The 66579-nt window shown below is 51.4% G+C and overlaps 10 protein-coding genes across 10 annotated transcripts in view; 5 read left to right on the forward strand and 5 right to left on the reverse strand.

The window, feature by feature from the left end:
* Window positions 1–6840: 6840 nt before the first annotated feature.
* Window positions 6841–32332, reverse strand: LOC100904405 (excitatory amino acid transporter 1). The gene is made up of 9 exons (XM_003740874.3): window positions 32188–32332; window positions 31722–32079; window positions 28056–28098; window positions 27831–27867; window positions 27311–27494; window positions 25428–25661; window positions 9578–9772; window positions 7268–7402; window positions 6841–6982 (listed from the first exon to the last, which is right to left on the reverse strand). Exons 1-9 carry the CDS (start codon window positions 32237–32239, stop codon window positions 6841–6843), a joined length of 1380 nt encoding a protein of 459 aa, XP_003740922.3. The 5' UTR covers window positions 32240–32332.
* On the forward strand, window positions 10824–13051 carry CCT4 (chaperonin containing TCP1 subunit 4). Its single transcript, XM_003740853.1, has 2 exons — window positions 10824–10957; window positions 11367–13051. Exon 2 carries the CDS (start codon window positions 11370–11372, stop codon window positions 12996–12998), a length of 1629 nt encoding a protein of 542 aa, XP_003740901.1. The 5' UTR covers window positions 10824–10957; window positions 11367–11369; the 3' UTR covers window positions 12999–13051.
* LOC114828075 (uncharacterized) lies at window positions 17319–17833 on the forward strand. Its single transcript, XM_029110764.1, has 2 exons — window positions 17319–17449; window positions 17654–17833. The coding sequence occupies exons 1-2, from the start codon at window positions 17348–17350 to the stop codon at window positions 17810–17812; spliced, it is 261 nt and encodes an 86-aa protein (XP_028966597.1). The 5' UTR covers window positions 17319–17347; the 3' UTR covers window positions 17813–17833.
* LOC114828074 (uncharacterized) lies at window positions 28901–31544 on the forward strand. The gene is made up of 4 exons (XM_029110763.1): window positions 28901–28978; window positions 30638–30841; window positions 30972–31052; window positions 31368–31544. The coding sequence occupies exons 2-4, from the start codon at window positions 30638–30640 to the stop codon at window positions 31428–31430; spliced, it is 348 nt and encodes a 115-aa protein (XP_028966596.1). The 5' UTR covers window positions 28901–28978; the 3' UTR covers window positions 31431–31544.
* A 3393-nt stretch (window positions 32333–35725) lies between the features above and the next one.
* LOC108863886 (glycine-rich cell wall structural protein 2-like) lies at window positions 35726–36232 on the reverse strand. Its single transcript, XM_018638540.1, has one exon. It carries the CDS (start codon window positions 36230–36232, stop codon window positions 35726–35728), a length of 507 nt encoding a protein of 168 aa, XP_018494056.1.
* An 8204-nt stretch (window positions 36233–44436) lies between these two features.
* LOC100904550 (ATP-dependent RNA helicase RhlE) lies at window positions 44437–47239 on the reverse strand. The gene is made up of 4 exons (XM_003740875.1): window positions 47212–47239; window positions 46406–46507; window positions 44927–46076; window positions 44437–44836 (listed from the first exon to the last, which is right to left on the reverse strand). The coding sequence occupies exons 1-4, from the start codon at window positions 47237–47239 to the stop codon at window positions 44524–44526; spliced, it is 1593 nt and encodes a 530-aa protein (XP_003740923.1). The 3' UTR covers window positions 44437–44523.
* A 1215-nt stretch (window positions 47240–48454) lies between these two features.
* Window positions 48455–53877, reverse strand: LOC100904699 (probable ATP-dependent RNA helicase vasa-like). Its single transcript, XM_018638547.1, has 15 exons — window positions 53810–53877; window positions 53595–53665; window positions 53302–53349; window positions 52686–52736; window positions 52171–52245; window positions 52028–52060; window positions 51914–51943; window positions 51745–51774; window positions 51614–51637; window positions 51481–51515; window positions 51321–51368; window positions 51155–51217; window positions 50661–50747; window positions 50443–50556; window positions 48455–50247 (listed from the first exon to the last, which is right to left on the reverse strand). Coding segments are annotated over exons 2-15 (2115 nt in total). The 5' UTR covers window positions 53597–53665; window positions 53810–53877; the 3' UTR covers window positions 48455–48772.
* A 3047-nt stretch (window positions 53878–56924) lies between these two features.
* Window positions 56925–58360, forward strand: LOC100904846 (uncharacterized protein C7orf26 homolog). Its single transcript, XM_003740877.3, has 4 exons — window positions 56925–57137; window positions 57256–57495; window positions 57577–58020; window positions 58113–58360. Exons 1-4 carry the CDS (start codon window positions 57006–57008, stop codon window positions 58326–58328), a joined length of 1032 nt encoding a protein of 343 aa, XP_003740925.2. The 5' UTR covers window positions 56925–57005; the 3' UTR covers window positions 58329–58360.
* A 3417-nt stretch (window positions 58361–61777) lies between these two features.
* LOC100901294 (thioredoxin-1) lies at window positions 61778–63374 on the reverse strand. Its single transcript, XM_003740855.1, has 2 exons — window positions 63030–63374; window positions 61778–62043 (listed from the first exon to the last, which is right to left on the reverse strand). Exons 1-2 carry the CDS (start codon window positions 63192–63194, stop codon window positions 61888–61890), a joined length of 321 nt encoding a protein of 106 aa, XP_003740903.1. The 5' UTR covers window positions 63195–63374; the 3' UTR covers window positions 61778–61887.
* A 1057-nt stretch (window positions 63375–64431) lies between these two features.
* LOC100904988 (tRNA pseudouridine(38/39) synthase) overlaps window positions 64432–66579 on the forward strand; it is a 2286-nt gene continuing 138 nt past the window's right edge. Inside the window, exons 1-9 of the mRNA XM_003740878.1 lie at window positions 64432–64449; window positions 64543–64656; window positions 64759–64931; window positions 65020–65221; window positions 65318–65532; window positions 65705–65869; window positions 65978–66078; window positions 66186–66384; window positions 66531–66579. The exon at window positions 66531–66579 is cut by the window's right edge and continues 138 nt beyond it. Coding sequence (XP_003740926.1) covers window positions 64432–64449; window positions 64543–64656; window positions 64759–64931; window positions 65020–65221; window positions 65318–65532; window positions 65705–65869; window positions 65978–66078; window positions 66186–66384; window positions 66531–66579 — 1236 coding nt within the window. The remainder of the gene's footprint in view (window positions 64450–64542; window positions 64657–64758; window positions 64932–65019; window positions 65222–65317; window positions 65533–65704; window positions 65870–65977; window positions 66079–66185; window positions 66385–66530) is intronic.

Consider the following 66579-nt stretch of genomic DNA (forward strand, 5'->3'; position numbering starts at 1 on the left):
AGATGACGGTGCCGATGGAAGCGACGTTTAATTACATAACATGACAGACTCGCCTTCGCTTGTTTGATGCACAGCCTCTAGTCGTGCCGTCCTCGTCGGACAAGAATCTAGACGAGAGCGGTACTGACAATGTTAATGTGATTTCGGATTCAGATCAGGGATAACTTCATTGATCAGATCAAGTTTCTTCCCGTGAGAAGCTCTCGGGTGCTCCCGCACGAGACGGAAGGAATCTCGCGGATTTGCTGCGATTCAGGATGACGTTGACGCACGTCCTGATCATTGTCCAATTGTTCCAAAGTCCCCGGTATACGGAACGCAACGTTCGTTTATTAGCCCGAAGAAGAATGCAGAAATAATCGATGCGCTCCGAAGGCGGAGATCCGGTCAGAAGGGCGACTCGTCAGAGAGGCCTTCCTCAGGGTCCATCGTGGAGCTTTCCTTACGACCCTCATCGGTACGGGTGCCGCGCTGTTCTCGACTCTGGATGCTCAAGACCTAGGGACATCGGAAATCACCTGCACTCGTGTCTGGATTTTGTTCTCGTTTTTGAATGATGGCGAATCTGGTGCCCAGGGTTCATGACAAATTCAACGGGCGCGAGTAGGTGTACATCAGCACGAGGGAGGCAACGGGAAGAACAGGAGCACGGAGCCAGCGAGAAAGCCAGTCTCAGCTCACTCTTTTGAGAACTGGGAAGCTTTCGATCATTCACCAAGTCCATCAGCTTTCCATGACAGCTCGGTCTTTCTGTCTTTTACGAAGTCAGGACTTAGTTCGGGGTGGCGACAGCCGGCGCACAGTGGGGCAGAATGCGAAAATAGGTTGAAAAAATTATTTTGCTGTTTTTTTCAAATCGTCCAAGCTCACCGATAAGGGGGTGATGATGAGGGCGACCAACCCTCGCAGTCGGCGGGATGGATTCGAGGCGGGCCGTATGAACCAGGATAATGATGGGGACATGACCAAGCCACTTGGCGTTCTTCTACCAAAAAAATTGTAACGATTACGACTAACTTCCGTTGTATCTCCGGCATAAGATGGATGCGTGTTTACTCAAAGATCGTCTTAATGATGGGGAGTCCTCAATCTCGAGTTCCACTCGGGCCAACAAAACCTTCTCGAGGAGATCTAAGTTCCTCCCATTCTCGCAAGCAGGCCAATCATCGAAAAATTCGAAGCGAGACACCTTGATTTGTACACCTGCGAGAGATTCCAGGACTCAACTTCTGCATCGAAAAAGCAGGGTTTGAGAACTGAATCGGGAAGAGGAGAGATCGGAGAGCATTTTTCAGCTTCTCCCTGGAGGAAGACTCAGGAAGAGCGTGTACTTCTACCTATGTGAAAGTTGACACATATCCCGAAGAAATGACGAGTCTTCATGAAATTCACTAGGTATCTTAAAGATCTCATATTGTCCCCGGATGTTGCATTGAACATTCATCTCGACTCAATCAAGCTCACTGGCAAGTTCTTTCTCCAAATCGACAGCTGATCTCGTTTTTTTCCGCGGAGCACTCCAACGACCACTTCAACGTCTGGATCGGGAGGTGTTTTCAGAGTCACTTCAGCTGTTCGTTACGCACTCGTGGATCAAAATATCGACAAGATTGATGTGCCTCCCGAGTTTCAAGGAGTCGATGAGGATGTTCGTCGCTCAAAAAGCGGAATCGCTGACTCGAATTTTTTCCTCCTATTTTCGCATTCTGCCCCACTGTGCGGCGCACTGAGCGGCCTGCGGGAAAACGGCTGAAGCTTCATTCCGACGTTGTCTCGTATGATTTGTGAGCTACCAGAATCCCTGCATCCACCCTACGAATTAGCATGCAAACGAGAAAGTCAAGATCCAGGCGATCTTCTTCACACTTCATTGCGGACTAGATTAGAGGGATGAGAGCGTGCACCTTCCCTCTCTTCCCCTACTTGCTCGAGGATTATCGTCCAATTCCACGGCTCTCCAAGGGGATCATGGAAGGAGACATCGACTTCCTGCTTTCCCGATCCGGGAGGGGAGGAATTCTGCGAAAATTATATAAGGCACTTGTCGCGAACGGCATGTACGGAAAAAAGAACCCGAGATAGGCATCTCGGGTATCTCGCGTGCAGCACCGTTAGGGGCGTGGTGGGTGCCTTCCGCCGCGATCACAACAATTTAGGGGCCACCAAAGATCGAAAAGCCACACTCGATAGGAATTCGAGAGGCCTAGGATCGAGCTCCATCTCGCATTCGATCGGCATACGGATCGGGGAACGATTACTTCCGGAAGAACAGAAACGTTTCGAGGGAGCATCAAATCGAGGCCCGAGTAGGGACATCGAGCAACTCTGCCCCAGGCATCACCGAGTCACGGTACGCCACATGCCCACATGCCCAGCAGCGGGTCGGAGGGAACATCGAGCAAGAGGAGGATGTGGCGGAGGAATAGTCGGCCAGATGCCTGGTCGGCATAGACTTCGTTTCCCGACTCCATGCGTCGTCGTCCCAGATGCAAAGATATCCGGAAATTCCACGATATGATCCGACCTTCCAGCAGGTGAAAGAACTTCCTTTGATTTTCTCGTCTGTCTTTCGTCCTTGGATAGCAACAGCGGTCACAACGGACCAGCGAGATTAGGCTGGATGGTGGAACAATGAAGCCACGCGCAATATATTCCCGCTGAGGGAAATAATTCTTATGGTTCCGTAGACTACCTCCCCGCGCATAGAACAAGAATTATTCCTGGTCGACATCAGGGAATAATGTCAGAAACGCGTGAGATTGGATTGGTCGGAGACGGCAGCGAGAATATCGCCACGCGAAAGCACCCCCGATTTGAATGACAGGAAAATTGCTCCCTAGGGACACGGGATGCAGGTGTCGCGGGGAGGACATGTCTCAATCCCGTGCTCCGGGGAATCACAGTCTGACTCGCCTGTGGAATTCTTTTCGGACGTAGCGTGGAAGACCCGTGTACGCTGGCTTCACCTGTATGCGAAGAGATTTTATCGCAGATGGAATGTTTGAAGATGAATTCTGTAGGAAGATCGGCATAGGTCAGGCTTTTTCGTTTCAGTCATCCAGTCAGAAACGTGAAACTCTCAGAGAGATGACGCTCCATTCTCTCCGTCTGAGGCAGACCTCCTCTCGTGAACCTATATCCTTGGAAAATCCGCATAGAACGCACTGTGAATGGGGAACTCACTCCCGAGTTCCTCGAGAGCATTGCTCTGATCCAGACGGAAAGCGCTGAGTTCCGTGTTGCCTTCTCTTGTGCAAGTTCGATGGACCCTGCGTCGGAAGTCGGAAGCGTCGGAAAGAGAGAAATCCTCCCGAGCGAGGTGACCAGGTTGACATCCCGTGGCTTCGAGGAGGGGGTGTCAGACTGTCTTTTTCGTCGAAGTCTCCATGGCGCGTATTCATATGACTCCGTGAGCCGCTCGATCGAGTCAGACTCGCGGCGAGAGTCGAATTCTGGAACTTCAGAAGCTAATCACCCTCAGAAACAGAATATCAGCGTCGGATTACATTCAAGCGTCCTGATTCCCGTACGTTTACATTCCAGCTCATCGAGGAATAGATATGTGAGCTTGGGGCGTTAGAACTCCTCGGACCTATTTGCAAATTTTTCGCGGAAAATTTCCGCCAAATTCGCGGAAATTCGCGGCCTCCATTGAAACTCTATGGGGAGTAAACGGAAGTTTCCGCGAAAATCGCGGAAAAATGGCGGTCCGCGAAAAATTTACATCCCTAGTCATGACTCATGAGTGACCCGTGAGATTTCAGAGCGGCTCCGATTTCTCTTAGCGGTGAGCTGCTCGAGTAGGGAGATTCATTCCGGGTAAAGTCCATTTGGTTGACTGTAGAACACGGCTACCCTCTCTCGAAAAGTTTCTCCACCGAGTCAAGGCTCGCAGGGTGCGACTGAAACTTTGGCGAATATTCTGAGTCAGCCTGCATTTGCAAAATAGCGACAGAAACTTCTTCCGAGGAGTCGACGTCATCCGACTGTCTTCCAACTCTTTTGAGCAGCTTTCGTCTCGTCCGTCCGCTCCGAGTTCCTGAAGCTGTCGTATAACCGGCATTATCGCGAGGGGGAAGCCTTTCTATTCGATGAGCTTGGACGAAGCTTGTCATATGGAAGATCGAGGGAAACACGGGTGTACCCGCTTGGCCATTCATGGAGAACTTAAATGTCTCTATAACAGCAAGTATTCGGTTCTAGGGGTCTACAAAAGTATATGTATGTAGAATACCTACCATGTAGTATACCTTTCAATCCCATGATCAGATGTAGAATTGTCTAGGGGGGGGGAATATACATATGTATGTGAGAACAGTTTCGGGCGCGATTGGCGTCTGAAGCCAGCGAATACCAGCGGCCTAGCAAACGTTCACGGCGCCAGCGCGGCTTCCGCTCCGATCCCTTCCCTCCAAAGAGATGTCCGGGCATATCAGATCGGCACGGCGTTCTCACGGATAGCGTCAAGAGAAGATGATCCTGCTTTTTCCGGGTCTTTTCGTTCCAGGAGGGCAGGACGGGTTCACACCTGAAGTACATAGGTCAAGTCGATATGGGCACGTGAAATTGTCTGATACCAGTCCCGCACAAGGACCGTCCGTATCGATCGAACTTGTCCGGATCCTTCCTCTCTACGAGACGACATCGCGATCTGAATGTCAGCCTATACAGCCCATCGAGTTATTTCTATCGTGCTCGGACACGAGCCGGCCATGTCCAACGATTGCTTACATCAAACCTCCTAGAGGTAGAAGGCCTGTTTCTCGAGTGACGGCTTGCCCCGGCCGCTCGCGATATATGTACTTTGCATACATATAGAGGTGGCTTCACTCGTCGAGCACCAGACGGAAAAAGTATGAATGCAGTGTCGAGTCCCGAACGCTTCCGAGAAGCGGCGCGGCGCACTGACTCACGCTATTCGAACGGAAAGATGATTAATGATTCCGGAAAGGATCGGAATCGTCGATCAATCGATCCATGGAGGCGAACAAGTAGATTCGAAGTACTTCAGGAGAACGGCCAGAAGCATCCCAACGAGCGGTATATTCCACATGGCTACCCGCGTCGCGTGCAGGCGAGGGGATCCACTGGCTCGCGGTATCCCACCACTGAGCAGACTCGGAACTTTCTCGTGAGAGTGAATGTCCAGGATAAATAGGGTTAGCTGTCGTATCTTGAAACGCCGAGATCTGTGCCCGAAGTTTTGTATCCCGACACTGCGCAGCGAGAGTAAGCGGGAGGGAGGTAAGGAGGAGAAAATATCGGCAAGGATTTCCGGAATGTCGTGCTAAATGACCCTCCAAGCAGGGCTGAGCAGAGCCTTGCGCGATTTCGTGTGGCCCATGACTTCCATCCGCTTTTTCCAGTGGCACGTTTCCTGGTCAACTCGAGAGTGGAGTTCATCGGCGATTTAATCCTCTCGCGCCAGCTTTTAGGAGATCCAAATCGCCACCCCTCTTTCCGGACGACTGAGTGAAACTACTAGTCTCAGACCGACTCACAGAGACTTGAATAGACAGATTTGAGTAAATAGACTTCAACGCGGATTCCGATTCGACTGGCATATCCGCGACCTGGCTCGGCAGCCGCACACGAAAGTAAAAACCAACACAAACAACATGATATTGCATATTTTTATTTAAATCGACATTGGGTCGCTGTCTTTTGTGAGGGTTTCCTTGAAGGTGCTCAGCTTACATATGAACTCGATTCCTTAGAGTGGAGAGGCTTCTCTCAGAGGGCTCAAGATTTGGTTGATTTCCGAGGTTTTGTCGAGCTACGGCTCAAGAATTTGAGAGAGCCAGCGATTTCGAATGCTCGTATCCTTCCAATGAGTCCTAATGGGGTCTGTTGTGGCAAATTTCCTCATTGTCGAAATTTTCTGGGGATTTGGATGGGTCGTCAGGCTGATTTTCCCAAATTATCCTTCATAAGGACCCAGAATCGAGCATTTAAGCTTATAGGGCCTGGAATAGCGATGTTTCTATTCCCTGGCGTAGAAAGGTATCAGTTGTGACCCTTTTGAGGAAATTAACATGATGGGCTACCTGCTTTCGAGAAGATCACTCTTTCCCTGTCCCTCCAAAAAGGAAAGTCTATGGAGGCCACCTCGTGACCCATTCTGGACTATACTAACGCCCTCGCGCCTCAAATGCTCAGCGGGTTATAAGTGGTATCCTTCCACACACCCATCAGGGATACAGGATCGTGGCTCGGACTCTGCTCATTCTGATTGAGCGTTCCGCTGACGGCCTCCATGTGGAGAGCTTGTCAATGCGTACTGAAAGACCATGTAGCCTGGACCAAGCGCGGATCCATGCCTCGAAGGCAGACGATGAGAATCCGCTCGCCATGGCTCGATTTACATCCACGAATCTGATTGCGTTGCCGTTGAAAACATGCTCCGACATTTTCATGTTCTGACCCAGACCTACATACACTCCACACTCGGCTCGATCATGGGCCATATGAGAGCGAAACCATTGCACGCATTCGAACCGGAAATCGAGAAAGAATATAAATCTGTTCCCAAATAAGCTTCCATCCAGATGAGCTCAATGATGAGATAAAAAAATCCGCGGAATGCATGTCAAATCTGGATGAATGTCTCGTCAAAGGTCGGAATCACAGAGTGTCCTGTCAGAAGTCCTTGCGCATCCTTCTAGAGTCGGCGACCCCTCGAATCTTGTCGAGATGGCAACGCCACCGTAGTCGGCGGATCCGGAATCCATAGGGTGATAATCGTTGTCAGAGAACGCGCCTCGCACATGAAGCCACCTAACAGCATTATTCGAATTCAGTAATACAGAGTTATGCGAGGCATTTAAGAGACTTGATGAATCACATGGCCGTGATGACAGTGTCCTTGCTTCCCTTGTTTTCTTGTTTTTGCATCGAGCGGAGATCATCAAGAGATAGCTTCTCGACCACGGTGGCCCCGACAGCATCTCCGAGGACATTGATCGCTGTGCGGAAACGGTCTCTGCAAAAAGACCACACTATCAATGAGACCGCGACATGATTGTTGAGCTCGTGAGCGAGAGAAGTCTCATTGGAGACCATTTCCTCCTTATAACATCCGAATCAGTGTCACCGATTTGCGGAAGACAATGTGCTGTGTATGCATAAACAACACTATGAACGACATCCGCAGATTCTTGAGGGAGAGTCACAGACCGAGCTCGAGAGCTCAGCGATATTCATGCATGTTTCGAAGCGAGATGTCGATGCTTGGAATCCCTCTGAATCCGGGAGTTCCTCGACTTACAGAAACCAGTCGACCACAATGATGAGTGTTATATCGTCCGCTGGCAATCCGACCGCGTTCAGAACCATGACCATAGTGACCAATCCGGCTTGAGGAATACCCGCCGCTCCGATGCTAGCGGCGGTAGCTGTGATGCTGTGGAAGAGAAAAAAGAAATTCCAGCGGGAGGGGTTTTCACACGCTTGTCGGGCACAGACCTTAGAGGGCAAAAAGTGTATCTGAGCGGGTACGATCATGATGGCCCCATTATATACAGGATGGTGACAAATCTGGTTTATCGGCTTTCTCTCGAAAACGCCTGGATTGAGAGACGGAAGTGCGACGGACGACCTACCTTCATTTCGATTTTACATCGATGAAGGATACTTCCCACTCTCTCGGGGTTGACGCCCACGAGAAGAAGCATCGAACTCGTTATTCCCTCATGGGAGGAAAGATTCCGGACTTATCCTTTCATTTTTTCCATTCGGAAACGGTGGGATTGAGCGAAAAAACGCGATGGATAACCTAATTTTCGAATTCACATCCGAAAATGATGTCCGCACATTTTCGCTCCGAAACTCAGCGTTTCCGAGAGTAGTAAGAAATCACCCAGTATGAACATATATCTGTGCCCGTGAGAATCGGAGCTAGAGTATCCCATAAAACTGGAGCCGGGCGAAGTTGGAGCGCAAGGGAACCGCCTCAGCCGACGGATCGTTTAGAAGCTGAGACAGCATGAGGCAACAGGTGAAATCCAGGCGGCGCCCGGATATCTGGCCGATACTCATCGCGAGTTCACCAGTCACTAGAGACCAAAAAGATGCTTCTGATATCCTGACGTCACCTCGCACCCCTGAAGCTCGGACAAGTTTATTGCGATGAATACGATGATACTCCGTGTGATTTGTCTGCGGAGGGATGCTCGGCATCTTCACTGTCCCTGTTAGTCAGTCGAAGCCTTGATCGTAGAGGAAGGGATATTCAGATCGCCGACTCGCAAAAACGTCTCTACCGTCGAGGACGGAATTCACTATGAAATTCACGAGATCGACAGCGACGTTCGCCAGCTGCAGAACACTCCCGATCACGTTACCCACGCCACCCCGAAATCCGAAGAAACCGTCGTCGTTGACGTCGCTCACCGTACCGACGACATTCTGAACACCTCCGGTGACCGCATCGATAACACCACCAAGCCCGCGATAGCGAACTCTGGGACCGTAGCGTCTTCTTTGGTAAGCTTTTTCAGCCAAGGAGAACGAATCCTGTTCGATTAGCGTCGGTGAGAGTCCGATAGATTCCTTCTTCAAAGGGGATGCTGAAACGGGCACCCCTGAGGCAACAAAAAGCAGGCAGCAAAAGGTGAATCCTTTGGCGATATGCATGACAGAACGCATCTGTCTCAGTCAGCTCTTGCGTAATGCAGGTGGTTGCGATTCGGACAGTGTTCCTTCAAAGCAAGAGGAAAGCAGAACCTCTCCCCAGCCGACGGGCTGGGATAGATTGTCCAGCGGCCAATGCCTTGCTCACGAACGCCGGCGCCGTATCCGGCCGGGAGGAGGGCTCCTTCAACTCCCTCAGAAACTCCAAGCGAGCTCTCGTCCGGAGCGAGGAACACGACAAATGAGTGAAAGCAGAGCGCTGCTAGGCTCGTCAGTTTTTTTTGCGACCGACAATGATGGAATAAGAGCCGGGCGAGCCCGAGAATGAATTCGACCGAGAAAGTGAATCAAGCCTGCGAGAGGAAATATTTGATCATGCTCAGAGATTATGCTGAATGAGGACCGAACAGCAATTAAATTAGGAACTTTTAGGTCAAGGCGAATTCCTATGGCCTCCCCAGACCTCTCGATTCCGATTGGACCACCGCTCCTGAAGCTGGGACTTCGAGTGGACAGCGTTGTGTTTCTGCGCGTTCGACCCGCGCATCGAATCACTCTCTAAGGAATTCCGATGAGCTCAATGCGCGATAATAGTTTTCGAGAGGGTTTTCAGATGTCGTACATGAAACCATTCCGGGCTCGAAAGCCAGGGATCCCACTCCCAGGTCGCTTCGGAAAGAAGACCCTCGGCTCACGACGGCCTCACCTATTCTCTCGACTGGAGACGATCTTTTTGCCTTTCCGAAATGGAGACAATCCGATATGCGGCACTTATGGGTTAATAGAAACTGACTAAGCCGACAGGGATTGACCCCTTCATTGGGCGGAAACACCAGACGCCAGGATCGGGAACTTCACACGGCGGTCCGCATAAGCATGATTCGCACTCCGGGAATTCTCTGGAGCGCGGAACCTGCCTATCTGGAGCAGCGGAGTGGCACCTTACCTGATTGCAATGACTTTGCCGACGTCCAAAGGCACCCGGCGTACTTGGGCAATGAAAATGGCAGCGACAGCTTCGTAGAGGGCGGTTCCATCCATGTTGATTGTCGCTCCGATTGGAATGCAGAAACGGACCACTTTTGGATCGATCTTGACTTTGTCCTCCAGCGCCGCAATGGTAACCGGCAGAGTCGCGGAACTGTAAGAATTGGTACCTTGAATCGAGGATTGTGGCTCTCCGAGCAATGGTTTTCAGCCTGATGGGTGGGAGAAAGAAGGCTCCCCTCGGAAATTCTATGAAATTGTATCGCTACGGCGTCCTTCCGGGGACAATCAGATACACGCTTATCAAAATCCTTGAGTTCGGAAGCGTGCGACAGACGCTTGTAAGGGAATGACGGGGAGAATTCCCGATACGTATTTCTAGAGGCGGACCGGCGGCAGGATCCCCTTGTTTCCAGCGTTAGTGTCTTCCCTACAGAATGAAATTGATCGCGGTATCTCAGCCTTCTGCGCGGAGACCGGAACCGATCGTTGCCGTAGACTCTGAGCCAGATTGTATGAGAGCACGGTTCGGGAGTTGGGCGGTCCGCGAAGCTACGAATCGACGCGGCGGCTCCGTGCGAAACATTCCTCAAGTCGGGTGATCTCATTCCTGTTCGCGATACAGCGTAGGAAAATCAAGTATTGCCAAAGGAAAGGCTGCGAGGTGTGGGTGCGCCGAGCGCTGTGGCGCCCCTGAATCGTCCGAGATGCAGGCAAGTTATTCGGATCGGCAGGAGCAGTTAAGAGCAAGAATCAAACGTGTGGTGGCAAATTCATATTTCCATCTGTATTCTGTGAAAGATATATTAGGCGGCGTGAAATTATTCGGTTTGAGAAATCTGTCGGCTGTGAGCTCTCCTCCATTTCGCGCTCCACGGCCCACGGCCGTCGCTGAGACGACGGTGGCTCCGCCGGCGCCAGAGTTTCGAAGCTATCCTTCGGCCGTTCATGCGCCGCCATTGCACCACCGAGAAGATTCTCGAAGCTGGCCTGCGTTTCGGGCGTCGCAAGGCACCAACTTCTCGTGCTTAGTGTTTTCTGTTGAGATTCCGTTGTTCGCGATTGGAACGACCAAGCTGCCATTGGCCGGCGTGGGCGCCACTCTCGTGGTCTCAGGACCATGATCTTCCGGTTCCGATCACTTTTCGAAATTGTGCCACTCTCATCGCGGGAGCCGCGATCTGTGCCTGAGCGTCTGTGATACCATGTTTGGCAATAGTATCAAGGCGAGGCGGTTCGGCGGTGGCGTGCACACGAGATCCACAGCTCCATCGAAGGCTTAGCTGAGGAGTCTTTCCTGATTCAAAAGAGTAAACGTCTCTTCCCAGATATTTAGAAGGTACGTCTTATTCGAGCTGCTTACCGTAGTCGCCAAATCGCAGCCGGGGTTGCGATTGTCGAATGACAGCGTTCCTCGGAGCGACATTCTGCGCGCGGCTTGCGCTGATGCTAATTCGGCTCTAGATATCCGATAGTTTTACGCGAAACCATGAGCCTTTCTGAATCGATTGGACTAGATGCTTGACCAATACTGACATCGATGACTGTCGAAGCGCGCAATGACAGCCGAAGTCCGCTAGCGAGTCGAATTCGCCCAATTACCTAGGTAAATTACTTGACGAGTTCGTATAATCTTTGTTCCGATCAGGTGAGTCCGGGGGCGAAGTCTGTGAGTGATTCATTAGATTCGACGCTACCAGACCTAGACGCCGGTCAAGTCATATGAATTCAATGTTCCACGTTTCCAGGAAATGGCACCGAAGGGCGCTCCCGTGCTTGCGGCTCGTTCAGGAGGCAATAGCAACGCCTCTTATCAAGACAAAGACAAGCCGGCGCAAGTCCGCCAGTCGAACATAGCCGCTGCGAAAGCTGTTTGCGATGCCGTCCGTACATCGCTGGGACCCCGAGGGATGGACAAAATGATCCAGGCGGTGAGCGGTGACGTTACGATCACGAACGACGGCGCAACCATTCTGCAGCAGATGCAAGTCCTTCATCCGGCTGCTAAGATGCTCGTCGAGCTCTCCAAGGCCCAGGATGTCGAAGCCGGTGACGGAACAACATCTGTCGTTGTCATCGCCGGAGCCCTACTCGACGCGGCGTCCAAACTTCTGCATCGGGGAATCCACCCGACAATCATCTCAGAAGGCTTCCAGGCCGCAGCCAAAGAATGTGTCGATATTCTTTCTTCTCCCGAATACGGTCTCGCCATTCCTGTCGAGCTGAGCGATCGAGAAAGCTTGCTCAAGAGCGCGACGACCTCACTCTGCTCGAAAGTCGTTTCCCAGCACAGTGATCTGCTCGCACCGATAGCCGTGGATGCTGTGCTCAGGGTGATCGATCCGGCGAAGGACACAAACGTCGATCTTCGCGATATCAAGATCATCAAGAAACTCGGGGGAACGGTCGAGGACTCCGAGCTCATCGATGGGCTTGTTTTCACTGAGAGATTGGCTGGAGGACCGAACGCTCCGCACCGAATGGAAAAAGCGAAAATCGGCCTGATTCAATTCTGCATCTCTCCACCGAAACCGAACATGGACCATCAAGTGATCGTCTCTGACTACGCAGCCATGGATCGCGTCCTGCGCGAGGAACGCGCCTACCTCTTGAACATTGTGAAACAGGTCAAGAAAACCGGGTGCAACGTTCTACTCATACAGAAGTCTATCCTCAGGGATGCCGTGTCGGACTTGGCTCTGCACTTCTTGGCGAAAATGAAAATAATGGTTGTCAGGGATATTGAGCGTGAAGACATCGAGTTCGTGTGCAAATCGATCGGTTGTCGACCGATCGCTTCCTTGGACCACTTCGTACCCGAGGCTCTCGGTACGGCCGAGCTCGTCGAAGAGGTCACGACAGGCAGCTCGAAATTCGTTAAAGTTACCGGCATCGCCAACCCAGGCAGAACTGTATCGCTGTTGCTGCGAGGATCGAACAAGCTGGTGCTCGAGGAAGCCGGTCGTTCTATTCACGACGCGCTATGCGTGGTCCGTTGCTTGGTGAAAAAACGAGCTCTCGTCGCCGGCGGAGGCGCCCCCGAAATCGAGATGAGTCTAAAATTGGCGGAACGTGCTCGACAGCTCGAGGGTCTTCACTCATACTGCTACCGTGCATTCGCAGACGCTCTGGAAATCATTCCGTACACGCTCGCTGAGAACGCCGGTTTGAATCCAATACAGACCGTCACCGAACTCCGCAACAAACACGCTCAGGGCGAGAAAACGTTCGGTATCAACGTCCGCAAAGGCTGCGTAACGAACATCCTCGATGAGAATGTACTCCAACCCCTCTTGGTTTCAACTTCGGCCATCTCATTGGCTGCTGAATGCGTCCGTTCTATTCTCAAGATAGACGATATCGTGCAGACTGTCCGTTAGTCGTGGATGTCATCGAACACTGCGCAATAAACTATTGCTACATATTTAAACGTGGGAGCTTGTGTCTTTCGTTCAGCCGGCAACACGACAACATATAAGCGAGATCGGGTCACAAGAGACGATTGAATCGAGTTTCATCGCGATACGTCCTTTTTAGTGCTGCGCTTTCATGTTTCAGATACATAAGGGAAGGATCGCAGGAAGTTATTTACAAATATGGGAGCCCACTTACTGCACAGCGTCGAGGGCGAAGTCTCTGCTTACGGCTATTGCTTTGAGAACGTCTCAAATACCAAGGAGCTCCTCGAGCTCGTCAAGTCAGGTAGGAACATCGATGTATCGGGCTCATGTGTGTATGTGTGAGTGTGTGTTTGTGTGCAGGTGTATGATGGCATCGTCAAACACTGATTCCACCACGCAATAATCGATGACGATATTGAGGGCGGGAATTATTTCGGTGCGGTTCGACCGGCAAATTCATTCGACCAGCTCCAAACTCGTAGTAGCTCGAATCCCATCGATATTCGCATGCTTAGCACAAGGACTTCTCTCAGGTCGACGGCTATTTTAGGCGAACTCAACGTGTGCCTCGTGAACCCTGGCCTAATTATCGATGTCTTTCAACTGCAAGTAGCAATTTCGAGAGCCGTCTCCAACAGAGCCTCGGGCCAGATTGCAACCAAGAATATCTATTCCGAGGTCCTTTATTGCTTGTCGCCATCGAAGAACATAGTTGAGAGTTTCAGATTATTCGGTGTCGCAGAGCAAAGCACATCTTTAATCGCGATAACGTTTGATGTTTGTGAAAATCTCGAGGACATCGTCAAGGGTAAGCGGCACCTATTGATGTCCATCGAATTTCGGAGCGCATTTTTCCCCCTCACAATTACTCCCGGAATCATCCGTCCATATTTCTCTTGAAGGGAACATGATCGATCTGGAGCAGGGCATACAGTCAAGTTGCCGAATCGCTGACGCACAAAGAATATACAAAATCCAGGGAACTAGAGAGCTCAACGAATTGGTGGATCTGATTGTTACGAAAATCGCTACGAAGCACTTATTCTCATGAGGATCTCGCTCCTTTCGAAGGGAAGGCTTTCAATAAACTATTCCGACAAGACACAAAAGGAAAAATCTCCCGACGGCGAGCCGCGGGACCCCTTCTCGTCCAACGATACGCAAGCCGGCATAGCGAGCTCGTCAGTATTCACTCCTCGTAATGACTCGCGCCTCTTATCAGCAAACTCCGTCGTTTGCTGCTGAGCTGACGGCCGGACTATTTATGGATTGAGCTCCTGAAGGGCAGGGCCTTAAATAGCCTGCTCCCGAATTCGCCCGAGGATTGGCGGGCTGCATGTGAATAGGAAGGGAGTCTCTCCAGACTATATCCGAGTCTGCATGCATGCATGTACGTTTTGAGCGAAATTGGTCAAAACGAGTAAGGCTCCTTGCACGATCATATTTGCGAATTGATGCGCGGAACGAATCGACGCCCGCCATCCATGAACGTTTCGGGAAGGATTCCTCCCCGGGAGGGCGGAACGTAGGATCAGACGCCCCCGAAGATACTGGATCGGGAAGTTCTTACCCGTATCACTTGTCTGCTTGGATACGGAAGATTTCCTACCCGAAGAGTGAACAAACAAATGCCACACAAGAACTTCTTGTCGTTCCCGACCGTAAAAAGCAGTTGCTGCGCCCAATCGGAGCGATGCTAATGATTTTTGTCCCTCTGGGCGCGGGACCATCGCGTCGGTCAGCAGAGCGCCTCGAAACTGGTACTTCTGGCAATTCTGGGTGAACTTTCGCTTTTTCCCCTTCGCACACGTACTATATAAACGAAGTTTTTCGGGAAGGTTCGACATAGTGATATCGCGGTTCGAGGGGATTCGCTCTCACTTGGAAAAGCCTTCGTCACCTCAGTCTGTTCAGATTACAGTAGCGACGGTGATCAAACCCACACCATGGAAATCATGTTCCTCATCCTCGCGGTTTTTGCATTTGCGACAGGCTTCGGTCAATTCTTTGGCGTAGGTTCAGGTGGAGGCCACGGATATGGAGGTCATCACGGCGGCCACTTCCGATACGGAGTTCAGATCCATCATCCTCACGGACATCACGGCCACGACAAAGGTCACCAATACCAAATCAGACATCATGGTTACGGCTACGGGATATGATTCTCGGCGCTCCAAAAACCCCATCTTATGGGGCTGATAAAATAAAAAGTCAAAGACTGAAGTTTCATGAGTCACAGCACAGAGTTATGTACCTACCAACTTCTTAGAATCGTTTGACCCCGCTATTCGGCACGTTCCACCCCGCACTTGAAATAGCTTGATGTGAATTATCGCTCAATGGGCTAATCCCCGCGAAACTGTAACGCCAGAACGCTCTTCTTCGTGCGAGACTCATTCGGAGCGGGGGACCCCAGTGACAGCATTCGCATGGACATCGTTCTCCGACAGCCTCGCTGGTCCGAGAAGAAACAATGAGAGTTGTCGCGATTTCCAAGCCTCAAAAATATACCAGGTGCTCAGTGTCTTAATCTCCATGCGGAGCAACTCAGGGCGGTACTGGACTATGCGAAAACTACTCACTGGGTTCTTCAGGAGGTTTAGCGCCCCGGTCCCGGTGAAAGCTCGATAGCTGGCGCGAATAAGGGTAAAATCGGTCCGGCCCAGAATTTCGAAGCCCATACGTAGTCAAACTCGAACTGGGTCTCGCTACTGATCGGACTCTCTAGCTCTCGTCTTGTTGATGCCTTCGAGGACTCCTGTCAGGCCGCAATGCGAGCGATGCTCGCCGTCTCCTCTGAGGAGCTCCGACTCGACGGAATAAGAAAATCGCCAGAAGGAGCCTGATGTCGAATACGATGAGGCCCCGGAATGTCTCATTGCTGCCGCGGCCTTCGATGTCAATAATCAATCGCTGCGTTCAATTAAGGCCCTCGATCGAATGGAGACGAACCGCGTGCAATCATGGAAGCTCACGAAAGAAACCTGCACATCCACGAACGATGCAACCCTTTGAAGGCCATCCTCGTCCCAGAGGCTTGCGCGAGCTCTGCAAGTCCTGGGGATGTACCTCGGCGTGGAGAGTTGACCGGGTGGGTCAGGGGTAAGCCAATCGACCGAGGCAAGAACTGTCAATGTATTCCAAAGGTCAGAAGGCTCGGGATTCAGAACTCCGAGCGCGAATTCGTGCTTCGCGTTCATGCAATAGAAGCGATTCGATTCTTTCATCAGATCCCTCGACCTTGCTGCGAGCATGAGGTCGACGTCGAGATATCACCGGGAAGCATCATTCGTCCCTCAGCTCCCGCGGAGCTCGTAAGCTGAATCGAAGGATGTCTAGAGCGGTTTCCGTCTATGTGGGATGAGCTTAATCGATCATCGAGAATTCCCGCGAGGTTCTATTTCCCCCCGAGAAACCTTCGGTTCATTATCTGATCTAGTTTGTTCTTCAAGAGTTTTCAGTGAATTATGCATATTCTCTCAATTGTTACCAATCTGGAGTATCTGAGATGCCGAGGTTCCTGCTATTGACTTTCACTACGACAAGAATCGGTCTTTTTCTTCACGTAATGGGTCTATGACACGCGAGACTTCTCGTCCCTTCTCTGGGCTCAGTTTAGCCAACCTACCACTGCGGGAACTATCGATTCTGTGATATATTTCAGTGGGGCGACGCCTTGAGCTGATACATCCGAAAGCGATGTAGTTAAAAGCAGCGTTGGAAGCATGTGAATTTACACAAGAAAAAAAAAGGAGCAAACACCCGATGTTTTTTTCTGAGTCAAGGTCTTTCGGACAAAAGGAATTAGACGCTGGTGGTCGGGATAGCGCTGCGTAGTGGTCATTCGTTGCGAAACAGCATCCAAAGCTTCATTGTGGTCAACAAGCTCGCGGCGTTGGACACCTCGGTCACACCCATCCAGAGATATGAAGCATTTTTCTGAGCGAGATTAGCGCATCGTATGTTCTCGCTCCACTACGACGGGTCACGGGCAATTGGTCCCGTTTGTCGCTCCGCGATCCTTCGTATCGTTACAGAATAGTATTTCTCTGATTCCGCTGACCGCTCCGACGCCATTGAAGTTTTCAGTTTTTGAGAATGGAACGTAAATGGCGAGCAGCAGCGTCGGCGGCTGCAAGAGCTGAGCCGAGCCGGCCACAAGCAAAAAGCCCTGAATAGCCAAACGCCACCACCGCGCTGATATCCATACCTGCAATTGTGGGAATATAGGAATTCACCGTTACAACCGCCTCTCACCCCGCGCCGCATAAAAGCGGCAGCTTGGATCATTCAGAGCAACTTCAGGACTTTATTCCAAACAGAGGAAAATGAGGTTCTTCGCTCTCGCCGTCTTGTGTATTTTCGCTTGTTTGGCTGCTCTGGCCGAGGCCGGAGGTCACTACGCCGTCGCTGGAGATTTTGGTTACAAGGTTAGCGCTCATTCCTGATATGTTTCAATGTTTCGCATGGATTCCATGACGGATCTCGAGCGGGCTTCCGTTCTCAACCTCATTCTCGCTTGAAAATCATAGAAATCTTGTGCCCATGAATTATCGCTCGGCTAACCATCGAAAGCCTTTTGCCTACGAGACACGCTGCCACTAACGATGATCCGCGTTTTTTCTTCGCAAAAGGTCGAAGTGAAGCACCCTTCCCATGTGTCCCACGACAGCAAGGGCCATCACCACTTTGTAGAAGACAAAGGAATTCAAGAGCAATATATCAAGGTCGGCATTTACCCCCACGTGGAGGCTCACGGATACGTTGAAGACGGTCATGGATATGAGCACTGAAAAGTTCTCAGGGCTTGAGAATCAGGGCGGTGTTTCGAATTCTTGCGAGTCTTCGGCCGCGATTGAGGGAGCTAATGCTTGTTGACGACGGACCACCGAACTGAAATGTACAAGGAGCCATCTCCGGCCCGGGCTTAGCCGACATCTAATTCGAGCTCGCTTCGTAGCCAACTTGCATTTGGTGAGAGCCTCTGCTGAGCTTCCCTCCCATCATCGGAACCACGAGCCGTCGTTCACGGGCTCGAAAACTTTTCGGAACACCGACTGCATCGCGCCATATATCTCCACTGATGAATGTACACATTGTGTAAATAATAAAATATTCCTGATGCCATATGAAGCGAGAGATTGAGTTCTCGCCTCGGAATATCGCGTCCTCAATGGATTCGCGACTTTCGCATGCGGATATCCGAGGGATACTATCGAACGAGGAGTGAAAAAACGATGGAAAAGAGTATCCTTCGACGGGCATTTGTACGCGAAACACATACTCGCTGATCAGGAAGGACTCCGGAAATGTCGTGAAAAAGAAAAAGGATGATTGCTTATCTGCATCATAGGAGAAATCGGGGATCGATACTCATTCATCATGAATTATGATTCACCAAGTAAGAGAGATTAGACACTCGCTTTTCTAAGGGGCATACGCGTTTGAGATTCCCATTGGGGCACGATATTGCTCAGATTCATCGGGGAGAACCGCGGGCTAGGTATACCATCAGCCGTCGACGCCAGGGGTGTACCCAGAATTTTTTGTTGGGGGGCTGGGTCTGGATCTGTACGGGACTGGAATTTCAGATGGCGACCTGCTCTCATACTTAAGCCTTACGAAATAATGACCTAGGGATGGGGCTCGAGCCCCATCTAGCCTCGAGGTGGAGACGCTACTTTTCGACGCTGCATCGATAGCAGCATGCTCGGATCCGAACAAAGTTCGATCGAGGCGTTCCGAGCGAAGATGCAATGTAACTGCGACAGACAACTTAATGATCGAAGCATTATTCTTCAATTCAAGTCCTTCGAGTTCTCGGCTTTCTTCGCCGTGATGGAAACATCCAAGTCAGTCCGAAAAATAAGTTTCGCTCTTCGTCTGTCGCGTGCGAGGGCCGTTTGGTTATTCAAGTGAACTGGGCGTCTTGCATAAGTCTCAAAGGCCAAGACGCTTCACAGAAACCTACTTCGGAAGCGGTTTCAAGCACGATCGGAACATAATGACCCCGCTAGAAAAGTACGCGATGAAACTCAAGCAGCTCATATAGCTCGACAAAGGGAGCACCGCACCACTTATTGTGACCGTGAGTCTAGGGTGAGCATTGTCGCTATCGCCATTTCCTCGTGAAGTTGAAGTTGCGCGTGAATTTGCTCTTGAAGGCGGAAGACAGGAAGAAATTATTCGGTCGTCGCCTATCGCCCCCAGGTGCCTTCCGATACAATGGGGAAGTAACGAGAAGGATCATGAGCATCATGATTGTCACCAGAGGTTCGAGAGAATATCTGAAGTCTGATCGGATACCCTCGGAACCATTACTGAACAATCACAAGCTGAAGCACCATGAGAATGGCTCCGCGGAGATCAACTTCGTGTACAGTCGTTGTGTTCAGTGGATACACAGAATTTTCGACCCTGAGAACACCGAATCTAGGCGCGTTTCTCCGACGCGGAGTTCCGATCAAGGAGCCGTCGATAAGTCGCTCGGTAACTCGAAGGAGGTACTGGATGTCATGAATTGGTACTCGTTCATGGCAGCATTTTATGGGTTTTCGGAGCAGCTCCTATTCTCATGACTTCCAAGGAGCGGCGCAAATAGAGTTTCGGCTTTTGCTGGTCGCTCTGGCGCTTAGAGACTTCCACTACTTCCCCTATTAGGAGCTGCCTCCTCGCTTGAGAAAATGATTGCATGGGATATCACTTCGAGGAAAAGCTTTTCCGGGGGGATTCGGAACTGGATCGCTGATCGTGCTTCTGTGGACGAGTACGGCACAGAGTTCAGAGCTATGAAAATAAGGTCCCTGACCTGATCAGAAATCAGCGGAGGCTCGGATCAGCATGTGCATTCGTGAGGAATGCATGATTGTCTCGAGGCAAGCAGTATGCTCTCATCCCGAAGGGTCATCACGTGCGCTTCGGAATTCTGAAGCTCAGGCATTTCACCAGGAAGGTCTATGGCTGCCTTTTTTCTCAATGATGTAGAATGCTTCTATCGGACCGGCGTCGATTACTCACTGATGAACTCTGAGTTTCGACGTAAATTACTCATGAAATGGCTCTGACGAACACCTCATGGGTGCGGCGTTTTCACTGCCTATCATGCCCAGTTTTGTTGCCGATTTTAGGGATTCTCAGTACCTTTACGCCTGCTGATTTTGGCATTTTTTAGTTGATGAACTTCCTGGCTCCAATCATCTCTCATCATCCATGATAGATAACTGAGACTTGGGAGATCAGAGACAGCCGCAGCCGGTGGTGTCTTCAAGAAAGGGGAATCGAGCTCCTCAACATGCCTCATCGTTACGACGTCCGTCGTGAATTGCAAGGTGACAAATGATACGGTCGGGATTCCGGATAAGCCCCGCCAGATCCTCGACGCTGACGAAAGAGATCATATCGATGCTTTCTTAATGAAAACTGAAATTACGTACCATGAAGGAGGAGAAGAATGAACCGGCAGACGAAGCGGTCAAAATGCCAGCCGCGATACATTTCTCAGGACGCCCATCATACAGCCTGTGAGGTGCATGTCGGTTTCATACCAAGAAAGTATCACATACGACCTCGAGCTGAGGAAGCTAAACGATCCCGTACAGATCAGAATTTGGAATGACACTTTGTTCACTATCAAAGACCTTTGAAGTTTTTCTGAGCCATTTTTCCCCGTCAATCAGATCTCTACCCCCTCCGTGCTCCGATCCCGGGCAGAAGGCTCATTTTCCACTTAGGTGTGAATGATTGCGCACTTTCGGATGAGCCGTGCCCGATGCTGACTTGCGAGATCAGACGCAGCGATAGTTCACTAAGTAAAACTTCATTATCTTCCCGCGACTATACTTTCTCCCGTGTATTTAGGATTGCGGCGACCAAACGGAGATCTCCTACATTTCACGGAATCTGAGCGCCCAGCGGGCTTAAATTATTCTATGCAGAAATTGAGAATTATTCTATACCAGCGTCGACAATTTCATGCAGAGTCGCAATTCAGAATAATTTTCTTATTGCGGACTTGCGACATGAGATTTGTCACGAGTCATGTTATTTGCTCTATTACTGAAATCGAATGCTGTGGATTCGATATATTGCAGACCAGGATAGGCTTGATTCCTCCTGCTCCAGTCCGGCTATTCGCGCGGAACAATTGAAGAGCTTGTTGAAGCGTGGCGATTTCGCTGGCAAATGACTCAAGATTCACAATGCTCTGCGCGCGAGGACACGCCTTCCGCGAGCTTCCCCGACAGCAGCTCGAAATCTACCGCATGCGACCCAAGGTGAAAGGGTCGATCTTTCCTGATAGATGATCCCTGAATGAATTTCGTTTTATGCTTGTTGCCAAGACCGGGGAGTCGCACATGTCAATCGAACGTGCTCAGCCTGCGAGTTCCTGCGAAAAAAACATCTCCGCGTGCAAGGCTTTCGACGGAGGAGCGTTTGCCCGGAGTGTCGAACAGAGATTTCCAAACTGAGGACGCAATCTGGGCTAGCCATTTGTGGGCCTTGCGAACATCCGGTATCTTTATCGACACTCGTGGGTTCGCGGAGCCCGGATCCGCGAGTACAGAGGGTGCGACCCTGCTGCGGGGAACATCTGCTCTAAACACACACGCACTCATGTATATACGAACGTATATGTATCCAGAGACCTACCAGATACAACGAAGGACCATCATGTACATATGTACAGTAGATATCGTCTTATATCTAGCGGATCTAGCCGTCTGCAGCCGCCAGAACCTCACGGTGAGGATTCGCAGATTGGAACGCCCAGTCACTCAAGCATTTTTAACGTAGCAAACTCGGGATGAAGCTGCATGCTTCATACTTGGAAGCAGCCAGATCAAGGATTCGATCGGCATCGATTTCGTCCAAGTCTCGCTTCCGTGTTCGTGATGCCTAGCGAGGAAGGTTGGAAGAGACGATTCGACTCGATCTCGCTGAACTCCGAAGAATTCCTGAATTGCTTAATTTCATAGTATCGAATGCTCTACCGACTGAAACGGGAAGTTGAGCATCGTCTCCACACGGCTCGGTGGTGGTGGATTCGCGAAGCAATGTCATTTATGCATCAGGAATTCACCTTCGATTCTTCCGAGTAACGTCGGCTTAAGGCGGTGTGAAGTGAGTCCGGAGAGTTCAGTGGCATGGCGATAAATGTTTATGGTCGCACAGAAAAATGACAATCGAGCGCGACCGTATCCACGAGCGCATACAACACGGAGCCTATTGGGAGAAATCCTACACGCAGATGGAAACTTCTGTAATCGATCATAAACAGCCTTAACATCGACGTGCGCAACGAGCCGTGGGCTCGATCATAGATGGAACGACTCTTTCAGCTAGGTATCACTCTTTCGGGTTCTTTTGTTTCATGTCCAACAGTGGACATAGTTGCGAACAGAAATCACCGGCTCCCACCGTAATGGTCCGGAGCAGAACGACCATGCATTCGCTGGGCCCGGAACCGAGCGTCTAGTGCGAACGACACGCTTAGGGTTTCGGATAGGTACGAGAAGACAAAGTGATTTGGTAAGGAACCCGTATTTGTTTTTGAGCGTAAAGGGACCAAGCACCGCGATGCGATTGACGTGGAAGTTGAAGGTGGATTGACCGAAGATCCCATTTGATTGTCCCGCATCCAAATCACTGCAGACGCTATATCCCTCATCTTATTTTGATTGCGTTCCGAACAAAAAGATGATCTCGGGGACGAATTTTGCAATTCTTGATCTTACTGCAAGAACACGAAAACGATAGAATGCTCCCATTGGTTTTCTTCTCGAATTCACACCGAGAAGACAAGCGGATTGAGTCGTGCAGAATAAGAGCTTTCGACGTCTGAAGACAGAGCAAGATAGGGAAGTATTACATTCACGAGTACGATCCGCGCAAGGAATCGCACCCCTTCTGTTCGTAATTCAGTCTCGTTTGAGAGGCGGAGGAGTCGGCACACCAGTGAGGGCTTAAGGTCGTTTCCGAGAAAAGAGATAAACTTCATAGGCTCCTCACGGGAAGAGCACCATTGCATCCAGCCGAAATCGATTCCTTTGAACGAGTGTGCGACAGTTTTCTTACGCATGGTTGTCCTTGATCTGCGATGATGTTGTACCGAGCGAAGAAGATCTCTTTTCTTGGCGGTGCCGTCGGGCAGGCGGGCGGTCGGGCAAAGCACAAGCCGGCGGCGATGGATACGAGTTGAGAGCTAAGCGTCAGCCGACGAGCTATAACCCATCCCTCCCCCGTGGCGCACTGCTATAAAGCTGAGCCAGATGGGGCTGTCAGAGCGAGTGTAGTGTCTCTTCTCGTCACGTGTGGTCGTTCCTCTTTTCCCTTTTCCGCAATGAAGTCCACTTTTGTGTTCATCGTTTGCTTATCGTGTTCACGAGTCATCCCGTCCGGAGCTTTCGAATACAACTTCCAAATAATGCATGGTGGAGGCTCCGGAGGTCACGAGGGCCAAGGCAGAAGCAGTGTGCACTTCAAGGGTTCTCAAGACGTGGAATCTGCAGCCGTCTACAAGGATGAGCAAGCTCATGCTTCCGAGGGTTATCAACGAGGCTATAGCGTAGCAGAGCGAGAGCCGCCGAGACAATTCGCGGCGGCCGCTCGTCAGTACGCGATCGGGCAACCCGACGAGAAATACAAATACGCTGTAGCCAATCACGAAGAAGAACCTCAGGCGGAGTTGAGATACGTATCCGAAGAAGAGGCTGCGAAGTATCATCAGGCTGAACGAGGTCAACTCGTGAAGTATGTGCCAGCAGACGAGGCGCCCAAGTATCAACAAGCTCCCGGCTACCAAATAACGTCGAGTCAAGACGAAAAATACCGGAACTATCTCCGGGGCTCTAAAGATCCAGAACCTGGCGCTCCACGCTATCGGAGCAACTACGAGTCTGTTCCTCGGAGATACGAAGGGTACAGCCCGTTGGAAAACAAATATACCGGCGAACACCCTCGCCCTCAACCGGAGCGTTATGTGCGTTATCAGCAGGTTCAAGAGCACCAGCCCGATCACCAACAACACGTGCAAAGTCAGTATCAGAACAGCGAGAAGCCCCGGTACATTCGAGCTGGACCGGCAGTGGAACAGAAGATACAGTACGTGCAAGCAGAGGAAGAAGACCAGCAGCAGCACCAGCAGCCGCAGCTACAACAGCAGTACGAACACCAACCCGCACCGGTGCAATACGTGCACCAGTACGCACCCCAGCTGAAAGAGGACCCACGAGCGACGTCCGACACCGAACCCGAATATCAAAAGCAGGAGTACGCTCAGCCTCCCCCTAAATATGTCTACTCTTATCCACCAGGGGCCGTCCAATACGCCCCGAGGCATCACATCGCTCAGACCAGCTCGGGCGAGCAAGAACAACCTCAATATCAGCCGCAGGCTCACCAGCAAGAATACCAGCCGCAGGCTCACCAGCAAGAATACCAGCCGCAACAAGGGGTGATTCACCGAGAAACTGAAAGCGTCTACCCGCAACACTTTACGTCCAGACCGAAGTTCGAGTTAGCCGGACAGTATGAAACGCCTCCGGCAAAGTATGCGTCCGACCGAGTGCATGTGACGCGTTTCGGTGGGGTATCGCAATCTGCGAGCGTTCCTAAGCCTTCGTATAAGCAAGCGGCCGCACACGCCGATCCACAGCTCACTAGAATCGCTGCGCACGGAGCCTCAGCTCACGGCCACTTGCGAAGCAACGCTGTACAGCATTCCGAAGATCCTTCGCTCTCGGATACAAGCAATGGATACGCGTATCCGGAATCTTTGCAGGCTCATCCGGTTTCCCAAACACAAGCTCATTACGCCGCTCAAACGAGAGCACTTTCCCAAGTGAGCCAACATTCTTTCCCCCAACACCTGACTCACGGTATCGCCAGAGGTGGGCATACTTCGATATCTCCACAAAACCACCCGGATCATTACGTGGACAAAGCGAAGAAGAAGTCCAGCTAGCTCGAATTGAAGCTCTCCTCTGCCAACCCTGGATTGTTCTCCACTTAGGATAAGTACCGCTGTCTGTCTTCTTTACCCTCATCCTTCTGTACATACACAACGTGCGTGCCCCGTGTGACATGGTAATATATTATTCTGTGTGTCAATAAATTATGAAGTACACAATTCTCAAGTTTCTTCGATCATGTGCACTCGCTAGACGATCCAATCATCTAATCTCCTCAGCTTCTTAAATGTGGTGCCTTCCGTGCCATCGGGCTTTGTCGGGAAACTCCGGCTGCCTCATCGTGAGTAGCACCGTTCCCGCGCCGTGTGCCTTGTTATTAGCATATGCACTAGATGAAAGCCTCAATGAGGCGTCGTTCTCATCCAGAGTTACTCTCCCTGTGTGGAACGGTCAGATACGGCTAGCGAAGGGTTGCATAGGATCATTTAGGGAGACTCACCTCGAAGCCGTCCCGAATGCCGTTGTGATAGCCTGCAGCATATCCAGCAGGAAAGTGAATGGTTCTTGCCTCATTATGAGAACGTACAGAGCGGGAAGAACCACGAATCCATGCAGAAGGAGGCCCAGAATAACGGTTAAGGTGTACATCCCGACCTGGCCGGCGACAACAGAAAAGTCCTTCATCTCAACAACTTTACTCATGACAAGGAACATTACACCGCCGGGTGACAACCTGGAACAAAGGGCTGCATTGGTCATCTTTCATCACAATTTTCAGAGCGCTCCCCCTTTGTTTATCTCGGGGACACAACGATTCATAGAATTCAGATTCTGCTCCTTCTGGGTTGTGAGCTTAAGAATAGATGGCGACTAATAGAAATCACGGGGTGTTCCACTAGAAGTATCGCGATCCAAAAATCATCACAACCTCACCGATCGGGAACCAACGCGAGGGCATTCCCAACGGAACAGACTCGACCCATCCCTCCCTCCGAAATTTCATCATGCGGGACAACGAGCGCTTCGAGCCGCGGCTGAGAGGACACGAGATACCGGGCTACAGTCGACTTACTGCCACATCGAGTTCGCCGATCGGAAATATCTCGAATCGACACTCTTAGCTCATACTCAAGAATGATCTAAGATCGCTATTCTCTTGTCGCGAAAGCCCTGGCTACGACTCGGGACCCTGAGATTTCAGTTTCCCACACAAACACAGAAAGCAGCCTCGAGGTGGGCATTGACAGCCTATGATCCAGGCAGCTAACAAAGCAAGACATTCGAAGGTAGGGAGACATCAGCCGCGAGCGTCGACTCGTTTTCCCTGGTCAGTGTGCGGTCATCATATTCTGGAGCCTCTCCCGCTACTTTTGCTCCGAGCTAGTTTCGTAATTCACTTGCGGAGGACATTCGGACAGAATTGACGGTCGATTGCGATCGCATGGCTTCTTGTGAAGCGACTCAGACAGCATGGCGAGAACATTCATGACCAGCAGCACTGAAGAAACTATTTACGTGGCTTCGCTTTGAAAATTAAGTAGACCCCGAGAAAACAATGGAAACCAGGGATGCTGATGCTGAAGACGCGAAGAGTGACAGCGACAACAACAACCACGTCGTCATCATCACACGGCTCGAGCCGGGATGCAGAAAACGTTTTTGTTAAGAGCTGGCCGATTCCGATTTCGACATTGGCCTGATATTTGCCAAGTCTAGGGTAACAATTAGCGGGAAAAAACAGACTTGCAAGCGTCGCGGCTTGATTGCTACAATCTGGAAGAGCAAACATGGACTGGCGGCGTGGCCGCCGACAATGAGAGGAATTCATTCGAGGGACTCGTGGGAGTGGAGCGGAGACACGAATGCCCGACCCTCTCTCTCCTCCGGAGAACCGAATACAGACGGTCCTGGACATCAAGTTATCACTTATCAGTCATAATCTTCCCGCGACTCCAGTCCGAATCGGCGATAGCGGAATTCTGGTTCTCGATTCGGGAGCGAAAACCGAGGGAATTCTTCTCGCAACGACGCGAAGCGCCGGGGAGCGCCGTGGGAAAAGTGGAAGGGAGGCGCTGAGATTGAGACAAATCGACGACGATGCTCCCTGATGGATTGACGTTCAAGCACTCTAATTGTCCGTGGAAGCATCGTAATTTATGTCAGGTTCTCATTGAAGCTGCTTTTAGTTCCCGGAAGTTTTTCTCAATGACAAGCTTCAATTCTCATCCGGTACCGGGGGTTCCAGGAATGACGCTATTATAATCACCAGCTCTTAATGCTCCGAAAATTTCATGAGGCTCGAGGAGTGTTCCAATCACGAATCTAAATATTCCGTGAGACCTGAAACTTTTCTTGAGCTCCTCCGCCAAGTTTTTAACTTACCACACAACAACTTTCGTGATCAGCATCATTGCATCTGAGAGAGCGGTAAAGAAGTCGAGAAGCGGCTTTCCGTTTTCGCCCATACGACCGATGATCGTACCCAGGGCGATGCAGAAGACGATGAGCCCCAGGATATTGGTTCCCGAATCTTTGACCGTCCTGAAGTCCCAATCGTACATGCTTCCTGGAATGACACGAAGGGGCTCTGTTCAGAGTTTTCTGGCGATCGGAGCTGTACGCACCCCTTGTCGGACCCGCTCGGAGAATCGTCGTATGAATAGAGCTCCTTGAGGGAAACACTTTTGAATGAGACGGAACTCGATATTCTCGATTGGCGTTCCCATCTGACTTTTTGGACCCCGCATCAGTCATTCGAGGCGGACTAATCGGCAAACGAAGCCGTGCATACTCATATTCTATCTTTTTCTCCGAGCTGCTACGCGATATCCATGCGCAACTCTGGTATCTGGCACAATATCGTGTGAAATGACCAACATTCCATTATTGGTGTGAATTTTACCTGTTGCATTATCAGGTTTGATGACTATCGTTGAGAACTGTGAATGGAAAAAACGACGCTGTACCACGACGATATTTGCACAGAATCTCTGGCGTTTTAGAAATCCGTAAGTTGCGGTGCCGTAAGATGACATCGTGATGGTCGTCTCTATGTGTTTTGTGCCTGGCTCCCCCGTTATCGCATATCTGGACATCACTCTGGAGCATGAGTTCTCCTTTCTCTCACCTGGTTTATACACGCTTCAATGACGTTCGGAGGGAACGCGTTTCTAAAAGAGAAAAGAAAAAGTGATGAGAAGAAACGATGTGGACAGTGGAATGTCGCTGCGTTATATTGTTGCAATCTCACCATAGACACACAAGTGAACAAAACTCAACCCGGCATCGTTCTCCCTCTTTCTCCGATGATATTCTTACACAAACACATTTTATTACGGTTATTTCATGCCGTCACAGCGGCCGAGGTTTAGGAAGGAGCCGCAGAACGCTTGATTTGCTCTTTGGGGAGCTTTTTCTTTGGCTTTCGCGTTTCGCTCTATGACAGCAGCAGCAAAATGCTCATCAGGTTCGAGACAGACCAAGCGGCGCTGCGCTAGCAAACAGCATATACGATGCTGCGAGGTTCCACTTCGAAGCGCAGAGGGATTACTATGGGCAAAAGGAGAATGCTACAGGCAGAACTCGGGCGTACGTCTAACACACGTGACATCGATGCTCCAGGCTCGAGGAGTTGTCCACAAGCCACAAGCATCGGGGACGAGGAACGAATTTCCTCAGATACCCGCCGATATGACCATCGAATATCGTTCCTCTCCCTGAAGAAGCTCTTAAAAGAAGAGGGTGATCGCGGAATGGGAATTTGAGGTTCTGCCGTGAGCTTATTCGGATTTGCAGTTGATCATTGCAGTCAATGCTTCTGATACGTCCTGGTCGAATCCGGAACTATCGCGAACTGCCGAGCTGGTCATGGGACCAATATGTTGCGCTCACGAAATTTTCGCTCTCACCCGCGAAGAAAGATTCGAGGATGAGTGTTTCCGAGAGCCGGGGCCAAGAACAGAAGCTAAACAAGGAGAGAGAGTTGGGCGTAAACGCCGAGCCTTCGCGGCTTCTAAGCGTAGCTTCACCACCTCAAAAGCTACTCTCAAGGTAAGCGTATCGGGCCCTATGTATCGACTTCAATATTGCGCAGACAGATCTAAATCTGTCCAATCGTCGTCACATCTCAGCCGATGCAATCGGATTCCGATCCCCTCTGCGAACTCAGCTTCAATCGTGTATTCAGCTTTTGGCGGCTCCGTACCGAATCCTCGAGCTCATCCGAACGATGACCATCCTCGGACTCGAAAGCCCGCCTTCGGGATTGAACTTTTTTTCCGAGAGACTAGGGCCGGATACGTCAATGAGCTGGTGATAACTCAGTGTCGCCTCTTCCCTCCCTCCTTCCACGTGAGGGGAGCTCTCCGACAGAGGGAGCTCGTGATGATGAATCGCCGACGATCGCCTCCATCGGGCAACCCGGCTAATTGCACACGGGAGGCAAGTCGATCCGGATTCATGCCTCCATCCGATCGAAGCTCCTGCCAGTGTTGCCGACTCGGTCCCGACGAGTCGAGTCAACGTTCGACCGTCTTCTATTTTAGTCTCCGATGTATTTCTACCCCTGTCGAGCGCGTTCTCTCCCGGTCTCCTGGTATGGAACTTCAATCACACTCGAGTCGGGTTCTGCTTTCAGACAGTGATCTATTCGGGAAACCTTTTCTTGGACTGTCAGCTCGAAGAATGGAGGGTATACTCCCCGTGAGAAGGTGATGCACACCACGTTCTAGCTTGTGTTTTGATTATTCCTCTATTTTTCATCGAATCGGTTTTGATTCATCGTAAAAAGCCCAATGTATCATCGGATGTCATAGTACGACTAGTCCAGCTCTTCACCGGAGCGTTGAGATCTGGCTCCCCCTCGCAGTGTTGCTGTGTGGCATCCACTCGTCTCGCACCTGGCGGCGTGCGTGGGGAAATGTTGGAGATTCGGGGCTGGGCCTGCCCACACTTCCTACGTGCGCCTAATCCGTCAGGTACTCTTGGTTAGAGCCGAGTCCGCCAGGGAGCGCTGACCCGCAAGCCGACCGAGATCGCTCGTGTCGCTGCATTGGCGAGCTGTCATCTTGAGGCCAATGGCTGGGTATCTTTTCCAGAGTGCTACACCAATATCAATGCATGACACGGGCATCTTGACTCCGCTGGGAATTATGTATTAATAAATATCTCGGTGGTCTCGGGCCCTCTGGGCAGGCTCTCGCGGTTAGACCAGCGCTGCGCTCAGCCGAAACATGCATCGGGATATTCCCTCTCTGGGGAGACTCGCAAGAGCGTGCCGTCGGCGACACGCGCAAGCACATTCTACTCGAGACAGGGTCCGTGGAAGGAGCTATCCGCTCCCCGCTATCAGCGACGGAAATTGTCTCTAGGAGTCAAATCAGCCATCCTGAAAGTCGGTCAGAGTGGTACGGGCTACCCAAGTGCACAAAAAATAGCCTAGTAGACATTTAGCCGGCAACACTCGTTTCCGCATGATTTCGATACGAATCAGCTAAAACCACCCACTTCATACCACGCAGATACCATATGGAGCCACTGAGCGATTTCCATGTGGGACGGTCGTAGGCTTGTCTGAAGGCATAGATTTTGAGAACGGATCTGATGCGATTCTAAATTCACGGTCGTCTCTTTGCGCCTACTAGAATGAGCAGCTACAAGCGGAACCGGATGGAGATTTCGACGCTTCGTCAATTATAGCTTCGCTTCCAGATGCAGCAGACCGTATCCTACAGATGGGACTTGAGGCAGGCGGGGACCGCTCGGGGTGGACGTCACTCACTGGTTGTGTCATCAGCGCTGGCGCGAGAACTCGAGAGAGATATCCAAGAATCTCGCCGCAAATCTCATCTCGGAGGATCGGAGCTTTCGGCGGCGAAATTGTGCCATCCCGCGTTGTACCGCTCTCAAGAGAAGGTCAGGAGGTGATGTTTCATCGGTGTTTCTGGATTGCATCTTCCCGACCGCTAGCGATGCGGGCACCACGATGTTCGCGCAAGCACATATTCAGAGATCTATCTACTCACGGTCTCTAGGCATTCCGCAGATTTTGAATTTCGTACATTCGCCTCTGACCTCGGTCGAGATGTTCATTCGTGAGCTGGACCAGTACGCACCTCCGAAAAAAGTGAGTCTGTTGGGCGATTGCTCACATCTACGTTCCCTGGACAGGGAGTTCTCAGTCTATACGCGGGGGAAGGCCATGCTTTGAAAGAGTCGCCGTCGAGATAGAGCTCCATGCACTCGACGTGCCTAATGACACCATTCCGCGGAATAGGTGACTTTCGGTTCTTGAGCTTTCGACGGAGACGACATATTCCTCATCTCGAGAAAAGTTCCTGAAGACACGCATGGAGAGGACTGCATTCGTGCGCGAGCTTGGATACCGTTGAAACTGGATGGACTCAAGGGCCAAATTCATTTCATGTTCCTCTCTTCGCAGAGACGATCGACCATCTCCGCGGAGCCTACGCAATTGAAGTTCCTCTTCAGGACGCGATACTGAGCCTCAATCGACTCCCTGCTCCGGATAGCCGGCGGATGAGACGCATCGCTAATTTCCCGACAGAGTATGTCGCGAAAGGGATCATCCCGATATAAACAAGCTAGGAACTTCAGAGAACTATGTTTTTTTTTCGTTGTATGGCGATCCGCACAAGGTCTGGAAGCACGCCACTGACCTATGTGAACGATCGGGTGCTTTCACCTGGACTCACGGTGATGATGAAGCCGAGAAAGTATCTAGACTATGCATGTAGCACCGGAAGATAACCTTTCCCAGATAGTCATACCATACCTTATCAAATCCATAAGGGTGTCTGCTGTCGTGACGAGCCTCGCATTGCTTTTGCTGGTTTCGAATTCTGAGTCTCCAGCTCCCGGCTGTATGGTAATGACCAGCCCGATACCGAGGAAGATAGCGATAATTGTGGTGCTGAAATAGTACGTGACCGCTCGAAATCCGATCTTCCCAGAGAGCGTCGCATCCAATCCGCCGACGGCAGCGATCATCGAAGTTGTGATCAGAGGCAGAATGAGTCCACGGAGCATGCGGAGGAAAATCTCGCCGGGGAAGTTGATATACATGACTTCTCGCTTCGTCCACGGACCGTATCGTCGGAAGACGCAACCAAAAACAATACCCAACACAACACCTGTGATCGAGAGAAGAAATAAATCTCAAGCGGGTAGCGAATTTTCGATAAGGAAGCCGCAGGAATCAGGCATGGCTAGGATGAGGAGTCGAGGAGATCAGGACTCGCCTGCTATTGTTGCCAAGGTGAGCTTGTTCTGTCTCAGGAATGTTTGACACATTGTCTGCCTTTTGCCATCCTGCGATGAAGACTCTAGGATTCCTCCATCGTGTAGACTGCTCCCATCCAGATCGAGATCCGGACTTTTCACCGCTTTCACCGGCATCGCTTCTCCCGGTTCCCCGAAAGGATTTGTCGATGAATGGAGTGGAGAATGCGATGGCCGCGTTTGGTTCTCGCGACTCAGATCGGTTTCGGCTGTGCTTCGATAGTGACCGCCCCGCATTGACTGCAAGAGAAGGAACTCAATTATTTCTGCGTCGTCCAAAGTATCCTAATCTTCTGCTCTTATCGTGCTTGCGGCGGGGTTTCTGCACAGCGGGCTGCACTGGATGATCACTGCAGTACTTCCGAAAATATTTAATTGAGAGTATACTCGAGATACGCAGCCCTATACGGGATCCGAACGCCATGATCACCGAGTGGGTTCACTTCGTCTCTCTCTGCGGGACTAAACTCGTTCTCGCTCGCATCGCGGTTCCCATTTCAAACCACCACGATGAACTCCACACCATTGCACACTTTCATACGCTAGCGGTGAATGTCGTTTGCGAAACATTATCTCTTCAAGAGCGGCACCGAGAATGGACCATCGAGCATGGACTCCGAATCCTTCCTCGGGGAATCGCCTTGAGGCGAGCTCCGATGTCTTCCTCGCGAGTGGAGCTCAAGTTTCTGAACTAGGACTATTTGGCGCGGGCTCTCGCGGTACCCCTCATCGAGATCGAGGCTCCAAGTGTGTACTTCCAACTTACTGCATACTCGAAGTGAACATTTTATGCATTTTCTTGAGCTCTATATCGTTGACGAGCCAAGAAGGAGGAATTACGCCTGTCAATGATCGATTCGCTGGTTCCACGGAAGCAACATGAACACTCTCACGAGTCTTGTGTCATGGATACCAGAGCACGCAGAGTGATTTTTGTCCAGATTGATAGCAAGCCGAGCGGGTACCGTCGAATTTCGTTGCTCGGAGACCTGCGCCGCGACAGCCGAAGCTCAGAATCCGTACGACTCGAACGGGAGAGCCGTCCGTGAGTGAGGGCTCCTTCGATCTGGACCTTACATACATTCCCGTGTTGTCGTTCAGAATCTCACTCTACTGCGAGGACCTGCGCATCGGGAGCTTGATCGAATCGCGACTGAAACAGTGGACGACCAGTCGATATGCGGAGCCGTGGAGTTCTCGCCCCATCCACACTCTTCCGTAGGGAATATACACTCGACAATGTCTGGTAGGCACACTGATGGGGCTGGGGATCGAAGTCTATCAAAAGTAGAACATGCGATTAAGGCATCGATTCTAGGAATTTCGCACTTGCCCGGACAGACAGCGCACGTCGCGGGTCGTGACTTCACTCTTCGAGAATGGATATAGCGAGAGAGAGTCTGCGCTCAGTCTATGATGAGCTTCTGACCTGCGAGCTCGGTGAGAGCTCGTTCGAGCGGCCTTTCAAATGAGCGTCCAGCCATGAGTCCCCGCCACCACGCGACAATGCAATTAATTGGGGACCAGAGCGTGGTGCCCCCCATCCCCCACACGGAGGCATTCGGAGAACCCTCCCGAACATTTAGCACAAAAAAATAGGGGGAAATCTCCATCTAGTACGGGCAGCTTGATCACCCGAGCACGGATGTTGAGATGAGACATCTCGGGCTCAAGCATCAGCCGTCAAGTAGAGAGGAGCTCCAGTTTTTCGGAACGAACGGTACCTGCGAGTCACAGTCGATTTTTCGAGACAGCAGTCGATCTCTGCTCATCTCGTGTGCCGCTCGATCGTTTGCAGATGAAAAGATTAATAAGTCACGGATTCACGGTCCACAGATCTAATATTCGCTTTCAACTGCTCAATCCGCCTCCATGCTGCCTTGCTGTCTGTCAGTTCTCGTTCAGGTTTCCGTCCGGTCGTTGTTAGATCACCAAAGTCAGGAGAAATCGCTCTGTGGAGACTAACTACATTGGAATTGTGAGCCATTGTTGTTTCGCGTGATGCCCCCAAGTCGCTGTGTTTCAGTGAGTGAGTGATCCAGCGAGCGAGCGTGAGAGTCTATAAGATTCTATTTCCTGATGGAGAGCAAGGGAGAGGAGCTGATTAAGCTTATCGACCAGAGAGAAAGCGCGTGCGAAAGAACGAGCTTAGACTCAGAGGGACTCAGTTGACCACGAGCTGCAGCAACAGCGGCTGACCCTTTCCACCGTCGCGCCGCTTATTGCACAGTACGGTCTGCAGAGACTCAAATTCCAGCCTCTTTTCGACCATTCGATTCGGCAATATGCTAAACGGACGTACTTGTTTTCGAAGGTCCAGTCTTGTCATCTATGCTTAGCGAGACCGAATCCCCGCCATAGGCATGCAGAACATGCGGGAATTTTTATACGATCGGCCACACGGAACTCGGTAGTCTGTGAACTGTCCTTCAAGACGAGCGGCTCCCTCGCTCGTTGAATGAGATCGTGAAGACAATCGGTGCTCAAACTGAGCTCATATGCTTGTAGGTATGATAATGATATCCGAGTCGACACGGAACGAGTTTGCAGGAGAGATCTCCCTACACATGATACATGATTTGAGATCATTCGGCATCGACCGCACGGGCATCTCGGGGGCCGGCTCGGAAACATTGACATTCAGAATGAGGGTGGTCCCCGGTTTGATTGAAACACGATGATGCGGATGGGCGTACCTTCGGCCAACGACGGCGGCTGAAGATGACGTCTTCTTAGCCGAGCAGATATTCGACGACCTCGAGAGCTGGTTTCCCTCGAGACACTTTTGCCTCCTCGCGCGCGCGATCCCACCACCGAGCCTAAGTTCGCACCCTTATACCGCACCGAGAGGATCCCGCGGTCGCGGACAATTGCGCCGCCATCCGGAACGGCAGGCCTCCGGGTCGGCTGTCGGCAAGCGGTTCGGAGATCCTGGGAGCGCTCAGATTCCCTGAGAGCTCCGCATGGGGTTAAGACTTCCAAGGAGGGAGGGGGCTAGAAACAAACAGAGAATCGGTAGAAGGATGCGCACATCCACCTTGCTCAAGACATGAGTCCTGCGAGGGAGTATGCGTCTCTGGGGGAAGCGATTCCTTCGAAGGCTCGATCTTCAAGAGGCCTGATGCCTATCAGTGGTGCTGACTGAGAGCCGCCGATGCTTCCCAATTTTTTTATCTGGAACCGCGGTGGACGGAACCGCCGCTCTGGGTCGGAACTTCCTCCAAGCAAGATTTGATCGACAAGATCAAATCAAATGTCGACGGCGAGATCCCGGACCGGCTCGCGAATCCAGAATCCAGTGGGAGAGTCAGGGACGTCCTCTTTCCCCTCGAACAATATCCAATGACGAGAACCTCTCCAGGAATTCGAAGATCACGTCGGAGACCCTTTATTTACACTCACGCCACCATATTTACAAATGTTGGTGCACTCGGTTACGCGGATCTGTACACGGAATTTTTGGGTAATCTGAGACACAAGGGACAAAGAAGAATGTGTTCACCAACCGCCACCGCTGCCTCCGCCACCTCCACCTTGCTGCCATCCTGCTCCATGACCGCCGCCGCCTCCTCCACCGTGACCTCCGCCACTACCTCCTCCAGCCCCCTTAATGATGATTATCTTCGCTTCACCGCCTCCTTTCCCACCACTGCCGCCGGATCGGGAGAGCACTTGGCCTCCGGCGTTGGTTGTCGTGATTTTATGGACGGATTTAATGACTTGAGTCGGTCCCGATATCGTGTACGAGGCTCCTCCACCGCCGCCGAGATTACCGTGTCCGCTCAGGCCTCCCCCTCCGAGGAGACGTGAAAGTCCGACCGCGGAAAGGGCCGCGTTGTCCTCGTCTTGACCCGCGTTTGCACTCCTGGGCTCGATCACACCGGAGCCATCGAAGTCACCGCCACCGCCGAAATCTCCGCCGTGTCCACCTCCGCCGCCCCCTCCACCGAATATGCCGCCGTGGGCTACCGCGAAACTCAGAGCGAAAATCACGAACGCCTTCATCTTCAAAGTCTGGGGATGAGCCCGTCCGCGGCTTCGATGCTCAAATGCCGCGTGCCGTCTCGAATATATAGGCAAGCAAGCAGGCAGGCAGGCAGGCGAAGCAAGACCCGACGCGGAGGGAAGAAAAGACGAGTGAGACAAACCCCTATGGCGTCACCACGACGGCGGCGGCCGCGGCTCGTAATCGATTGAAGGGGGCGGTCGGCTCGCCGTCGGAAGGTGAACCTTTCTTCCCCGAGCAACGGTATTTTCTTCAACTGATATACCTGCGGTAGTGTCAATGCTTAGCCCCGAATCGGCAGAAGCAGCAGTACAACAATCATGATGACAACAACGGGCAAGCTGAGCGGGTGTTAGCACGCTGTGTGTTTGGTCTTACGTTACACGTGAGCCATTTCATTAGCAGCCCCAGCGAGGCCATTGCCTCTGTGATGCCGTCGGGGGAAGTGCTACCGTTTTGACTAGATTCAAAAGCACTCCTGTACCGCCTGAAGCGAACCTACCGGATAGTGGAAAAAATAGGAAGAAAGACTCTTTTTTTTTCACGAAATTCCGCTCCCCCCCATCAGCCCGTCCGATTGTTTCTCCTCCCCCGAAGCATCCAAAGACGGGAGCCGAGCGACTGGCAGAAAGGCTTCTTTCGTCTTCCAGTGCTCAATCGACGATTGTGTCAAGGCCGCCAGCAAGTGGGGTCGCCGCACCAAGTTGACCAACCGCAGCTTAGATGAGACGCCACACCCGTCTTTCTCAGTGAGACTTTTCGGACGCCATGCCCGTCCGTATAGCAAGCCCATCGAATACAATACGCGTCGAACACGCTTACGTAAACGTCATGCTGAATCGGAACGAGCCGCAGATTCTGCGATAGTCCGCGATAGACGCGCTTACGGAGGGCTCCAATCAAATGTATCGAGTCGGAAGTCGAAACAATTCTTCTGACAGGGGAGGAGAACCACAAACTTCCGTCTGATCCTAAGAGCACCTCTCTCTGAGTTTCACTATCAGCTCTCTCGACGGGCTTGGAAGAAGTGAGTAGGGGTGATATAACGCCGATCTTCTGAACGGGGGTGTCGGAACGCGGAGCGTACCTGATTGAGGCTCAATGTTTCCCGAGCCGCGGATTCTCTGCAGGGAACTCGGGGCCTCGCAATCATTTCCGAACAATCAATTCTGTTCCATCCCCTTCACAAGTGAACGATCAATATCCATCTAAGAAATATATACAGATGAATCTATGCCATCCAGTGCCATCGTCTTAGCCAAGGAAAAGTGAAGATTCACTAGCAATCAGAGTTGCGGTTCGTGATATAAGAGGACACGTCTCGTCTTGTCCGATCTCCGGGGTTTCCGAACAAATATAGCGGCTTCCTGACCACTCCTACAGAAGTAACCAGGTTTCTCAGTGCTAGTTTAAACCAAAATCCGATCTCCGCAACTTTTCGCGATTTATGGCATCGAGGTTTCGGCGGCGCGAGCACGAGCCAAGGTTTGGATCGAGGAACTCCACCCCAACAAATCGACTTTGAAAGACAATGCACATGGACATTGAAGTCCACCCGAGTTCCGCTCATTGAGGACCTGCATGGGAAGCTGAACTAAGTTTATGGAACGGCTCGAATCTGGAAATGCGCTGTCCGCCGTCAATGTCCGCTTTTCGTCCTGATGTACGCGCGGATAGCGGATTTTTTGTTTCTCCCGACTCTGTCTTCTCTTACCGCTACTCCACTGATTTGACACTGTCCATCCACACTTGAGCTTCTCCCTTGAGAGGCTGACTCCCCCCGAAAGAACGTGTGCACGCAGCAAGAAAGCACATTCGAAACTCTTGGTGTATTCCGCAGTTGGAGTGATAAAAGAGAGGAGTCTACCATCTTCCAACCGCGCTTCCATTCTCGATAACCTCCACAGCACGGAATTTCCGGCCGAATGGTGATCGATGATACAAATATCTTCGCTCAGAAATTGATCGAAGCTTATCAAAATTGTGTAAACGATACGAGACTCCCCGCTAGCGACAGCGCGATTGGTTCCAGCGTCCCCGAAAGACATACAAGCCGACCCGCAGCTGTGTCCGGTATGGAAAAACATTTTTGGCCTTCCGATAGGAGAAACGCGAGTGAGAATGTCGAGAATCCCACGAACGATTCACAAGGAGTCGAGTGCGTATTCCGCTTCCGCTCACAATCAGGTGAGGTAAGCAAGGAGCGAACCAATTGCTTCATCGCAGCCACTTCGAAATATGAGACCAGAGACGACGCCCTCAGTAGGACGATCACGACGCGATTATTCGCTTCTCTAGGGCGCCTGACGGATCGGAGCATGTAAACGACTTTCAGTTAGCTCATCTGGACACTGACGATGGCTCTAGCTGTCTTGGACGCTCCGTCTCATGGAGGAAAGATGCTTTTTGGAGAACAGGTTATGTGCGAACAACTTGACGCTCAACGTTCCGGCCGGCGTCGGACCCACGGTCGTTCTTCTGGCGTCCTTGAATTCCATGGATACCCCCGTCCCCCGCGAGAGCCATCGCTCTCACGAATGCCATATCAAAAGTCGGCCATTCGGCTGTACTTCCCCGATCAAGCTGTAGGTTGAAATTGTTCCGGGACTGCCGCCTTCCAGTCCGATGATCAGGGCGGACATTATCAAGCGAAGGGAGGATGCCGGCGATGATGGCTAAAACTTGAAACTCCCTCTCGCTGAAATCCTCAGTCCGGGAGGTGAACCACAGGCCGACAAGCCGAGTCGAGAATTCGAACAAGATGTTCCTATATGCGATCCACGGAGTTGACGCTTGGATGAGATATGAATTCGCTCCGTCTCTGCGGCTTTTCGAACATTTCATGATTTTCGGTCGCTTCGGTTCTTACAGTGTCGAGAAGTACATCGAGACCGCCAGGAAATGCAACAACATCGCGGATTTAGTGATACACTTAGTCGACTCTACACCTATCGATGATCCATCTTGCTGATTCCGAGACTTTCGACAGAAGAAAAACAGCGCGTAACCGCTGAGTTGTCCAAGAGCTCGCCTGCGCCTGATGGGGGCGAGTCATTTCTACTCGAACATTACTCCTCGGAACTACATCAGAACCTCACGGCTCAGATTCGGCCCGTGCTCATTGGATGGTAGCATGGTGCCTGGAGCCGGTCGCTCGGGTCGATCGGCTGGCGGATGAGCATTTTTCTGCCGTTAGCTCGAGGGCGGGCTCATGTCGAAGACGATGAGTACGTGAACATGCATTACAAGGGAAGCGCTCCCAGATCGTCTGGAGTTTCTTGCGAGGTTCGGCGTAGGATTCGCGGATTCGGCTCCGATTCAAGAGAGGAGCGGATGAGTGGCACGACGAAACTCTCATCTGCATCACTCACTCAGTGATGACCTTCCGGGAGCGGAGCTTTTTCCAGCCACAAGGTGCTCATTGTTTCCGGCGATCGGCTCCATTCGAGGCTCTGACTCAACGACCTCGGAAGCCGTGATAACAAAACGTTTCATACTTTCGACATCACCCCGCGGCCCGTCCATTCACCGGAACTGACGCCGAGCAACGCCTCTACCCACCGAATCGATTGCAAGCTGGTTTTCCACTTGATAATACTCCATAACGCGGACCTCGAGGGCCAAAAATTTTAATCGAAATTCCGCTTCGGAGTAGCAGGGAAGAAGCATCTTATCATCTGAACGATGCGGATTTTCTGTATTCTCAAGTGGAAGTTCTGTACCAAGGGATCGTAGATCAAGAATACACAGAACACGAGTTTGGAAAGGGAGAGGGTGGCACCCGTAGACCGGTTGCGCGAAAATGAATGAAATTTTCTTCTGAATCCGAGCTTGTGGACGAATTCCCGTGGCAGAGGAATATCGGTTCTAGGTGAAAGATGAGCGGACAATCTCCCGCGACCTTTCGACTGGACTCCTTGAACATCGATCGAAGACTCGAGCCTCCCACGACTCCAAGACCTTCTTGTGGTCTCGAATAGAGAGGGCATCGTGCGTCGTCGGAAGAATACGAAAGCGTCAGAGACGACCGATCTGTCAACCTCTAGTGATACAGCATCTACTTAAAAAAAGAGCGGGCATCTGCTCTTGAGCGCATCTTACCGATTTGAGATTGAAATCGTTCCTATCGGTTGCCAGGAAAGTCGTGAAGATGCACTCAAACTTCGAAACGAAGGGAACCGCTCTGAATTTCTGTTCGCGGACGCTTCCAGACCACTTTTCTGGCATTTACCGACGACGGTGCGGTGTAAGCCACAGTGCCATAGCGCCTCGCTCATTGCAATCTCTCCTGCTGTAAATGGCGCCTATTCTCGTTTACGTGTGGAAGCGAGCTGCCATTAAGCGCCCTCCGATGCGTGGCTCGAGAGGAGATGCATTTGATTTCTAATACATGAAATTTTCTGTTTCAGAATACCTAGTTTCTAGAAAGGTGACGAGTAGTTCTCCCACGGGGAAGGCTCCCGATGGGAGCGTCCGTCCGACTTTGTGGCTCATGGAATTAGGTAGCGACGAGAACGCGGGAATTCTCGCGTGAATCGGAGCGTGTCTCGAAACCGCTTTCAGTATTTCCGATATTCCGCGATCACAGATGCCGGCAGTGACGTATACCTGGACTCGGATCCTTATACGATATTTCAAGCTCATCAGCACGGAGTGTCACCCCCTTCTCGGCGATTCGTCACAGTGTCACGACTCAATTTACAGATCATTAAGAGAGGACGATTTCTTGATGGTCGGAAAGAACAATTGATATCGACCTCCCCACGCAGCTGAGAATTCACCGACCGCTCCAAGCGTTTGTGAGCCGACTCTTCATCGGATGCGTGCAATGCTGACCGTTCCGATACGAAGTATCATGGGGAGAGGAACTTCATAAACTTCGAAGTCCATTGACGGTGCCGACCTTGAAATTCATGTACCCAAGTGAAATATGCGTGATAAGCAGGAGAACTTCGACTGGACAGAAGCCTGACTGTACACATTCATATACACACCATGAGATGGTTATAAAATGCTGTTTTCTCTCATTATGCGTGATGCGAGGATTCCTAATACATAAGGTCGAAATCACGCGACGGTGGCCCTCAGAATGACTAACGGTTGAGCTCGCCGTCAGATTAGATCGATGGAATGATGCTAACCCGGTCTTCTCAGCTCCAAACCATCCTTGAATCGGATTTCGAGGGTCGATCGATGATGAACCGCGCTCCCCTAAATCGTGAACTATGTTCGAATTTCGCCCATACTCACTCAGCGTGAATTCTGAAATTATCTCCGCGGGGGTCTGCAAATGGGTTCCTCGTGAATTACGCGCTATCCATCGGATGTGTAATAGACGGAGTTGTAACAGCGACATGATAAGAGTCATGAGGCGGTAGTCACACGAAGTCCGGAAGAAAATCGAAAAATCTCGACGATCACCCGTCACAAGGTTTCCGTAGAGCGCCCAACCCTTCGTAGTGAGAGTAGGAGAGATCAGATATACTCGCCACGGCTCCGATTCCCGGTATGACCTTTATCAACCCGACAAAGACACGAAAGTACCGGCGATCTCTTACCTTCCTCCATGATCGCGCTCGCGGCAAGAATGGTATTTCTTCGGGATCTAGAAGTCTCCGCTGTCTTGGGTCGATGTCCATTCTGGAGTAGGATGGGCTCGCCGGCCTCCTGGGATCGAAGGACGAAAGCGAGTGATCCGCCGTAGCACTCATCAGTTGGCCGCCAGTATCTTTCAGTGCACAGACGACGCACCGGCCGAAACTGCTCATGCTCTCACAGAACTTCTGCCGGATGCGATCTTCTCTCAGTTCTACTCTGATGCAAAAGGGAACGATATCGGCGCCGGGCCGGGAGAGTCGAAAAGAGCCTCCGAGGACCCCCACAATGCTCCGACAACCAATCAGGATCGACCAGGCGGCGCCCGCTCAACAACTCCTAGAGGATGAAGAGCGGAACTTCGTCAGTCAGCTTGCAATAGCTGTGCGAGGAGACTTTGCCCGCTCGGGTGGAGATGGAGGGAGGCAGACCAGGATAGCTTTTCCAGCTCGTCCTGAATTGCCGACTCGGCTCTTCTCCTTGCTGAGCTTGTTTCCCAGCTAACCTCCTCGCCCACGTCTGAGCTGGCGCATTTCCAACAGGGGAGGATCAATCTAGAGGCAAAAAATAGAACACTTCCTCTCGTCTCGTCGACCCTTCCCGATCCCCAAACTGGGGACCTCCGATTCGACGCTCAGACGCTCTCTCCCGCATAACAGGCTCGCTGCGTGCAAGGCATGACTAGCCCGTTCTTCGAGCGCAACATTACCATACACGAACATTCCGATGGGTTCAACGAAGCTCCCTCTGACCCTTGTTGAATCGTTCGCGCCTAAGCGCCGGCCGTCCACGAGCTCTCGATGCAGTAGGTGTCGGAACAGTTCTTCTACGCTTTCCAGAAATATCACGAGGCGTAGTTCGCATGCGAAATGTCAAAGACTCATCGCTCGATGAGGAAAAATCACTTCGTTCAGGAGTGATTTAAAGAATTAGGATCGGACCTTGACGTCTCTCAGAGCCTTCGCGGATCCCAGAGTGGAATGCCGCGCATAATTTGGTAGACATACAAAACCCTCTATCTCCCAACTTCTCATCGAAAACTTTGTGGACAGTCTCGTCGAGCGGTCGACGTTACCCTGCCAGGCATCCAGGGATGACAGCGACACCGTTTAATGCGGCGCTCACTCACGTGTATGATACTGCCAAAAGGCAACCCAGAGGAACGCGGTTCTAGCTTAAGTGAGGCGTATTTGAGGAACCGCACGGGACCGCAGGCAAGAACCGCGGTTCTCGAGGGAATTCGTGGTTTTCCGGGAGCCTATCAGCCATCTATCAAGGGTCGCGCCCACCAAGATAGAAGACCTCGCAGTGGCCTCTTCGAAGAAAGTCATCTCTCTTCGAAACTGATCGGGCCATTCAATCATCCGATTTCAATTCATCCAACGATCCAACCCTGTCCCTTGCCCTTGATATCAGCATGGAGTTTCCGTTTCGACTTTAGTATGAGAAGAGAGCAACATCTGGGATAGGACATTTGGGTGGATTCTCGAAGCCAAAGGATAAGCCTCAATGGTCGTCTGATTCTCGAGCGTGCTCTCGGAGGATCGCCCGCGTATCTTCATTGGATCAGATTCACCCCGTCTCAGAGCTGCAAATGAAATTCATCTCAACACTTAGCGGAAAGGTTTTATCCTTACCTTGAGATGCAGCCGCTTGTCCTTCACATCGACCTTGAAGTAGTGTTGATGCTCATCTCTCGGGCTACTCCTATACGCACAGCTGTTATAGGCGGGTCCTAATAGTATAATCATAAGTAGTGATAATGAGTACTTATAATAATAATGATAATAATAATAGTGTGATATTTTGCTGGTTCGAGGGAGCGAGCTCCCGACGAAAGCACAGAAACGCGTGTCCGCTCGATGCTCAGGAGCTTCTTCTTCCCGAGCGTAAATGCATTTCGGTTTTCGTTTCGATATTCGGCTCCGGGGTCTTCTCTCCGTCACTCCAACCGTGGATAGACGCACTTTCCCCGCAGCGGGCAGCTCCGGCTGCTCCCCAATCGCGGGCGCAAGTTCCGACGATTCGAATCGGTTCCGTCGCGGTGCCGTCTTTCTGCGGGTTCCTCCCGCGTATTGGTGTCGCGCTTCCATCATAAACCCTTTGAGCCTCCTAATCTTTACAGAGATCATGCTTCCTTTCTAGAGGGGTTCGCTGAATGAGGGGGCGCCCCTCGAGTACTTCGGAAGGACTAGTGGGGAGGGAATTCTGCACAAAACACAAGAAATCAGGAAGTCCACGAGCAAGAGATCGCTAGCTCCCGTTTTTAGATGATCGGATAGCGTCTTTGATTTCCTGGTTCCTCGATGCCTGTTCGGTGGAATCGGAAACGGGGTCTCAACTCCGGACGCATCATCATGCGCCGGTGTCTCTGGCTCCGCGGCCTCGACTCATCTGGGTCGAGCATGATTTACTCAGGAAGCTGTAAACCAATGTTTACGCTGAATGCATCTTTTGGGCACGAGGACGAGTCCCTAGAGCGCAGCGCTCTTTTTGGATGCACTATGTATATATCGTAGAGTGGACCATTCACTCACACAGAGGATTGTGCATCGGAACTGCGTCTATCACACGAAAATTATCGAAACCAAGCACTCGATGGATGGGCACCGATCCCGATGGAAATACGAATCTTTGGGATTTATTGAAACTTAAAGGAAAGATGGTGGGGCGGATCAGCTGGGAAAGCGGCAAACTATTCGACTCTCAGAAATTCTGGAATCGCGGGAGCTCCACCTTCTAGGAGTTTCCGACAGAGAGCGGGTGCCATCGCAATATCTTCACTGAAACGTGGATCGAAGAATGAAGTTGCTCGTCCTCTATTCCCGACTCGTCCTGTGCGCCCCAAACAGTTAATGTACTGCTCCATCGTATTCGGTAAATCATAGTTTATGACGTGGTTCACCAAGCTTATGTCTAAACCTCGGTTGGCTAACCAGGTTGCGACCAATATGGAAACGCTCCCATCGCTGAACTCTCTCAGAGCTTTTGTGCGTTCGTACTGATCCCTGCGGGAGGAGAAAAAACATTGGCCAGAGTCACTTATATGCAGACACTATGAAAAGTTGTATAGATTCCTTCTCCGTTGTGACTCTCACCGTTCGCCGTGGAGCACGTTCGCTCGAATCTCGTTCCGGAACAGATAGTCGATGAGCATGTCAGCGCGTTCCCTTGACCTCACGAAGACGAGTGTTTTATCCGTCGGTCCAGCGATGATCATTTCCAGGAGCTTCTCTCTCTTCTCATCTTCCGGGACCGCGACTACATTCTGGTCTATGTCTTCATTGACGGTACCTTGGACTCCGACGCGCAGGACGACGTGATCGGCTAATAATGACTTTATCTTGCTCATGACACTGTCAGCGAAAGTTGCTGAAAACATGAGTGTTTGCGGTCGACAACCGGATTTCTCCAAGAATCGCTTGAAATCCTCGAACTCTTCCGCGAAGTCCTCCTCCATTATGCGATCCGCCTCGTCGAATACCAGATATCCGAGCTCATCGAGGGCGACTGTCTCCCGCCGAAGATGGTCGACAGTTCTACCCAGGGTCCCGATCAGAATGTTCACTCCTGACTTGATTCTCTGAGTTTCTTGATCGACGCTGGTTTTCCCGTGGCAAAGCTTCGCCTTCACGTCGGTAAAAGCAGTAAACTTGGTCGCATCATTGAACAGTTGCTGAGCCAACTCGCGCGTTGGAGAGATTATCAGCGCTTTCGGACGCTGGGGGAGCTCCTTCGAGGAGCGGATGTCTCTCTTCAGGATGTTATTGATAATCGGCAGCAGGAAAGCAGCAGTTTTCCCGGTGCCAGTGCAGGCGCTCGCTCTGAGATTCCTACCGGATTGGATTATGCTCATCGCATACTTCTGTACCGGGAACGGTTTCTCGTATTGCATACTCTTCAATACCTTGAGTATGTCGGGATGCAATCCGCATTCTTCGAAGGATTCCGCTTTTATGTCACGGAAGTTGGGGTCAGATATGCTTATTTGCTCGTTGTACAGTTTGACACTTTCGCCGACAGGATTGCGACTTTCTTCTCCTGTCCGATACAGCTTTTCCAATTCTTCGTGGGTTGTACTTTTCGTGGCTTTCTTAGATGGTTTCCGCCGCGGAGGTTTAATCCCAACCGATGAGGGGCTGGGACAGCTTGTGCCTCCGCTTGGTTGCGAGGGTGGATCGACAGATGCCGGAGTTCCTCCAGCGTATGACTGCGTCACATCGAGCGAGGAGCCGCTGCCCGGCCTTCCTGTAATGACTGTCTATTGTACGAAGAGTCCTTTGGGTGCGGTGGAGTAATTCGACGAGATCGGAATCCCCCAAAGAAGTCGGAAGATCCAGCCTGGAGGCGGAGCTACTAGCCGAAGTAGGCCACTTCGATTTTACATAGTGAATACCTCATCGAAGACATCAGTGATAGTCAAGGCTATCTAACTAGGTATCTATCGTGCACAGATTTCTCGATTGAATACCCAGAGCGGGTCATTCGATGAAGAATCGGTGTATCGGGTGACATCGGAGGAGGAGCGCCGATTGCTCCCCTCGCTTGGTAATGGATCGAGGGCTCAAATTGATTACCTTTGGAGCATCCTTCGTGATTATGGCCTGTTCGGCCGCACGAGAAACAAAACAGAGGGACAATTTCCTCAGTTGACCGCTCACTGCGCCGTGACAAGTCATCTGAAATGGAAGCATAGGATCGTCGTAGTTCCTCGCCTTTCTCACCAAACTCCAATACATCCACGCGGGGATGCTGACCTAGTCAGCGAGCAGTGTTCTACGTTTGAGCGGGCAGGATGTTAGGAGCAGTGTCCAGATTTTTTGTCCCACCGATCGGGAGGCTCTCTCCCCCAAGAGTCATCGTGGAGCTTCACGGATCAAACAGCGGTAGCCACGGGAAGCGCATGAACACGACTGGCTGCGAGCTCTTTCTGATATCAAGACTCTGCAGTGTAGCAACGACGTGAAAATTTACTTATGAAATCCTCATCATGGAAAGTTACGAGCGTGACCTGATCGCCCGCATTCGAGAGCAGGCTGCGGGGATGAATACGTATACTCGGAGCTGGGTAGCGCATCCAAGTGTACAACAAGCCGAGATCATGGATCATAGAGGAGCTCATGAATCACTTCCTTTACAATACAAATAAAATATGGCAGCTTCAGATCCTGATGCTTTTCTCGTTCAATCAGCTCAGCGTCCACCGGATATTGATCGAGGAGCATATCCATATTTTGAGACTGACGTGACGCCGCTCTACGAATAGTGGCTCCCCCTGAATACCGAACGAATCAAAAGAGTCCGGACGATAAAACGCTATCTCGGGCTCGACCGTAGACCCCGCTTCAAGCTTTCGAATCGAGTAGGTTGTCAAAGGACTCACATGGAACGTTCTTCTTATCCTCCGCCATCGTGTTCTAACTTCCGGAGCGTGTGTTTTAATTCAGATTCCGTGTAGATGCCACGGAAACTTCGACGTTAGCACATGGTAGAGGATATAGAACTCATCCAGAACTTCGGTGAACAGATCGTGGTAATTTTCCGGACATCATGTGAAGTATCTGATCGCCAGATAATGAATCGTCAGGTCCGCGAGGATCGATCCCAACGCTCGCTCATGTGACTGAGGCTTGGTCAGAGGCGGAGGAGTGGGGACATCAGGTCGGACTGGAATCACGTTGTCAGGATTCTGACCGGGAGACACACGTCATTCTAGACATACGGTTTCTCGGAAGAAGGGGTCGCCTCTCCTCGGGAACGCGCTTCTTAGCAGCGGAGGCCCGCCCCAGAGGCTCACGGAACTCCTTTTCCGATGGAAGATTCCAGGAGTCGATTGGAAATCCGTCCGGGAAGAACCGCTCTGCGGCCGCGTCCCGGGTAGCAGACCGATTACAAGTGGTTTATAAAAAAATTGATGCCTGAGAATGATGATCTTTACTGAGCTCACAGAAGGTTGAGGAGCGTTCAACGACCGTCCATCGGAATACTTCATCATATGCTTGTTCACACACTGGACGGCACCGGCTTGGACTTCGCAGGGGGTTAAACGTGAGTCAAATCAGGCCCACATGGGGCAGCGAGTGCTTCTCGCGTACCATGAATTCTATAGGCTTACGCGGAGAAAACACTTTTTGGGATCCAAGAGTTCTTCGCTCGACATCCGTATGGGCTCATGGGCCATCCGTATGTCTCCCTCGGAAGCGGTCGATCTAGGAACCTTGCGTCGAATATCAGAACATTCACTTCTCGTTTTCGAAGCATTTCCTGGCTCCCAGCTGTCGGCGGAACAGCTGTGAGAGCTATGGAGACCGCGGTCGAGAGACCAGAGATTCGTGGGAGTTGCGGCCTCAAAGGATAAGTCTTGCAATTCCGTGGATTCGTTCCGAAGCTCCGTTTCGCTACAGAGAACCTCGAGGAGAAATTCGGGCCTCGGAAAATCGCCGGGCAAAGCGTGCTCTGCTCGAAAGCGTGCTTTCCCCTTGGAACCAAACGTCCTTTCGGTTGATAAGGGAGAGGAATCATGTTGGACCGGCGAATCAGCGAGCACGTGATCAATGTCCTCGTCTCGAGAAGATCCTGTAATGATTTCACATCCGACCATGCGGATATTGAAAGCGAGCAAGGTCCCAAAAATTCTTTTATTGATCCAGTGAACTCCTTTCGGGAACGCGCGATAAAACTTGGAGATGAAGCTTCCGAGATAACGGAGTCCCCAACGGCCCCGAGAAAGCTCTCCCCAGAGGTATGCATTTCACTCAAACGATCGCCTTTTGATATCATGATGACATAAGCGTCACGAGAACAGCCTAGCGCATAAGAATCTCATTCCTCCGTGGAACAGAACTTCCTACCGGTCGCAGCTTCGAGACTCCGAGGGAATGCAAAATAGGAAGTGTGCAGCGTACCTTTCGTGACTTGGAGCGCCAGCGAGACCGAGTGAGAAACTATAAAAAGTCCGGAGGTTCACTTCCCCCGTCCAGGATCGACCGTCTAAGATCATCTCTAATTGCGTTGTCTCGGAAGCTGTCGAAAAAGGACGTTGCACGACCTTTGTTGCCTACCCGTCCGGTTCGGCCGACTCGATGGACGTATTCATCAATTTCTGTCGGCAAATCGTAATTGATCACGTGGCTTACGCCAGATATATCTAGGCCACGAGCAGCCACAGATGTCGCCACTAATACAGGGCAGTCCCCCTCTTGGAAATCCTTCAAAGCTTTCTCCCGCTGATCTTGAAGGCGATCGCCGTGTATTGAGGTCGCTTTGATTTTCGATGAGCTGAGGAACATGGCGATGAAATCACAATCTCGCTTCGTCTCGACGAAGACGAGGATTCTAGTTTTCGCATCTCGATCAATTTCCTCTCGAATTAAATCAAGGAGACGAAGCTTCTTTTCAGCTTTAGGCACTTCCAGGACACTCTGAGAAACGTCGGAGTTGACCGCTCCGACGACTCCGACATCCAGTTTGACAAAGTCCTCTCTCAGGTATTTGCGTGCCAAGTCTTGCACTGACGTCGAGAAAGTCGCCGAGAACATCAGCGTTTGGATCGTGCTATTTCGATTCCGGCTTGGATGTTGCATGATCTCATCGACAGCGTTCTGGAAACCGAAATCGAGCATTCGATCGGCTTCGTCTAGGACGAGATAACGCAGTCTAGACAAACAGATGATACCATCGTTCAGGAAGTCGAGGACTCTCCCGGTCGTGCCCACTAGCAAATGACAGCCCCTGGCGATGTTCTTCGCTTGAGTCATTCGCCCCGTGCCACCGTAACATTCCTTGACGGCGATGTCCGTCCTGACGCAATACGCTTGAGCGTCTTTCGTGATCTGAACTGTTAGCTCTCTTGTTGGTGTAAGGACCAGAGCGAATGGCTTCTGCGGCCGCGTGTTCCGTTCGAAGGAGCAATTCTGCCGAATTAACATGTTAACCATCGGCAATACGAAAGCGGCAGTCTTGCCCGATCCCGTCTGCGCGCATGCCATCAGGTCCTTGCCGTCGGCAAGTATAGGGAGCGAATATCTCTGGACCGGCGTGGGTTTTTCGAAGCCCAATCTTTCGATCATCTCGATCAGGCGCGCGTCAAGGTTGCCGTCTTGGAATCGATCCAATTTCTTCGTCTCGTATTCCTTGGTTTCTTGCCCTCGCGAATTCGAAACGGTGACATCAATTTTATCGTATTGATCGAAGTTAATCCCGGTCTTATTCCGGTTCACTGCTTCTTCTTCTGTAGTTTCGATGACGGGGCAATACGGTCCGGTGCTGGGGGCTTCATCCTTTGCACCCACCCTTTTGGGGCAGTTGTGGAAGAAATGTCCCGTTTCTTGGCAAGAGCGACAAACTGCGTCGACCGGCGCTTGGTTTCCAGCTCGTGCCGATTGAAAACCGCCTTGTGCCTCCCCAGATGAGCCGTTCTCTGGAATCGAACAAGTCGTTGGGGTTCTTAGCTCGGAACGAGGATCCCAGTTCGGATGCTTGGACTCATGTTCAGAGCGATTCGAAAGATCGGCGAGATTCCGAAGGCTCAATGATCAAGGGCTAGAACCTCGATTATGGTCAATGAGCCCCGGCGGATATGTATGCGCCCGCTGCTCGTCGCTCGGAGACGTACCATAATGGAAGCCGTCCCCTCGTCCAGCCGTAAGCGCGGGCGAGGGACACTGCATGGCGGAATGACCTCTGCCGCCACAATTCGCACAATTTCCGGATGAGCGTTCCGAGGCGCCTAGAAAGGGTGATTCGAAAGCAATCATCCGACTGTGAGAGGTAGATATCAACAGGATTTGCAAAATTTGTGAGCTCAGAGTCGATATTCCAAAGTCGACTCACTTTGGGAGCAATACTCCGCGATATGTCCTGTTCTTCCGCACTTGTGGCACTGTCTGCTGTCAGGTCTCTGTCTTTGACCGTTTCGAGCTGTCGAGCAATAGAGGTATCGTGCTAAGCTCTGAGAAGAATATGCACTGGCCTCCCACGTTCTCTAACTCAGAGAGTGAACACTTTTCGCTTAGAGCAGGGGTGTCGAAGCCACTAGGCCCGCGAGGTCCTTTTCTGTGGCCCGCCACTATTTCCCCACACTCGAAGCCGACCATTTCGGATGAGTGCTTGGAAATTGAATGAGATCGGTGGGAAGAATCCCCCAGTGAAACCGAACAAACGACTTTTCCCTCGATCTCCGGGAGCTTGAAAAGCATCCTTCCATGGACGATAGACATATATTCTCTTTTCATACGAAAGTAAATTTCTAATGTGGCCCGCCAAAGGAAGTCTGACACCCCTGGCTTAGAGTGAATAACCAATGAGAGAAAATCAAATCTTCTTACAAGGGCATTCGTTGACCATGTGCCCGGACTCGCGGCAGCAGAAGCAATTTCCCGATTTCGGGCCTGGAGCAGGAAAGCAAACGAATTAAGTTCCTGGGGTGAATGCTTCAATCAAAAGAGAGGAGCTCTCCAGCCAGAAATTCTCACGGCACACAGGCAAACCTACGCGAAGGGCATTCGCTCGGTGGATGCGGTCCCTTGCAATGAATGCATCCTGCGGAAAGAGATAAGAAACATGGAGCAAGGAGGCTTCGAAGATTATCATTATCAAGGATCAAAATCACTATTCGGAGATGGGCCGAAACTCGAGAGCCCTGCTCACCTACCTCTGCCAGAGACTGAATTTTCGTAGCTGTTCCCCCTGTCGAGGAAAATCACAGACTCGCCTCAGTGGACACGCTCTCGAGGGAAATAAGTTCATATGTATGTTCATATGTAGAGCGATGTAAAGTCACTCACTGGTTCGTTGTGTCGAAGAAGTCTCTGTCGAGAAAAAATTGGACAGGATCATTATTTCCCGTACCTTCAAGCATCGACGGCACTCTTAATGAACGCAAGCCCCTTGACTGGGGCGTAGGAGGGAAACTCACCCATTGGATTGCGGCTCCGAAAATGCATCGCTGAAATCCAGCGATAATTCTCATTCGCATCTCGCAACAGGTGATCAGGACCAATTCGAGAAGCAGAGAAATGACAGTGAATCATTTCCCTGGTCAATATAATACAAAGCTTGAGTCAAAGATTTAGAGCCCTACTCACGAATCTGACGGTGGTGGAGCCCAATCGTCCCTGAAAAAGCGACGTAAGTTGGCTCAAACAAAGAGTTCCTGATCGAGGGCAAAAGGTGGTCCCGAAAAATAAGCGAACACTCACGAGTCATCCGTCGGCGTCTGATTATCGGCGCTCCTATGGACAAATTGAATTAATGAATTAATTATTTGGTGGCATTCACCGAAGTATCGGGCGTCTCGCTTGGGGAGTAGCTCTTCTCCACAACTTCTGGAAGATTCACTCACGATTGTGGCAATCCGTTCTCTGTTCCATCTCTCGGTGTATCCGATGAGGAGCTCTGGAGTCCCGATGATGGACACCTGTTCAATTGGCAAGCATCGTCAGCAGCAGTAGCACCAGCACCGGCACAATCCGAAGAACATAGATAACAGACTAACATGCAATCCTCGCACTATACATTTAAGATAGATTGATGGCCCCCAGATCCCCTTCCCACTTCCTCGAGGGCTAATGGCTCCGAAGAGGCATGACGAAATGACATTCACGTCGTTCGATTGTTCTCTCTCGTTAAATAACTCGGAGAATACCCCGACGGACTGTGCCCCGAGCGCCTCGAGTGTTGACACACGGAGGTCCCGGGCCAATAGGGATCTACGAGGTCGCGAATCGAGGCTATGCTCCACAGCAAGAAGATCATTCGAAAGTTCCGATGGCTGACGACAGTAGTGGACATGAGAGAAAGACCCGTAGGGAGAATACGGCACTACAGCTCCGGAGATGTGAATCAATTCGCACGTACTGTCCACTGTCCCAATATGAGTTGTCGTCGGTCACGGTCAAGGTTTGCTGACTGAAATTTTGTGAAGCTTTAAAGGTTATGCTCAAGGCACCGAATGGGAACTTCCAGGAAAATCACTCCATTGCCGGGACAAGGGGAAGAAAGGTATTCTCTGTAGTTTTGATGCTGCGTGATCTCTGCGAGGCAACTATCTTCTAGCTAGAGATCAAGTGAAGAGTAAATCTCTGATCCGGTATCATCACGCTCGAAAGATGAGCACCGATGCGGAGGTGAGACGGGTCGCTCGGTTTCTCGGTTCTCCGGGATTGATGGCAAGAAAATACCTACGAGCTCTTGTGGGCACAGCCATCGCCACACGGAGCGAATGCAGGATGGAACACAATGATTCAGGTTGCCGCCCCACGCTCTAGCCGGGCCGAAAGACTCTTGGAACGAGTCGACTCAAATTTCCTAGCAACGGTTGAGCATTGCCTCCAAAAGTCCTCTTCGTTCTTGGGTTCATCCATCGAGCTTAGACACTTCAAGACACAGGTCCCAAGTTCACCCAGCCCCAAGACTCGTCTGGCAAGTATGGTACACCGATAGACGAGGCAGTGTTGACACGTGATTCGCTTACCCTGACGTGGTTGTGGAGCTCGCCTTGCCTGCTCCGAGTCTGCCCCTCCTTCCGGATGCAATGAAATGACAGTTAGCCTGGATATCTCGAAGGTCATGAATTGATAAGGGGGAAGATCATTTCCAGAAGTTTTCCGTCAGATGGCATCGAGAATGAGCATCATGTCATCGAAGCAAGCTAACGACTCCGGCGGAGTTCCCGAGGTTCGAGAAATCTGCCTGATTCAGCGAGTGAGCTCAACAGGTGCCGCGTAAGGCTCGACGGAGTGTAACGGCAAGCATCGGGAGACTCACATTTTCGTAAGAGTAGTCTGATTGACGAATCGGATTCTCTGAAGACTTCGGGAAAGTTGCAGAAGTATGAGCTGGAATAGAACACCAGGGCGCCCGTCAATTTTTCTGCCGCAAGCTAAGTCTCGGAACGTGTGCTCAGATTCCGTCGCCCTCCGGTAGCGGGAGGCTTATTTCCCATGACGAGACGATTGAACGGCTCCCCATGGATATCTCACCGGCGGGTTCTCGCCTGGGGGCAACACGGCTTGTCGGCGAATGCAGACTGGAGCATGCTCTCTGGAGAGTACCCTGTGGCATCGAAGACGATGATAACCATGGTTTTTGCCTACGAACTCGGTCGGAACCGGGCGGTCCCCTGAGAATACTTCGAAGCGAGATCTGTTACGAACCGAAAGCTGCGAATCTCCTGGCAAGTTCCCGGATATGAGCAAGCTGTATTCAACACCGAGTCGAGCCACGTCACGGTCAGAGCTTTGACGTAAGGAACGAGAGGTGTCGCTAAGCAGCGGAAGGGCCTCGAACGCACGGAATGCTGGGTGCCACCTGCCTCAAGCTGCGTTTTTCCCGAGAACATTCCCTTTCACTCCTCGCTCCCGTAGGAATTCGGTTGAGAAGACGCGAGTTTAGTAAGGCTTGTCACGCCTCCGGAAGTCGTTTACTCGTTCAGCGGGCGGCCGACTCGCCTTGAGAGTTGCGTGCAGCCCTCTTCATGTCATGCTCGAGCGTGGATGCGATGGCAACCAGGACGGAAAAACAAGAAGGGCTGCTTTCGCGGCAATCTAGCGAACTGGAGTCCCGCAGTCGAGCGGGAGCCCAAGGTTGCTTCTCGCTTCATTGCTCCTTGCTTTGCGACGCTCGCCTATCGATTGTTGTCGTCGTCTTAGGGACCCTAAGTTAGGAAGTCAAGGAGGATTCGCTTTCCCCGGCCTATTCCGGAGACGAGACGTCGACAGGTAGTGGGGTATCGTGTACTCAATGATCCACGCATTGCTTCAACGCATGGTACCATCAATGAAGGCACGTGGCGAACCTCGAAAGGGGGGCTTCGATCGGGTCGTGAGTCGATGAACTGTCTCGCCTTACGCTGACGAGTGATAATGCCCTTGGGACTATCCAAACTTATTGCGGTAAGCATTCGCGTGTCATTCGGCTTTACGGGTGCAATGTTGTCTTGAAATAAAGCCAGAATGATTGACTTCTGTGATCAAGAGTGACACTATCCCGTGAAAAATCCCCCTGCTTGCGGCCGGAAAGGATCAGAAAGCACCTAGGGAAGACCTCGGCTTGACGGTTCCGTTGAACATCTGGAGCAAGATCGACTCCTCGTCTTCCAAATCGTTTTCGATTGCTGCAAAATCTCGCTTATTGCCCGTCGGACTGTGAGAGCTGTCGCCGGGACGCGATGAGCTTGCTGACTCAATCGGAGACGATATACGCATAAAGCTAGTTGAAGTTGACGCTAGCTCGTAGAAAGTGAAAGCTCTGCAGAGGGTACGGCACAAATCATCTCTGGCTTATATAAGTTGTATAGCATTCAATCTCGGGCGCCCATCGTCGGGAATCCACCATCGCTGTAGCGTTAGCGTCGCGAGGGATAATTTGACCTAAATTTACGCGACAATCGGCTTATCCCTACCAGTGTCAAATACTCACGCCGGTCAGACGAGAGAGAAGGTTTTTTTCTCGGGTGGCGATGGTCTTTGTGAGCCCATGCAATTTTTCTTCACATTCTGGAATCCAAGTCCGGCAGCGGACTTCCGAAAACCTACTGAGACATGGTGACTTGGAAGAAATCGAGGGTTTCGTTTCCCTACTTCCGCAATACGAGCTCCTACAGACATGCGGCGATTTGATCCTTGGCTCTTCAAATGCAGGCGAAAATTCATTTCTGTCCCGGTGCGCCCCGCGATTGTAGAAACCATACACAGTCAGTCGGTGAGGGAGACAGCCTCAACAATCCGCAGCCTGAAGTGAACATCCACCGCCCCGAGCAAATGTAAACTATCGAATCCACGGGGATACAGTCCTCCAGCGGAGATGAGATAGACCACGATCGGGTAGAGCAAACGGCAGCGATCAGGCTCGGCCCGAGGTGCGAGAGATTCGGGAAATGAACGCTGCGCTCTGTGAAATGACTTTTCTGTTGCGAGAGCAAGAGCGATTCTTCCTAGCGCGCTCGTCGTAAAGCAATTCGGACTCGATGCTGAATTGACGCTCTCTCGCGCAGCGTGACGCCGAGCGGCCCCCTGATACCGGGTGCGGCATCTAGTCGACGCTCGAGGGAGAGCTTCTCGAGTTCTCTCGAGTGCATACAAGATTCTCAGAGAACAGAAACCTATAGGCAATAAGATACAGGCTCGTAACGGCGAACATTCCGGCGCAGGCTAAGGATGTTCTTCATGGAGAATTTCAGCTTCGTCAGGTTCGTTGAACCATTAAGTCGGCAAGTAGTCAGCCGTTTGATGAAGGGGGAGCCGTCCGCTGTGCTGAGAGTATCGCTGTAAGGTAAGAGGACCAATCGTGACAAGGTTCTGCAGCGGGAACACCGAACGAGTTTTCTCGACTCGGGCATTCGGTTTATAGCAGCACTTCTTTCCCTGAAAGAAGGTTGGGTCGCCATGGATCATGCTGATCAGGATCCTTCTGAATGGTATCGGGCGCCGGCTTCCTGCTCGTCGGGACGCTCAAAATACGAGATTTTACAGCTCCGCCGGCTGAGTGGAATTCCGAGCGCGCCTCTCGACGAGGCTAACAAGCTCTCGTCCAACAGGTCCTTTAGCGGTGCATCCGGAATCATTCCCTGTCTTTGGAGAAGGCCCGGAGTCACCATCAGCGTCGAGAGAGATAAAGTCCATTCCCTGAGGGCGGAAACGCTGCCTGGTGGTACGGCCCGGTCCCGGCATTCAGCAAAGATCATCGCCCCGAATGCCTGCACACTCTCTCTCGTCGAAAATTGAGTACTCATGTTCTCGGAGTTACCCGCGAGATTTTTGTCCACCCCTCCTCCTCGCCGATTTCGCGCTTTCTCAATAAGCGGTCGTGAAATCGAACCGTCCGAATCCGAGCTCACGTCGAACAGAATCAGGCGCGCTCGAGCACTTGTTCCTCCGCAGATAGCTCGTTTCAACCACGCCGGCTTCTGCCTCTGATAGTTCATCTGCAAGTTTTGAGGAGTCCTGTCGTGGTGAATGTGAGATGACAGTATGCGGCTTCGGGGTTTGAGATGTCTCCATCAATCGGAAGCTGACGGAGACCAGAATTAGTCCTCGACAAGGCCGAGGAGAGTTTTTGGGGGGACAGCAAATGTTCTCTCTGCATTAAGAGGAGAAAGTCGACTCCTGTCTTTCGTGCTCGTATCTGATACTTTCCCGTCAAAGTTCCGTTGCCTGACGTTCGACAGGCGGCGTCGCGATGACGACTGAAATCGCTTCCGACATAAAGAAGCTTCTGCGGAAACAAGAGTTCCCGACTGTTGCAATAGAGGCGATCGGCCAACTACAGAAGATCCTGGCGAATTTCGTCGGCATGAGCGTCCCGCAACAGGTTCGTCATGGTCTCCTGCACAGAAAATGGAACGAGCGAAGCTCCTCGGAGCGACGAAAGATGAGCATCTCCGCTCAAGAATCCCCAGTCCCTCAAGAGAATCTTATCTTTTCCGCAGGTCGTGCAAGTGTGTAACGAAGTGCTCGAGGAATTCGTGTTTTTCGAGAAGAAACGCAAGAAACTATCTGCAATTAGAGAAATACAAATTCTGGACTTGATCTGCGCATCGTTCCAAACCTGTGCCCAAGAGTCTTGCAGGAACCTATTTTTCGTCATGTTCCCACCGACAGATAAACGCTTGTTGGATCAGCGAATGCCGATACTAACACGGCTCATATCATTGGCCGTAACTCTGAAGGTGATCTGAACGATAGTATTGTTTTCCGAAGTTATTGCTTGCCTCTGAAGGTCCGCTAAAGCATTTTTCCCCCACGCGAAGGTCGACACCATATTGGACTGCGCAGCTTTTTGGTTTCACGTCGTCGGCATCAAGACTACCGTTTCCCTCCAATTGGTCGAATATTTGCTGCGAGATCTCTTCGAAAGCGGCACCTCTCCGTGCCTCAGCCATGAACCTGCGCTGCTGGTCAACACGAGTCCAGCGTTCTGCGCGACTTTTGTGACCGCCACTACATTCATATACTCCATGCGTCTCCCGCCCAAGGCTCTACTAGAGCTCCTAGCCACATGGCTCGAGGAAAACCTCTATCTCAGCTACGTCCCTCTCGAGACGGTCATGCCCACGGCACAGACCTTCGTACCGGGGCTGATTAGGTGGATAGTTCTCACGGATCCGAATTCTGAGACCGACGCTTCGGTAACGAACAGACTGCATCTGGCACTGCTGAAAATTATCCTCAAGGCACCGCAGGGAATTATCCAGGTTAATAACTAGAATACCTCGGAACTTGCGATACATCCCCGTCCCAACACGCGCAGACAGTCTGAGTGAGAACGACGTCCGTTCCATTCCAGGTCGATAACTTCGTTGCGCTGTTCGAGGCCCTGGAGAAACCAAGCGAGTTGCAGATTGAGCGCTTCGTCCAGATCTTGCAAGCAGCTCTGACGGCGCAATGTGTACAAGGAAAACCAGAGGAGCTGAGGAGAGTCATTGAAGGCTTTCCGCCGACGAAGTTGAGGGACCTTGTGCTGGAGTATAACGTCAAGGACCCGCTGCAGAAATTGTCGTGATTGGCTGCACGAAGTCTCTTGCCGTTCTGTGCAGGAAATATAAGTGGACTCAGTCGTTTAATCACGGTGCTTGAAACATTTCTGTGAGAATGTTCCCGCGCTCCGTCGCATAGAGCAGTGGTTTAAGATCTTTTTCGCAGTCTTCCTCTCGAGGCCCCCTCCCCCTCTTGAGCTGGGGCGCCTTCAGCTCAAGCATTGGCAGGGGCAAGCTACGCGCTCCCTAGGCAGGCGAGCCCCCTTTCCACCTCCACCCCCCTCCAATCGCTCGAGGAACGGCCCTCCAATCGACGGTAGCCGCAACGAAGAGATCGAAGCAGAGAGATTCTTGGTGAGCCACAGGGTAGGGAGCCCGGAGCGGAAAGACATCTGTGCGTGCTCTGTGAGGCGAGTCCCCCTCAAGCAATCTCGTTGAGGTCGCGTTAGATCCGTATCAGTGTGTGTATATGACGTCGCATTGAGCAGAAGCTCTTGACCTCTCGGTTTGCAGTCAGTATGAGATCTTCATCTTGGCTAGCACACAATGACCGCAGGCGTGAATCGATGATCCAATGCAACCCAACTTACAGGGACTTCGAGCAATCGCCCAGATCATGTCATCATTGGCAAATATGGGCTCGGAGAAACCCAGAAGATTGAGACCAATCAGACGCCAATCAGATATTCAATCGTTTATTCTACAATGAATAATCTTGACAAATAATATATCTCGTTCGTAATAATCGAGACAATTCCCGTTTCGCGTAGATCCGCTGGAGAAGCCGCCTATCGATCCAGGCTGGAAAGGATATTCTCGTACTAGACCTTGGGGGGCTTGACTTTGGAGGTGAATCAAGGGCATGAATTTCCTTCCGAAACCTCTGAATCTCGGATTCGATCAAAGTTCAGCTCTCCCTGACGAGTTCGAGCTATATCGAGCGGAAGAATCGCATTGACGGAGTGCTCGAGCTCTCCCAGTGGATCTCGAGGGCACCTTCTCCGGAAGCCAGCTTCAAACGAACGGAAGAGGTGGTGGAAAGGCAGCGGCTAGAGGCCATCCAGACGATGGTCTGCTCGGAAAGCAGCATTTTTCCTTTTACAAGCCCCAAGATGTCTACCCTGTGCGCAAGAGTGAATCTCTCCGAGGCCTCTAGATCTTGGGCAAAGCATTGTTCGGTGGCCTGAAGAACTACGTTGAACGGAGGGTAGGTATCCGAGCCTGGTATTTTTGCATAAGTATTGATGGGACGATACGATGCCGTGGACTAGACGGCAGAACGTCGAGCATTTAAGCCAAGTACCTCTCCGCGAGGAACTTGTTGGCCATGGCGGCTCTACGCAGCGCGTTCGGATCGGTCGTGTCCCTCAATCCACTTACCGTTCGAAGAAGACTTCTGGGCGAAACCTCGGAGAGACGCCGCAAGGCGCGATGCTGATGCTAGAAGCTGCAGGCATGTGCTCGACCTTCGTCTTCCGTTGGATTCCGAAGCTCGATCTCGGCTCGAAGTCTCATGCATGGCGAAGATGCGGGCCCACACCCGAATTGTTCCATTTAATCGGATGTCGAAATGAGCTTCTTTCTGAGATTTTCACGGATTCCTACGAAGTTTTCGTCGCTGAGCTCGGGACGATGCAGTCGCAGGACCAGGAGTGTCGTTCGTAGATCTTCCTCGATCTCGACGAGGAGTTTCAGGAAATCTCCTCCTTGAATGACGACAGGAGAGGAAGTGTGTCGAGAAAGCTCACATCGAAGACCGCGGTCTTTGTATCGCGGGAGTTCTTGTCGCGTCGACATGGGAGAGCAGATACGTGTCGAGGTGGAAGAACGTCATCCATCTTCGCGGATAGCTTCTTGAGTGTAGTTCATGGGAAACCGGCTCATCGGCTAGCCACCAGAAAGGCTCCTCAGAGAATGCTTCAGAGTCTCGGGATTTGTGTTCACGACGCGCCCAGATTTCGAACCTCGGAACCAGATTTTGGAGCTTCACAAATCTCGTCTGTCCACGCGGAGCTTCTCGCGACTGCTGTCGGGCGCACATGGGACCATTGCAGCGATGAGATGACACCCCCTGTCTCTTCCAAAATGGCGCTCAGCAAGTTTTCCGACTTTTTCACGATGGCGTACCGAAAACCCTGTGTGAGAATAGTGCTGATTCATACGGCCGAGAGGAGCACCGAGGGAAAACCTGGAATCCCCGCTGAGAACTCTTACTGAGTAGGGAGAGTTCGAAGCGTTTTTCTGTCGTAATCACGGCGAAGCGACGACAAAATACAGGGTGACATATCAGGACGAGAATTATCAAATCGGGTCTTTTCACTCGACTAACGACGAGGATATCCATCGCGGGACGCTCGCAGATCCTCAGAGAGAAATTCTCGATCAGGCACGCTCAGCCGATTCCTCTCTACTGATGAGCCGTCAGATCAAGGATGTAGTACATATACATATGTCTGGCTAGGCTAGACCGGTTGACCGATGAATGCCTTCGTCGAGTCAGTTGACTTCGCAATGTTCGCTTCCCTCAGAATGAGACAGGCGTATCGTTATTCAATCTATCACTGAGATGTGAGGTAAGTCAGATATCCTGAAGCCGGAGAGGAGCGTAGTAAACCGATGTACCCTTCCTAGATGAGCTGCTCATTGCATCGGGTTCCGATTCAAAAGCCAGGAATCCCCTGGACGGAAGTCAGTCAGAGCTCGATGGGCCGCGTAGTCCTCAGGGCGAAAACTCGTAAAACGGTAAGAAAAAAGTAAAAACGGTCATCCATGGGATTGACGACGAGCAGTAGCGGCGGTAGCCGCTCTCTCATGCGATGCTGCAGATTGCCGAACGGAATCCGGTCTCGCTCCGACTGGCACCCATCTTGAAGATCTCCAGTGAATTCTCGGGGTAACTCACTGAAGCGAGTACAAGCCTGGGCATAACTCATATATGGTTCACGATTTACCTGCAGACATGAGTCAAGAGCCTGGGGTCCAGGGTCTATTCGGAATCAGATACGAATTTTCGATCACACGTCATACCTACGGAAACAGAGTTCGTCTCAAGCAAGATCTCGGGAGGATTATTTTCTGAATTTCCGAAGGCAAGATTTTGTGACCAATCTGGGGTTTTTCGAATTCCGCGTCGTCCTCGCGAAGTCGGAATGGTTGACCGTTCGAAGACGGTCGATAAGGGAACCGATGGATGACCAGAGCGAAGACGGAGCTGAGCTCCATGACATCCGGGTCGTACGAAGCTCCAGCTTCCTGAATTCATTCTGGCGCCCCCGCTGATCATGTGACATCCTCATTCGGATGCTTGAGAATTCCACGAGACGCCTTCGTTCTCCTGTTCTAGACATTTCTCCGTATTCAGACAGCGTAGTGCGGGAAGTTTCTATCCGGGCCTGGCAACATCATCATCATGACTTTTTCAGCCTGCCCCGCCTCCTCCGGAAGGAACCCAGTACGAGAGGCCGAAGGGAACAGATTTTTTTTGGGGTGGTAAAGGAATTTATTGATTCATTTTCGGGAGCGCAAATGCCCGGATGAATCAAGGAATCTGCTTAACCCGTTTGACTCAATCAACGATCGATTCAACTACGCTTCAGCGTGAGTCTTGATGAGCTGCTTCAACTTCTCGGAGTTCGATCCGGTCATTCTGTCGAGGAGTGCTCCTTCTTTGAAGACCAGGAATGTCGGTAGCGCTTGAACATCGTACTCCTCCGTCACAGCTTCAACTTCATCGGCGTTCACCTGGAATAGTCCCGAATTCGTCACGATTTCCTGGCTCTTGGAGTTTCCTCGTAGACGGAAGGTCCCGTCCGAGGTATGATAATTCATTCGGAGATCGAGCGCCACCTCATGCTATACTTGGAACGAGCTCTTCCAGCTACGAAACGTCATGTAGGTACCATATCGTCGTGTAAGGAAGAACGTCTGTCCCGGATGGAATTCATTCATTTGGCTCGACAAAACGGGAAATATCAGAGGGAGAGCCTAATTTGGGGAATGCCTGATTCCTCATCCTCCACCAAACGTTTTCCTGCCGCGACCTCGATTCACATACGGCAACGGATTCTTTGCTCAATATGAGCCTTCTGACGGGCCCATCGCGCATTCTACTACAGTCTGTTCCATTGTTCGGGAGAAATTCCGGGGACCCAGAAAAGTGACTCGCCTAGCCAACCATGTAGGAAGCAGGTACTTCGAATAAGCCATGCCTGAGCTGCATCAGGGGTAAACATCGTCACCCAGAGGTTTGTCCAGGGAGGAGCTCACACTGCACGACCGAGCGATCGATAAGAGCATGGGTCGCGAGTCCGCCGAGTCACACAATTCGTCACGCTTTCCACCCGAAGGCTGAACTCCGACCACATGTGTCGCCGTCCAACCGCTCTGTAGAAAGGAGCTCTTATTCTCTGCTATTGACCGTAGACATGCGTGACGCGGAGCGCGCACAGGCCGGTGATTCAGCTCAATCGAGCCTCGTAATCGGGGGCGCGAAATTCGTTGATCCGTAACCACCCATAATCGTCCGTCGTTTGGCGCTCCGTCAGCGTGCCGAATTCGGCTACAAAGATCAATCGCGCTTTCATTGGGGAAACGTCAATGCATCTCTCCTGAGGCTGCAGCAGGGGTCCTGTACAGGCTCCGAACACATGTCACTTCTGATGAGTCAGTGATCGACGACATCGGCATCGTAATAAATAAGCGAAGAATCGACAATCGACAACAAATACCTTAATGAAAACGCAGTCGGGGAACTCGGAGCTGAGCTTCTCGAAAACAGGTGCGATAACTTTGCACGGACCGCACCAAGTAGCGAATATGTCAACGAATACGACTTTGCCGGGAGTTTTGATCCGAGCCTTGAAGTCGTCCGCACTGGAGACCTGATTCACCATTTTAGAGGCTACCGCGATGTCTGGTACGCACGAGGAGTCCCACGAGAGATGCTCGTCGATTCGATCTTAGAGCTCTGGATGATCGATCGAGATCCAGCGGCAGCTCAGGAGGCGGCACGGATAGCAATGAGACTCCGGCAGCGGACCAGCGGCGGCGGAACAACGGCGGGCAACGATGATGATGCCTTCGGGACGACGGAGGCGACAACGTCGTCGAACTACGTTACGTTGGCAGTCAACACCACCACGGCACCTCTGAGCATGCGATCGTAGTATGTCCCGATTTCGCTCGAGTCAATTCTAGCTTTCTATAGCGAGATTTAGAAAGGAAGATCTCTACTGAGTTCCCGACAAGTGCTCCACGCGTTCAGAGAGGCGCTAATCCGCCAACAACTTAGATGGTGGCGCGAAATTCAAAGGATGAAAGACAGGATATACCCCGCCTAAGATTAATTTTTGTTCGCGGTGCCCCATCCTAGGTAGCTTGAGCAGCTCGTCCAGAATATGCAAGATGCTTTCGTCTTCTTCATATTCCGAGCTCGGGAGAGCATCTACGCCGAGAACAAAATCGGTCGACGTATCCATTCCGGAATCTGCCTTGCCCGCGTGCAGCCGCGCAGCATCGAATTATTCTACGGATTAGGGTACAATCACCGCCCGTGCTCTCCATCGGCGCCTTCCAGAGCTATGACGAGATATGTTTCGTCTTCGGTACCGATCAGCGATACTCATCGCTTAGTGAGAATCCGACAGGTGGAATCGCTGTTTTGCGACGAGGCAGAACGTCGTTCCCTGGGCCAGACAGTTCCCTTTCCGTCTGTCCGCCCCTCATCATACGGCTCGGCTCTCCACCGGCGATATGCCCCTGCTCGACTCGAGCCTTTGCAATCGGCAAGACGCGGAAGGCTGACCACTGACACCGACAACCTACTGTGTCAGCTCTCGAGCGAGCGTAGTCGAATGGCGCGAGTTTTCGAAACATCGAGCCGCGACCGGCTGGTTATCAGCGTGCTTCGTGAGTGTCACTCTTCATCGAGCTCTAGCTAGGACTCCGACCCACGTTCATTTTATGTGACGAGAAGGGAGCATGTCACGATCTGTTCTGGCTTCATAGCTGGGTGTTGTCGAATGAGAGCTTCCCCTCCGTCGGGATCCCCGATATACGGGACATTTCGAACGTCGGAGCTCCTCCGGCGGTTTCGGGCAGCTGAGCGTGATTCCTAACCAGGAGAATCTCATGGATGCGATTGAAGAAGTGAGTAGAATCATAAATCGTCCCTTGCGAGGAGGCTACTAGCATCGATCCGCGGCATCCATTGGGTTCACTCTGGATGGGGTTGAATTTCAGTTGCAGGGCCGACCGACTGAATCAGGCGGGAGAAACGATGGAGCGCTACGTGTGGACGCCGAGTCATTGACAAGCGATCTCGACGACGAAACTATAAAGGGCTTGTCCAAAGAGGTGAATAACTATCATAACGACGCATCCCGGCATCCTTGCCCTCAAAATAAGAGAGTTCCCACAGTCCATTGATATTGATTGGGTGATTTCTCCTATTTCAAGGACCTGTTACGCTTAGCGCTTTCTCAGAGACAATGTATTGAGGACTTCAAAAAAGCGGCGCACGGAAGCACGAAGTGTGGAACCTCTCCGGCTGGTCCAGAGGACAAACCGTCCGATTTAAGATATCCGAAAGCCAAGCGCCGGAAAAATCGAATGAGTTTCGATTTCTCGAGGCCAGTAAAGTCTCTCATCGGGCGATCGTTGATCCCAGTCGACCGGCTTCTTAACAGGGATTTTCAACGAGCTCCATTCTTCTTGTAGGTTCAAACTTCGACACGTAGCGCTCAAGTTCCTGTACCTCGGTTGGGACTATAAGGGATTCGTTGTCCAAGACGACACCGATCGAACGATTGAAGCCGTGATATTCGAAGCCCTCTACCGAACGAAGTTGGTAAGGGATAGGGAGACCTCGAACTATCATAGGTGTGGCCGCACAGATAAAGGAGTGTCAGCGTTCAGCCAAGTGAGTACAGAGGGAAGTCGAGCCGACGTCATACCCCCATTTTACCGCATAGTTTCATCAGAAAAATATCTTCTCACAAACGATTCAACATCACAGGTAATCACATTGGATCTCCGAAGTAATTTGGAGGACGGAGTTGGAGTTGTGACTCCACCCGACTACCGCGCGGGCCGGACTCAGATATCCGGAGAAGAGATCGATTACGTGAAGATTCTCAATCGAGTTCTACCGGCAGAAATCAGGATGATCGCTTGGTCACCAGTGGATCCGAGACTATCGGCTAGATTCGATTGTCGAATGCGCAGCTACCGGTAAATGTAGTTCCATTGTATCCACCTCTGCCGCATCGAGCTTGATTTCGGATCTCCGCTGCTTGAATCTTCCAAAAAAATTCCTAGCGGTGATTGAGATCATCTCGAGCGGCGCGCGCGAGACTCGCGCCCGGTAGGGAGCTCCATAACTCGAGAACGTCCTCAAATTCAGGTATTTCTTTCCGCGAGGGCGATTGAAAGTTGAATCCATGAGAGAGGCCTCTCGGTTGCTCGAAGGTGAAAACGACTTCCGGAACCTCTGCAAGATGGACGTCGGGAACGGAGTCACCCAATTCCGTCGGAGAGTGGAAAAATGTTGGATCGAAGCTCCTGATGGGTGGGTCATGCCCTCATAAAAGAATGATTTGCGAACGCTCTCATACGGGGGAAAAGCACACACTCTCCCAGATAAATCGCATTGCTGGGAATTCGCTTAATTTTGCAGGAGTGAAGCTGCGGACATGTGCTGCTTCGTCATTAGGAGCAATGCTTTCCTCTGGCATCAGATCAGATGCATCGTCGCTGTTCTCTTACTGGTTGGCGAAGGTCTCTCTCTCCCCGTCTCTATCGATCTGATCCAAGTTCTGGGCTGATATATTGACCCTCTTCGAGCGGTTTCAGTGTCGTTTGCTACCTGGATGAATCACCCTCAGGCAAAGAATCGCCATCTATAGTGAGCGATCTACTCGACGTGGGGAAGAATCCGAGGAAACCGCAGTATTCGATGGCTTCAGAGGTCGCGCTCTGCCTCTACGATTCTGAATACGACTCATTCGAATGGATATATTGTCACGAGGTGCTGAATTCTGTGATCGACGGTCTCATTCGACTGTGGAGCCTTCATTCCATCAAGTATGTGAAGTTCCCGTTTTTCTCGTAAACAATTCGCACTTCCGTGACCTCAGTCCAAAGAAGGTCCACGTTTAAAGTAATCCTCCATCGCTCATAGACTCAGCTTCTCCCCTTCGATCAATATCTCTTCTTTCTCCGCCGCACAGGGTCGCCATGATATCCTCGATGGTGAAGGATCTTTGCTCCATTTCGAAA

This window comes from Galendromus occidentalis, unplaced genomic scaffold (assembly GCF_000255335.2).
Source record: "Galendromus occidentalis unplaced genomic scaffold, Mocc_1.1 scf7180000077088, whole genome shotgun sequence".
Lineage (NCBI taxonomy): Eukaryota > Metazoa > Arthropoda > Arachnida > Mesostigmata > Phytoseiidae > Galendromus > Galendromus occidentalis.

What these genes read in the sequence shown, in the direction of transcription:
- LOC100904405 (XM_003740874.3), bottom strand. Translation starts at nt 32,239, where the DNA reads ATGTGTCAAACATTCCTGAGACAGAACAAGCTCACCTTGGCAACAATA. An exon ending in CAAACCTGATAATGCAACAG is followed by an intron (nt 27,495 to 27,830) that starts GTAAAATTCACA and finishes GTGTCATTCCAG; the next exon opens with GAAGCATGTACGATTGGGAC. An exon ending in ATCACGAAAGTTGTTGTGTG is followed by an intron (nt 25,662 to 27,310) that starts GTAAGTTAAAAA and finishes CCTTTGTTCCAG; the next exon opens with GTTGTCACCCGGCGGTGTAA.
- LOC100904699 (XM_018638547.1), bottom strand. An exon ending in GCTCCACCACCGTCAGATTC is followed by an intron (nt 51,775 to 51,913) that starts GTGAGTAGGGCT and finishes GCTGGATTTCAG; the next exon opens with CGATGCATTTTCGGAGCCGC. An exon ending in CATGGTCAACGAATGCCCTT is followed by an intron (nt 50,748 to 51,154) that starts GTAAGAAGATTT and finishes ATTGCTCGACAG; the next exon opens with CTCGAAACGGTCAAAGACAG.
- LOC114828075 (XM_029110764.1), top strand. Translation starts at nt 17,348, where the DNA reads ATGAGGTTCTTCGCTCTCGCCGTCTTGTGTATTTTCGCTTGTTTGGCT. An exon ending in CTGGAGATTTTGGTTACAAG is followed by an intron (nt 17,450 to 17,653) that starts GTTAGCGCTCAT and finishes TCTTCGCAAAAG; the next exon opens with GTCGAAGTGAAGCACCCTTC.
- LOC108863886 (XM_018638540.1), bottom strand. Translation starts at nt 36,232, where the DNA reads ATGAAGGCGTTCGTGATTTTCGCTCTGAGTTTCGCGGTAGCCCACGGC.
- CCT4 (XM_003740853.1), top strand. Translation starts at nt 11,370, where the DNA reads ATGGCACCGAAGGGCGCTCCCGTGCTTGCGGCTCGTTCAGGAGGCAAT.
- LOC100904550 (XM_003740875.1), bottom strand. Translation starts at nt 47,239, where the DNA reads ATGGCGGAGGATAAGAAGAACGTTCCAT. An exon ending in GGATAAGAAGAACGTTCCAT is followed by an intron (nt 46,508 to 47,211) that starts GTGAGTCCTTTG and finishes CTTCCATTTCAG; the next exon opens with ATGACTTGTCACGGCGCAGT. An exon ending in AACGTGCTCCACGGCGAACG is followed by an intron (nt 44,837 to 44,926) that starts GTGAGAGTCACA and finishes CTCCTCCCGCAG; the next exon opens with GGATCAGTACGAACGCACAA.
- LOC114828074 (XM_029110763.1), top strand. Translation starts at nt 30,638, where the DNA reads ATGCAGCAGACCGTATCCTACAGATGGGACTTGAGGCAGGCGGGGACC. An exon ending in TGTACCGCTCTCAAGAGAAG is followed by an intron (nt 30,842 to 30,971) that starts GTCAGGAGGTGA and finishes GGCATTCCGCAG; the next exon opens with ATTTTGAATTTCGTACATTC. An exon ending in AGTACGCACCTCCGAAAAAA is followed by an intron (nt 31,053 to 31,367) that starts GTGAGTCTGTTG and finishes CTCTCTTCGCAG; the next exon opens with AGACGATCGACCATCTCCGC.
- LOC100904846 (XM_003740877.3), top strand. Translation starts at nt 57,006, where the DNA reads ATGACGACTGAAATCGCTTCCGACATAAAGAAGCTTCTGCGGAAACAA. An exon ending in GCATGAGCGTCCCGCAACAG is followed by an intron (nt 57,138 to 57,255) that starts GTTCGTCATGGT and finishes TCTTTTCCGCAG; the next exon opens with GTCGTGCAAGTGTGTAACGA. An exon ending in CACCGCAGGGAATTATCCAG is followed by an intron (nt 58,021 to 58,112) that starts GTTAATAACTAG and finishes GTTCCATTCCAG; the next exon opens with GTCGATAACTTCGTTGCGCT.
- LOC100901294 (XM_003740855.1), bottom strand. Translation starts at nt 63,194, where the DNA reads ATGGTGAATCAGGTCTCCAGTGCGGACGACTTCAAGGCTCGGATCAAA. An exon ending in CCGACTGCGTTTTCATTAAG is followed by an intron (nt 62,044 to 63,029) that starts GTATTTGTTGTC and finishes GGACTATTCCAG; the next exon opens with GTGAACGCCGATGAAGTTGA.